The 71,653-nt window shown below is 34.1% G+C and overlaps 5 protein-coding genes and 1 long non-coding RNA gene across 8 annotated transcripts; 3 read left to right on the top strand and 3 right to left on the bottom strand.

Moving 5' to 3' along the window:
- Positions 1-2,269: 2,269 nt before the first annotated feature.
- LOC114423393 (microtubule-associated protein TORTIFOLIA1-like) lies at positions 2,270-8,644 on the top strand. The gene is made up of 6 exons (XM_028390138.1): positions 2,270-3,223; positions 4,460-4,651; positions 5,146-5,245; positions 5,336-6,042; positions 6,127-7,005; positions 8,091-8,644. Exons 1-6 carry the CDS (start codon positions 2,513-2,515, stop codon positions 8,280-8,282), a joined length of 2,781 nt encoding a protein of 926 aa, XP_028245939.1. The 5' UTR covers positions 2,270-2,512; the 3' UTR covers positions 8,283-8,644.
- Positions 8,645-9,214: 570 nt separating this feature from the next.
- LOC114423395 (DNA polymerase I B, chloroplastic/mitochondrial-like) lies at positions 9,215-25,382 on the bottom strand. 3 transcript variants are annotated; one of them, XM_028390140.1, is made up of 13 exons: positions 25,005-25,382; positions 23,554-23,621; positions 22,721-23,466; positions 22,223-22,414; positions 20,993-21,672; positions 19,323-19,761; positions 18,781-18,876; positions 14,447-14,539; positions 14,177-14,371; positions 12,492-12,584; positions 12,169-12,381; positions 10,466-10,555; positions 9,215-9,841 (listed from the first exon to the last, which is right to left on the bottom strand). In XM_028390140.1, the coding sequence occupies exons 1-13, from the start codon at positions 25,115-25,117 to the stop codon at positions 9,680-9,682; spliced, it is 3,180 nt and encodes a 1,059-aa protein (XP_028245941.1). In that variant the 5' UTR covers positions 25,118-25,382; the 3' UTR covers positions 9,215-9,679. The 3 variants fall into 3 exon arrangements, with proteins under 3 accessions (XP_028245941.1, XP_028245942.1, XP_028245940.1); XM_028390141.1 differs by having other exon boundaries at positions 22,721-23,203; positions 23,294-23,621; XM_028390139.1 differs by having other exon boundaries at positions 22,721-23,621.
- Positions 25,383-31,992: 6,610 nt separating this feature from the next.
- LOC114424422 (lysine-specific demethylase JMJ25-like) lies at positions 31,993-33,498 on the top strand. The gene is made up of 2 exons (XM_028391265.1): positions 31,993-32,343; positions 32,881-33,498. The coding sequence occupies exons 1-2, from the start codon at positions 32,008-32,010 to the stop codon at positions 32,959-32,961; spliced, it is 417 nt and encodes a 138-aa protein (XP_028247066.1). The 5' UTR covers positions 31,993-32,007; the 3' UTR covers positions 32,962-33,498.
- A 1,675-nt stretch (positions 33,499-35,173) lies between these two features.
- Positions 35,174-38,068, top strand: LOC114424647. Its single transcript, XR_003669049.1, has 5 exons — positions 35,174-36,150; positions 36,375-36,644; positions 36,888-37,023; positions 37,361-37,452; positions 37,611-38,068. It is a non-coding gene; the product is annotated as an uncharacterized LOC114424647 (long non-coding RNA).
- A 15,439-nt stretch (positions 38,069-53,507) lies between these two features.
- Positions 53,508-56,941, bottom strand: LOC114421058 (probable serine/threonine-protein kinase PBL23). Its single transcript, XM_028386826.1, has 5 exons — positions 56,563-56,941; positions 55,899-56,080; positions 55,573-55,762; positions 54,842-55,233; positions 53,508-54,036 (listed from the first exon to the last, which is right to left on the bottom strand). The coding sequence occupies exons 1-5, from the start codon at positions 56,684-56,686 to the stop codon at positions 53,686-53,688; spliced, it is 1,239 nt and encodes a 412-aa protein (XP_028242627.1). The 5' UTR covers positions 56,687-56,941; the 3' UTR covers positions 53,508-53,685.
- Positions 56,942-68,252: 11,311 nt separating this feature from the next.
- Positions 68,253-69,676, bottom strand: LOC114424214. The gene is made up of 3 exons (XM_028391065.1): positions 69,026-69,676; positions 68,668-68,926; positions 68,253-68,566 (listed from the first exon to the last, which is right to left on the bottom strand). The coding sequence occupies exons 1-3, from the start codon at positions 69,674-69,676 to the stop codon at positions 68,253-68,255; spliced, it is 1,224 nt and encodes a 407-aa protein (XP_028246866.1).
- Positions 69,677-71,653: the final 1,977 nt, after the last annotated feature.

Genomic DNA, 71,653 nt, shown 5'->3' on the forward strand with positions numbered 1-71,653 from the left:
TCGAGCTTTAATTTGAGTCGCATTTTATTATTGATCAAGTGCTACATCTTATTCTAGTTATATGACTGGAGAATTTGGGTGAGTTAAGGCCACATGTTGTTAGATTTTTAAGTGTTTGAATTGGTTGGTACGTACAAAAGAATTAATGATCAAACTTTATAGTTTTTTCTTGTAAAAGCTAGGAATGAAATTTGGATTAAAAAGTGAACCATATTTATTGTTTCAAGAATTCAACTGTTGATCAGTTGGTTGAATTGAAAACATGCCAAATCCTAAGGAACGGAACGCCATTTTTTAAAAATTTGTTATTCTAAATTATTCATATACCAAAATTAACTTTTAATGGATTGAAAGATTTAATACCTGGAACATTTTATTCGGATAGTGAGAAAAAAATAATAAACTATTTTTTTAATAATATAATTTTTTTATTGAATAGTTGAAAAGAAGGCATGGAAATTTTTTTTTTAAAAAAATAAAAAGATTATGTATATATATATATATATATATATATTATTTAAAATTTATTTTCTTTCCATTTCCCCCGTCAAATAACGAGTACAAATATTAACATAAAAATGTTCACAAAAAAACATTAACATGAAAATATCCTTATCCTATTCTTATTCTTTTGACGTAACAACCTGTTTTTGTTTTTCTTCGTAATATTAATAGCATTTTTTAATTTAAACTTTATAGAATAATTCTTTTCACTTTCATTCTAATCGTTCTGTTACGACACCGTGAAATTGATATGAAATTTAAAGTTTATGAATAAACACATGCTAAAAAGACTGCACGCTTAAAACTAAATAAAAAAATATTTATAATTCTCTTCTGCATAATTAATTTCCAATTTATTTCTTATATTTCACCGTGTTACTATTTTTATTCACGATGCAACAGAAAACCAATTCAAAGCATTATTGAGCATGAAGATAAAGTTGACGTTAGATTATTTTACCTTAATCAATAGTCTAATTGCAGTTTACTATTTTTAATTCAATGACTTATTGACTTAATTTGACTCATTTTTTTTAAAAATAATTTGACTTAATCTTTTTGAAAATTGATTTGACTTATTATTTCTAAAATTGTTTCCCTTCCCCACTATTAGCCATAATTTTTCCTCTCAAAAATAAGATTTTTGAAGGTCCTGTAAGATATTTTTAATCAATAATTAGGTATTAACTTTTTAAACGTAAAAAAGAGCAAAGTATACTTTATTTTTTTTAACTTTTTTTGTACATATGATAAAAAAAATGTTAATTATCATATTAAAAAAACAATTAAAACAAAAATAATTTAACAACTTATTTAAAAACTTAAAAAAAATAATTTTTGTAAAGATGTCAAAATAAACTGAGCTAGTCAAGCTAACTTGAATTTACAGATGAAATATAGAATTTAAGCTTTAAATTTTAATTTCAAATTAAATTTGAGTTTTTGTTTGACCTGGTGTAGACTTGTAGGATACAACCACATTAGGTTGAGGAGTTTTTTTATCTTTAACTTTGTGTCTCTCTGTATTAAAAATTAAAAATAAAATAAAAAATAAAAGAGAGATATAATGAAGGTTAAATAATAATAAGTGATTTAAAAAAATAGTTATACATATAAAATACTGGAGAGAAATGCCGATTTACAAAGATAAAACATGACACAATAATGTGTATATTTATACAGCCATATGTTATAAATTAACAAAGACAAACTCTTTTTATTTTAACAAATTACATAATTTTTTAACTCAGTAAGTTTGACCTACAATTCCTTTTACATTCAGTTTATGACAGACCATTTGATTTTGTCTCGGAATTCATGTAAAAAACTTAAATTGAAAATCAAACATGTTATGAAGTATTAAGTTTAACTAGATATCAATGTAAGAAAATTTAACCCAATTAGTTACACATGCCATGTGAATTATTGAAAACTGATTGTTTATGTTTATGTTTCCACTTATAAAAAACATTAGATTATCAACACAATGAAAAAACACCTAATTTCTCTTCACACACATTGGATCTAACCCTAACACAGTAACCCCTACTCCATCCTACACCCCTAGGGTCCCTTACCTTGCCCTGGTGCATCATTCTACCCTAGCAAGAATTCAGATCTGTTTTCTCTCCTATTCCTCTAATGCCCATTTAAAACGAACACTTCTATTAATATTTTTAACCCATTATTTGTTGTACCCAAAAACTATTTCCATTTTTCCATAATTATAATAATGCATTAATGGCCCCTATCCCTTGACTTACAATTCAAAAAAACACAAACCAGAAAAGAAAAAACCCATCCATCATTTTCATTTCAAAACTTGTCTTCCACCCTTTTTCTTTTTCCATCACTGCTACTCACAGATCCACCATTCCTTTCCACCTCCTTCACTCCCCTTCAAATCAGTTCACATTTTCCTTTCACAGATTACTTTTACTTCTTCCACCTTTCTCTCTCTAATTTCATTCAACAAAACCATTTTTTTTTCTCTCACTCACTTCACACAATGAAGCACCCAAAACCCCAAACCCAATCAACCCCAACACCATCACCTTCTTCAAGATCTTCTTCTCTCTCGTCCCACCTCGCTATGGTGGAGCTGAAGCAGAAGATCTTAACCTCTCTTTCGAAGCTCTCCGACCGCGACACGCACCAGATCGCGGTGGAGGACTTGGAGAAGACTATCTCGGGGCTCTCGGCGGACGCCATTCCGATGATTCTTAACTGTCTTTACGACGCCGCCACCGACCCCAAGCCCGCCGTCAAGCGGGACGCGCTCCGCCTCCTCGCCGCCGTCTGCGCCGCGCACTCCGACGCCGCGGCGGCCCACCTCACAAAGATCATCGCCCACGTCGTCCGCCGCCTCAAGGACGCCGACTCCGCCGTCCGCGACGCCTGCCGTGACACCGTGGGCGCCCTCGCCGCGCAGTATTTGAAGGGAGACGGCGGAGGGGGTGGCGGGGGAGGTGTAGGGACGGTGGTGGGGCTGTTCGTGAAGCCGCTGTTCGAGGCAATGGGGGAGCAGAACAAGGGGGTGCAGGCGGGGGCGGCGGTGTGCATGGCCAAGATGGTGGAGTGTGGCGGTGGCGGCGGAGGAGGGGAGGCGGTGCCGGTGGCGGCGTTTCAGAAGCTGTGTCCGAGGATCTGCAAACTGCTCAACAGTCCCAATTTCATGGCCAAGGCGGCGATTTTGCCGGTGGTTGCCAGCTTGTCACAGGTGAGGTGCATTGTTGTTGTTGTGGGATCAAGGGTTGGTGAATTATGAAATGGTATGTGGAGTTTGAACTTGAAGGGTTATTTTGGTCATTAGGTGGCTAAATTGTTTTGTCCTTGCTTTAGTGTAAAGCATTTGAAGATGCTTTGGTTATTTTGCGATGTAGAGTTTTCTTTAGGACGAAACTTAGATGCAGATCCATAGGTGTTTTCTTTGGTTCTGTTCTCGAAATGATTCGTGTAATATAGGTTTGCATTAAATGTTCAAGTAGATTATTCAGGTGTGGAGGAGTGCTTTACTTATATCTAGTCTAGCGAGTGAGTACCCTGCAAAGAGGAGCACTAGTGCTGATTTCAGTTTGAACTTGAAGGGTTATTTTGGTCATTAGGAGGCAACATAGTTTTGTCCTTGCTTTATTTTGGTATGAATAGAGCTTTAGTGTAAAGCATTTGAAGATGCTTTGGTTATTTTATGATAGAGTTTTCTTTAGATTCATAGGTGTTTTTTGGCTCTGTTCTCCAATTAGAATTGAAGTTTTGCCTTAGTGATTTGTGTAATACTAAAGTTCACCTTAATGATTTGTGTAATTCTGCATGAAAAGTCAGGATAGGTTACTGATATATGAAACTCTTAATTCTGATTGGAGAACAATACTAAAGTACCTAAGGAACTGCATTTAGGTTTTGTCCTTTTTTATTCAGAGATTATGTTGGAGTACTTTAGTTATATCTAGGGAGTGCCCTGCCAAGAGGAGCATTAGTGTTGGTTTCAGTTCTTTTGTTGGATCCAAGATGTATCACTTTTTATCTTTATGTCTGGTTTGGTTTGGTTCTATTTTAACTCTTAACATTTTGTTAAAGCTAGTGTTTGTTTATTGTAGTAGATTCATTAGGGTTATAAAAAACTGAGATTTAGTTAGCCTGTTGATATTGGAAAAATTGCATTTTTAGAATTCAATTTAACATGGCCATATGTGGTGAGAATGATGTTGGAAAGTGACTCTGGCAACTGCAGAGGCTAATTCTAATGAGGTTGGCAATTGCAGTGGAAGATTTGGCATAGTTTTATCTGATTTGGATGGTAGAGGCTAGAATAATCCATATTCTTTAATTTTGATTCTGTCAATCTGTCTTTCTTGTGTTTGTATAACTTGGGGGGCCATTAATCACCAACTTACCATTTTATGATGAAAAGAACTGGTATGAAAAATCCTCAGAGGTAATCAGGTACTGATTGCAGGTTGGAGCGGTTGCACCACAAAGCTTGGAACATTTGCTGCCTAGCATTCATGAATGCCTTTCTAGTACTGATTGGGCAACACGTAAAGCAGCAGCTGAGGCATTAAGTTCTCTGGCATTGCATTCAAGCAATTTGGTTACCAATAGAGCGGAACCCACACTGGCAGTTCTTGAGGCTTGCCGATTTGACAAGGTAGCATTTGCAGTCAGATTTCCTAATCATAAATTGTTGGCATGCTGTGCTATTTTTATTTCTGATTCCTCTCTTTTCAGAGGCTACAAGGTCTTACATTTCTTGTAATTCTTATTTTATCAACATGCTCTGTTTCTACAAGGAAATTAGTTCAATGGTAAGGATGTTAAATCCTAAAAGCTTCAAAGAAGGTAGCCACATAAAATATGTATTTTTCCATTTGACTTTGTTGCTTGCATTCAAGTGTATCTCATTTAAAGAGCATCAAAAGAATTATGTGTCTGCAGAGAGTTGACAGTGCATTTAATTGTGACTGGTCTAGCAGGTTTCTGTGACAGTAGTTACCCTGTCTACTGTTCTCTTTTATAGTCTGGGCCAAGGATTATTTGTCCTAGTATGGCAGATTTGTAATTTGTTTAAACTTCATTACTGGAGAACTGATTCTTTGCTTTAGTTATCTACTTTTTTCAGAATTAATGTATTATTGTTTTCAGATAAAGCCTGTAAGAGATAGCATCAATGAAGCATTGCAATTGTGGAAAAAGATTGCAGGGAAAGGAGATGGGTCTCCTAATGATTCAAAGCCCTCATCTGGTAGGCATATTTGACTTGTCTGTTGTAATCTGCTCATAAACCACTTTGTCATAGTTTATGTTGATGATGATTGTTGTTTGTATGCTTTAGATGGTGGTAATGAATCAGCTATTTCGTCAGAAGCAAGTGACCCGAAAAAAGTAAATCTTGATGAGAGGAAGACTGATTCACCAGTAAAGGATTCATCAAATATTTCTTCAAATATGGATTCAACCAAGGCCAAAGCAGCTGGCATCTCAGAGAAGGCAGTTGTAATACTGAAAAAGAAACCACCTGTATTATCTGATAAAGAACTAAATCCAGAATTTTTCCAAAAACTTGAAAGAAGGGGTTCGGATGATTTACCAGTGGAAGTAGTTGTTCCTCGTAGAGGCCTCAATTCTTTGAACTCCAACAATGAGGAAGAATCAGAGGCAAATGCTAAAGATTCGAAAGAAAGAATAAATTCTGTTGGAAACATCCCTAATGATGATTTTCATGGATCCTCTAGTAATAAATATCGTATCTTTGAGAGAGGCAATGATGGAAATTCAAAACAAAGGAATTATGATGATTTTGGCCATGACAGATTCTCTGAAAGGAGAGTGAACTCAAAAGAACTGAGGACAAAAGCATATGATACTGATGATAGGACTGAAAATGATCAGAGGGAGGGTTCTGCCAATGTTTCAGGTTTTTCTAAAATTGATGGTCAATCAGAAGTACCCTTCTCCAATAACAGAGGAAACTGGTTGGCCATCCAGAGGCAGTTGCTGCAACTGGAAAGGCAACAAGTTCATCTGATGAATATGCTGCAGGTATGGTCAGTATGGCACAAAAAAAGAAAAAATAGTTCTGTTGTATATTCTTCATAAGTGATAGATGTTTAAACAATTTTGCAGGATTTCATGGGCGGATCTCATGATAGCATGGTGACTCTAGAGAACAGAGTGCGAGGTCTTGAGAGAATTGTTGAAGACATGTCACGAGATTTATCCATATCATCAGGTCGTAGAAACTTTGCAGGATTTGAAGGATCATCTAATAGGCCTTCTAGCAAGTATAATGGTTTTAATGACTATTCCAGTTCCAAGTATGGAAGAGGTGGTGATGGACGCATTCCATTTGGTGAAAGATTTGCCCAATCTGATGGAAATGCTTTGGGAATGAGGGGAAGAGGGCCATCTTGGAGATCTGACATGTCTGAGGGCTGGGATCATCCTGGGTATGGTGCTTCTAGAAATGGTCAGATGTCCTCAAGGAGGGCTTTTGGGGGTAGTTCTGCTGATGGAAGATCGCCAAAATCTGTGCATGAGAGTGATCAAGCAGGCAACAGAAGAGCTTGGGATAAAGCAGCAATGCCCATTCGGCTTGGTGAGGGGCCTTCTGCTAGAAGTGTCTGGCAAGCTTCTAAGGATGAAGCTACCTTGGAAGCAATTCGGGTTGCTGGTGAGGACAATGGAACATCTCGAGCAACAAGGGTAGCAATCCCTGAAATGACTGCTGAAGCTATGGCTGATGACAATGTTGGGCAAGAGAAGGATGCCATCTGGACTTCTTGGACCAATGCAATGGATGCCCTTCAAGTAGGTGACATAGATTCAGCCTTTGCAGAAGTATTGTCCACTGGTGATGATATTTTGCTTGTAAAGATAATGGATAGAACGGGCCCTGTAATTGACCAACTTTCAAGTGAAGTTGCATGTGAAATTGTGAATGCCATTGGACAATTCTTACTTGACCAGAACATGTATGACATCTGTTTGTCTTGGATTCAACAGGTATGACTTCTTTACTGCTTGAATTTCCTTTTTTCAAGTCAGAATATGTTGATTCTGCAGTCACATAAATTCTCTCACCAAAATAACAAAATAATGCCTCCTACTTCTCAAATATAATAGGGACGGTTAGACAGATGATTTTGCTATTTCTTGATATTTTATCAGGAATCAAAGCTAGTATAGTACGGATTATGCCATTATGGAACAACCACTCGAGTAGATCTTCATCTAGAAAAATGATTTCAGTGGCTTGTATATGTAATCCTTTGTTCTAGATTTGGTGTTAAAATTGCTACAAAATTGTATATCCTGTGGATTTTTAGTGAAAGATGTCATCTCATTGGGTGGCATCTATTAATGTTTTCTTGTGTCAATGATTTGTTGTAGGGCTTTGCATACATTATGTTTCTTCTTTATAATTTGTCAGCTAGACAATTTACGTAATCCATTGACATAGAACCCCCTACTTCATTGAAGATCACTGTGTTTATTCAGAGCCATAATTTATTCCTGTTAGCAGTCATGGTGACATACTACATTATTAAATATTTTATTTTGTGGGAGTATCGTGCCCATGTCTGTTAGGCTCACTTTTTTTTTTCATTGTCATATGGTTCAGATTTTAAAGCATTTCATTTTGGGTAATGCTCTCTTTACTCAGTATTTCTGGTGAATCTGTCCATGTTTGTTAGTCACATTTTTTTTTTTTTATTGTTAAATGGTCCAGATTTAAAGCATTTCATTTTGGGTAATGCTCTTCTAAAGAGAGCAATAATGGGTGTCTACAGCATTCATTTAACTTTTAAGTGTTGCTTAATCTTAATCCACTAAAATTCAAGGGTGTTTACATCTCTTGTGATTAAAATAATCTTACCTTTTAGATGTTTTTGACCTTTCTGGCTCAGAAAATTATTGGTTTATATATTCTTTCCTTGGCTCTATAATTCTACAACAATAACAACAAATAATTTATTTAGCAATTGATGCATACTCCGTTGTACAGTTTTACCTTTGCTTTCCTTTTTTGCCTTCTTTATGTCTTTCATTTGAGGCCTAAAATAATTCATGGTCTTGATGATGTTCAGTTGCTGGAGATAGTATTGGAAAATGGCCCTGACACCTTTGGTATTCCCATGGAAGTGAAGAAAGAGCTCTTGCTGAATTTACACGAAGCTTCTACAGATCCAGCTGAGGCCTGGGAAGGGGTACAGCCGGATCAGCTTTTATTGCAGTTGGCATCAGCCTGGGAAATTGATCTACAACAGCATGACAAATAGCTTGTAGAGAACAAATTATGCTGCTATTGAATCTTGAATTGGATGGTATTGAGTGCAATTTGAAATATAATGCTGTTCATGTTTTTGGCCTCCACACAACAACTACATTGCCACAAATTTATGCTCCTTTTTCTCCTGTATCTTGGTGAACTTAGGCTAATCCTATACCGGTCAGAGCAATGTTCGACCGTTGATATCATTGTTTTTTTTTACCAAATGTCTACAGATATTGTCATTACTAAGAGGTAGTGTCTGGTTGTCACTAAGTGCCTGCTTAAAGACATTGTGTAAATTGAGACGAATGAACAAATCTTCCATGTAATTATTAATGTATTTGTTCTTGATATGTTACTTCCGTTTCATCATTTGCACCATTTTCTCTCGTTTTACCCAGGCTAATTTCTAATTGATTAATGATCATGTCTGGGGATATCAGAGGTAAACTTTGTATTATTAATGTAATATTTATCGAAAATAATTAATTTTGATAAGTCCTACTTCTAAATTAAGAGCGAGGATATCATTGAATGAAAAGTTAAATTTACTAAAATTAATAATTTTTAATAAATTTGAGCCAATGGTAGAGAAATTGTTAGAAAGAATGTTAGACTTTATTTTTTTATAAAATCTATGACAATAATTTTACGGCTTTTCAAAAGTTTGATTTTTAGAAAGTTACGCCAGTGTTTTCAACTTTCTAATTTTCTTTTTTTATAAAATGAATAAAATTTCCTTATAAGGTATAAACCCTTCAGTAATTGAAAAGTTGTGAATAAATTATAACATTTTTGTTATTAAACAAGATTTACGTGTACAAAATAAAAAACAAAGTTACAAGAAAATATTGAAATGGTCAAGGATTTAGGGACGAATTAAAAAAAAAACCACCCTAAAGAAAACCCTACTATTGCTGCATGATGTTGTACAGGAAATAAGTTTGCAACAAAGTGTAAACGTTAGTGAATAAGATGTTCTGTTCGGCGAATTTCGTTTTATATATACAATAGTATAAAATGATCCAGTTGCATCAAAGCCAAGAGGCCATTATGTTTGTAAGGCATAGCATGTGCAAGTTACGTATAAACTTTAAAACCAAAGGGAAAATAAACACCATGGTTTTTCCCTTTAGTTTCTTCCTATAGAGTTCAAAATGCTATGCACACCAAAACACCACAATGGAACTACTCCCCTATAGAAATGGAGCGTAACCTCAAGGGCAATTCCTTTGCCATGGAGAAAAAGAACAACCTCTTTTGATTTACAGTCACCAAAGGGACCATGCTGCCAAGAAAACATCTCCCAAAAATTCAACCATGGATGGCCTTTGTATGGAACCAAGGGTGAAAAGTTACCCCACCACACCAATTCATCACCTTTTATACTGTATGACCAAATGTCTATTTTGCAGCATACCAGTTTTGAGCACAATTGGCATCGACAGAGAGGCCGACTCTAAGAAAATTCTCACCATTGAAAGGTTTCGTCATGCACTCAACAACTATAGCCTTTGCAACCTCGGCAGACTCTGTTGGCCCTTCCAATATGACTTCATCATGAACCTGCTTTGACATAGCCAAAAAGCTTAGCTAACATGTAGCAAGAAGTTTTCAACTAGATAGTCCAATACATTCAGACTTGAAACGATATCATATAGTAATACAGTGACAGAGTAACAGTAAAATTAGAATGGGGGTATGCTTGGAAGTAATACAGACAAGATGATGTCATGAGTAAGTTAATGGCAAAAAGGGAGGATTAAGAGATGTATTAAATGTCAAAGCAAAAATCAATGAATAAACTGGAATATTATGAAAAATGGAAAATAACTAGTGAGGAAAGGAACATACGCCAATCAAGTTGCCATAAATCATGCTTATTCCAAATTAAGTGAAAACTGTGTAGCTTTTCAATCGACAGCGAGTTGCTTAAGCAGACTACTTATTTCATTGATCAATATAAATTATATTACAGACTTATGATTTAAGTTTTCTTCATGATGCAGAAATTATTTCAGCCATGATCTCTTTAATTTCACTACTACTTGTCTCTGTCATATTCTCCCAAAAGTAAATAAAATATATCATTGACATCAAACCCTAAGTATATAAAAATACTTAAGTGAACCTTGGCAAAAAGTGAGAACAGAAATAAAAAAGGATAAAATTCGAGGCATAAATATTGACCTGTAGAAGTAACTTCCATCCAAGCTCCTTCAACTTCATATTGTTGGATATTTCTAACATGGCGCACATGGCAACATCTGCTGCACTACCCTGTAACATTTGACAAATCAGAAAAGCAAAAAAAGGTCTGAAAGTGGGGATGGATTACATACTTTATGGATTGATATCACAAAGGAGAAGAATATAAATCTGTTGCTAATAAAAAACACAATATATCAGCTAGTCTCCAAAAAAAAATTTTCTAACAAAATGGAGGTTAATTTTTAATGGAGATGCCATCATAATAAAAGACGAGTCTCTCAGTCGAACTCCATACACATGCAAATGGCATGTCGGGTGAGAATATTGTCTATTATGTGAATGAGAGAAGTAAACTTGATCTTTTGATCTTGAAGTAATGGTAATAACTTAGGTGGTCATGTTACCACCAATGTTCCTTTAATCCTCCAATAATTAGGATTTTCTCTCTCACTACATGTGAGCCAAGTTGCCCCTGCCCCATCTATAGGGGCAGACGATATATAGGGATATTACAAAAGCTTGATGAACTTAGACCATTAAAAAAAATTCTCCACGAATGAAAATTTCACCAATTTAACCATTGAATAATAAACAGTTATGATGTTGATCTTCAATGTCAATTTTGGATAAATATGACATTTAAAAGTGTTTTAAGATCAAGTAATAAACAATTGCTTGTAAATTGCATGCTACTTTTACATCTATACAGGATATATATCGAAATATGAATCGATTTGTAAATGCTATATATTCTCCAGCCATAATATACACTCCTATATTATAAATTATAATTACAATTATTATCCACAATTTAGAGAGTGAAGTACCCACTCTCTATTAGACATTCTCTTTCTTCTGTCCTTTGGAGGTGCACTTCATAGTTCATACACTACTCCCACAATTAGACAACAAATTGAATAATATAATTAAATAGTTTTCTAACTCTATCTTTAAATTGAATTTCAATAGTTTTCTATAAAACTGTCAGTAATTAAACATAACTTTAAGTTTAAATTATTCATTGTAAATCTAAATAATATAATTATATAATCAGAGTTATTTATTTATATATTGAAAATTATATCTTGTGCATCTAGTATGTAATACAATTGATAATCCAAAAGTGGGTTTTGTGAAATCAGATTTCTATAAACAAATGTTAATGTTGATTGATTCTCTACCATAAGTATGAATGGATAAAGCAATTATATAGATGCATATTTCAAACGAAAATTTGGTACACTATCAAATCTATTATTTTATTTTATTTTTTACAAGGCAACTTTTTCTTTGATGTAATAATAGGACAGCTGACAATACTAGCACTACTGTAAGATCGATAAGAAATAAAAAATAATACAATTAACTTCTAATATATTTTAATTCACAGCTTTACTTGAATTATCATTTTAATATAAACTTTGGATTATGATGTTTTCACTAGTTTCTTCTGAAAATATTCTCATTATTCACTGCTCTTACTGGGGAAAAGGTTCCAAAAGACCATAACTGATTAATATTGTAGCCCACTCTAGTAAGAGCTATTCACCTTTTTTATATGGCAGGATTGGTATAAGGGAATCAGTATATTCTAAATTTACTAAAAGTAACCATCAAACTTGAGAGTAGTGACAGACAGCGAGGCAAACTATTGTATTAATGTATTTGAGAGAATCAAGGACCTGCACTGGTGTATTAATAGCAGCTCGCTCAATATGACCTTTGTGGTAGTTGTTAGCTAGGTCTATTTTAGGAAACCGCCGGGCTCGCCCTAGCAATGTGTGAACACGTTGAGATTCACAAGCTTCTTTTTTACGTTCTTTTTGCCATTTCAGCACTTCTTTTCTGTCATTGTACCAAAGGTCAACTGTTCTCCTAGCTTCTGTCACAGTAACCTGAGAGAAAAATATAAGTAAGAAGGGGACTTGTAACCAAATCAATAATCAAGGGGACTTGTAACCAAATCAATTTAAGCCCTTCACAATAAGTTATAGAATTCAGGTACCTTCCAATCCTTGGAAAGCCCAACTGGCGTCTTTCCATATGCAATTGAGAAGTTAAGCATTTTGGCTTTCCTTCTTTCAGAAGCAAAGGCATCCTGAAATGAAAAAGAAATGCTAAAAATTGATATGAAATAGTACACTGTTTAACCTATCAACCATAGAACAGATGGATATATTTTTGCTTAAATCTTGACTTTTAAATTTACTATGTATTGTGCCTGTATTATCTTAAAGTTGTTATTATAATAGGGGGCATCTATCCCTAGTTGGAAGGGTATGATACTATGATATAATAAGCTGCTAAAATAAGCTTAATTAAGCCTCATAAATCATTATTAAATACATCTTGCACACCGCCAAACTATGCTGAACTTTTAGGCATAAAACCCCACAATATATAAACCACAAACACATGTGCCCAATGTCGGATGCTTTCCCTCTTAACAGTGCAAGCAGTAGTAGATGCCCTTTTTTATTTCCAGTGATAAATTCCTGAATTCTGGGTCTTTGTTCTAATATTTGAAGTATCCATCTTCTTGATTTAACATTTCATCAAGCCATTATTAATACTATAGTATTGTGCTATGAGAGAATTTATTTCCTTCCTCTATAAATTTTCTTGATAACTGTCCTACATAAGGTGGCAGCCAATACATGGAAACTGTTTTCTTTCCCTTTTTGGGGGTGAGGGGTAGGATTCATTTTCATACCTTACTCATCCATTGGTATATTTAATCAAAGCTTCTCACAACACAATGCAATTATTTCTAAATTCTTTTAGGAGTGCCTTAGTTGTGGCTTCTTTGGGGAATGCCTTAGTTGCAGCCTCAAGCTCCCACCCACATCTACAAGAAATATGGTTTAAGGGCTTATAGAAAGCTTGTACAGTCCTCACCTTACAAGTTGGTTTTGTGGGGTTAAGTTAGACCCTAAAGCCCAAATTCTGAAGAACAAAATTACCTTGTAATTTTTAAAATTCATCTTAGGTGCTGTTAATTGAGAGGGAAATTAAGAGAGAAAAACAGAATCATTAGAGAATAACTTACTTATCCAAGATTCTGGTTCTGCATATCATCTGTGTTACTGTGTATCACTAATATATTAGTCTCTTAATAGACTTAGTGGAGACTATTTCCTAGACTACTATTAATTAAGTGCAACTTCCCAGACACTAATACCCATGAGTACTAAATGCATTTTATTATGTGATACATGAACATACTATTTCCTAAGTGCATCAACTATGATTATTTCCAACACGTACCTAATCAACATATTTTCTGATAAAGAACTTAAATTTATCTGTATAAATGTTCTCTTCTTATAATTCCTCATCCACACTCTTAATTCCTATAAATATGTTGTCCAACCTTTCTTGAAGGTTTATATTTCTTGTTATTTGAGGGTCACTTTTTAAGTTAATTCTTCATTGATTCCCTTCCCTAAAGATAAAGATAAATTACTAAGCACAAAAATGGAAAAAATAGCATTTAAATTTAACATGACTTAATTGTGTTTATGTTTTCAATGTGAACATTGTGCTCATAAGTCATAACTGACATAGAATGAGTCACAAGATAATGAGAAACACCAAACTAACAAGATATTCTTGTGTATCCAAAAGCAAGAAGGTTATTACTGTCTATGGTCTAACTATAAATAGATCAGAGGACAATTTATAATTTACTTTCAGGAGAGGAACTGGGGGTTTGTCTTCACCAGGCTGAGGATGCCACTCAAGAAGCACTTCCTTTCTCTCAACTGCTTCACGAATATATGGATACATATTCATTGCAGTTCTTGAATGAAAATCTCCACCAGCTTCAAATGCTTCCAACATGCTCTTACAATTAGCAAGATGTGCAAGAATCCTAAGTTCCAACTGCAACAATATGTAACTCCATCAACAGAATGAAATTTCTTGCAACTAGTTCAATTAGATAAGTAAATTGCTAACCTGTCCATAATCAGCAACTATAAGAGAATTCCCTGGAGCAGCTATGAATGCTTGACGGATTTTGTACCGGTCCTTTTCCAAAGCAGGTTGGTTCTAGTTTATGAATTATACGTTAGATTAAAGCTGTAACTTTGAAATCCAATGATTAATCTAGTCCATGTAATACCCATATTTGAATTTCAAAGTTCAAATAAAAAATCACTTAGGGGGTGTTTGGTAGGAGAAAAGTTTTTATTTTCCTAGGAATCTTGGTTTCCCATGCTTGGTATTCATTTTTAAAAAATAAGATTCCTGGGAAAGAATGTTTTAAGGTAGGTTTCCCACGAAAAATTTCCCATGGGAAGAGGTGGGAATCTAACTTTTCCGACTAGGAGGGAAGTTTTAATTAAATGAAAAGACTATGTTATCCCTTTTTCAAGTACAAAATATCCTCACCTAGGGTTCATCTTTATCCAAAAGCTTATCTACAATTTTGAATGTTGCACTTATCCACGTGATTCTATCTTTCTTTAATTTTGAAATTTGTAAAGAAAATTCTTTATCTTTTTTAAAAAAGAAAAAACGTAGATCTCCAACTAATTTATTATAATTTTGAATAATATTATAATTCAACATCTAATATGATAGTAAGCTATAATAATTTTTCAACCAAGTAAAATAACGTCATAATTAAATCAAATAATTAATATTTGTAAAAAAAATATTTTGAAATTATTTTTGTTTGATTTTCTTTTGCAAATGTTTTTTATATATAAATTTATTTAAATCTTGTAACTAAATTAGGTAAGTATCATTTGTAATAAAATTTGAGTAAAAAATATTCAATGAAGTTATTTTAATAAAGGATATATTTGTAAAAAAATCGTATATACTCAGGAAAGTTCTATTGTAACCAAATAAATGAAACTTTAATTCCCAGGAAACATATTATGATCAACCAAACATATCTTAACCATAGATGTTAGTCTTGATACTAGTAAAACCCATGATAGAGAGAGAATGAGTAGAGAGAGAAACAGAGAGTGGGTTGGAGAGAGAAACAGAGAGAGAGGCAAAGTGTGGATGAGAGAGGATCCCCGATTCAACTATGCCGAAACCAAGGATGGACAACAACCTAGGTTTAAGCGGACAAATTGGAGGGATAAGGCTGATATCTCATCCTTTTATTTTACAAGATTCCCAGAAGATGTAAATGAAAAGGATCTATGGTACCAGTTCAAAAGGTGGGGGGACGTGAGGGAGATTTTCATCTGCAAACAGAGGAACAAAAGCGGTAGGAGGTACGGTTTCGTGAGGTTCAAGGGGTGACTGATGTGTGCAGATTAGAATAGCAGCTGGATAATATCATAGTTGGAGGCTTAAAGCTACATGTCAATATACCAAAATATGGGAGGGAGATGAAGAGAAATGAAGATCAGAGACCAGAGAACAAAGTATAGGGATATAAGGAGCAACACGAAATGGAAGCAGAACGACAAAGGCAATCCCAGCAAATGCCAATACCAACATCATATGCGAAGGTGGTGGCGACAAACACCAGAAACTCGGCGCAAATGTGGACACATAGGAACGTGAGCCAAAGACACGAAATCTCACATTCATCGGTCTAGTTGGATATTCTGATGGATGAAAAGAAATGGTTTAGCAATGCCTGGGTGAGTTGACTGAAGAACTTGGCGATGTTTGACAGAGTCGAAGATGAACTTTCGTGGGACAAAGGAGTAGATATCTCGCCGAAGTACCTAGGGGACGATATGGTATTGCTACTCGGTCTCACTGACGCCAGAGCTGAATAGATGGGCAGGGAAGAAACCATGAACGGATCATCCCTGCTTCACTCGTTGGAGAAGTGGAATCAGAGGTTGCGAATTGGCTATAGGTTGGTCTGGGTACAATGCTGGGGTATATCGCTACCAGCTTGGGACATGGCGCAAATTCAGAAAATTGTGGTAGCAATAGGGGAAATGGAGGTGGACGACGATGTTGAAAAAGCTCGGAGGTTGGACAGGGCATGGGTACTTATTAAAACTCCGTGGCGATCCACAATCCAACACACAGTAAATGTATCCATCAATGGGGAGGATTATAGAGTCTATATAGCGTAAGAGAACGGAGCCAGCACCGGAAAATGCAATTGTCGACTTAGGAGTGTCTTTGGGTCATTGGAGGAAATCGATTCCGAGGAGAGCGAAATTGGAACCCCGAAATCAAAGGAGGATGGCTCGTCGGAAAATGAAGCGGCGCTGAGGAGAACTAGACGTGAAAATCTATGTTTGACAATGAAATTGACATGGCTGCTAGATTCTTGGGGAATATAGAAGGCAGTTTAATCCATCCAGACCGACGAGACAACTGGACGTGAAAAGCTGATCCAAGTGGTCAATATTCAGTGAGGAGTGCATATAATCTGCTGATGGGGGAATCAATAGATGAGAATCAGGATGGAGTTTTTGAGGAGTTATGGAATTTAAAGATCCCAACCAAAACATCCTTCTTCGCTTGGAGATTAATTAGAGATAGATTGTCAACAAAATTAAACCTGCGAAGGAGGAACGTAGAAATCAATGATCTATTTTGTCCATTATGCAAGAACAATGAGGAGGATGCAGCTCATCTATTCTTCAACTGCAGTAAAACCCTCCCTATATGGTGGAAATCTTTGTCTTGGGTAAACATCTCAGGTGCTTTCCTGCAAAACTCGAGCATCATCTCCTCCAACATGCTCATGGGGGATATGCTAGACTAAGGGCTCATAGATGGAAGTGTTGGTGGATAGCATTAACCTGGACTATTTGGCAGCACAGGAATCAGATAGTTTTCTCAAACGATAGCTTTAGTGGTAGCAAACTGATGGATGAGGCAATCTTCCTATGTTGGTCATGGTTTAGGAATATGGAAAAAGGTTTTGTAATGCATTTTAATCGATAGTCGAGTAATCTAAGAGAGGGATTTTGTAATCAGGGGAGGGAAGCATACATAGGACCTGGGTAGCCTATAGCTTACAATGTGAACAGCTTATGGTTAGCTAATTCGACTGATCAAGTTCGTATTAGGAAAACATATGTCTGCTGAACTCGAAAAATTTGTAATCTTAGTACCCTTAGATTTATAATGTAATGTAACTAACATAGAGCTCAAATAGTTGTAAAAAATTAAGAGATACTGTATCAAGACCAAGTAGACTTCAGTCAAGAAAGTGAATGCTTCTAATTCAAAGTTCAATGTAAAGATAACAAATGAGTTGCCTTTTGTTTTTCAACAATATTGTTAGTGTATAGAGCCATTCCTGTATCTTCACCTAATAGTTTAAGCTCTTGAGTGGTTTAGAGTTTGATCCCCGCCGCTCCCATTCTTCTAACAATATATTGAATTTCGGTATAATGACTATTGTGTGAGGGGGGCACGTGTATAAAACCATTTTATGTATTTTCACCTACTAGGTGAAGCTTTTGAAATAATTGATTCATAACAAAGTACAGAAAGTAAGATAATGTACAGTCTACAGGGAGGATAAAAGATTTTTTACTACAGTGAGAAACAGGTCATGAACTAAACTTGCATCAAAAGACAATATTGGCACATAATATTATCTCAAACAAGAAGCTTAAATAACATTTTTTTGCATATCACTAATAGTTGTCCAGATTTAGTCTTTTATCAATAAATGAGCTGTTCTATTAACAACACAACTGAAAAGAAGTTACACCTCTAGTATTTATATTAGAGTTAGGACAGCTATGTACAGCTGTCAGAACAACTGTCAACCAACTCAATGTTAGTTGAGTTAACTAAAGTAACTAACTCTGCTTAACAGATTAAAAAGAAAAGGAGTAATTCGACTCTTCTCTCTAATATTTCATTTCAACAACTAATGTTATAAAATCTTTTTAGTAAATTAAAAATTTAATATTGGCAAGAACCAACTCTTCTAAAAACTTAAACTATTAGGTGTGGGCACATGAATAATTTTATATTTAACTTGGCTTGTCATAGTAAGTCCTTTGAGCTTGAAGCATGGACGATGCACAGGTCAACCGTATACTTTGCTAAAAACTAAACATTGTTTTAAGAAGAATGGGGGCAACAATGATCAAACTCCTGACTACTTGGTCATAGAGGCTTTGATATCATATCAAGAACCAATTCTCCTAAAAGCATATGGTATTAAGTGAAGGCACATAAATGGCTTTATATCTTACAAACATAAAAAGATGGAATCAAACCATCATCAATAAATAATAAATAAATATATACAGACAAAGGAATGAAAAATATGGCTTTTAAAAAATTTCAAGTAAACCAACAGCTAAAGAAGTCTTGCAAGTTTGAAGAACCTGCAGATTTGGCCTTCTTGCTGACAAACGTCCAGTCTCTGTGTTGATATTTATGGAACAATGAACACGGTGATCCTTTCCTGCTATATTATGCCCCTGCCATTGAGAACAAATTAAGCTAACATATAGTATGCATACATAACCTACAAACTTCAATGCATACAAATCTATAATATACCAACAACCTCCTTTTAAGTTTATGCAGCAATTGGATTAATCAAGTGCTCTCAATTCCATCATCTCTTCCTCTAGTACACATACAAAAACTAACCTTGACTACGCTTATATTGCACTTACAACACTATTAATGTCAATCACACTAGGTAAGCAAAGTATATATGGCTAACATGAAAATCAATAAACACAACCAGACAAGGGATAAAAAACTTCGTACCCCATTGCCCAGAGGCTCTTCGCTATGCGAAGGTATGGGGGAGGGATATTGTACGCAGTCTTACCTTTGCATATGCAAAGAGGCTGTTTCCGGATTCGAACCCAGACAAGGGATATTCAAAATATTTTTTTAAAAAAAGAATAATTACCTGCAGGGGAAGGATGAAGTTAGAGATCAAAGAATCAATTGAACAGACTTCACATAAAGCGGCAATTGCATGGCATGCATCTCTCCCTTCTTCCTCTGTTGGAAAACAAGAAAAAGCTGTTCCGTAAGTAGATTTATCTATTTCCACAGGTAAAAATTCACTTTGAGAAGGATTTCCATCTTCATCATCAAGATCCATGTTACAAGCCTCATAAAAGTCATATTCGGCAGAAACTTTGCCAGCCAAGACCTTTAAAACATCACCACTAACTGAGGGCCAACCACTTGGCGTGTACATATCAACATTCAGGTTGTAGCCAATGCTATTCAACTTAATATCACGAAGTTTTGTGGGAGCCTTCTTGCCTTCTTTAATTACTTTATCAACATTGGGAATTTTGAAAACTCTCTCAGTTGGAATTGCCTCATTATGGTTTTTTCTGTAATGAATGATGAAACATGAGAAAATGAAAGCTTTAATTTCATCTATATACTTGAACAACTTCATAATCAGAAGAGAATGTTAAAGATATGGTTTTATCTTTATGCAAATATAGAAATAGGGAATTATTGTATGGCTGAATATTAGGGATTACTTTAGTGATTTCTTACCTTAATTGTATCATTATTCAGATTATACATAATATCATGTGTGGTCTCAAAGACAGTTTCTGTAAACCTAATATGGTATCAGTAGGGTTCGATCCCTCTTTATCGCGCAGCTTCCGTTCATGGTGAACAGTACCGCACGACCTCCATCTGCTGTTTGGCAGCCATGCCATTGCCGTTTGACCGGCAACCACCTGCGACCACCGGCGACCCCCATGCTGGTCGTCGCTCTGGCAGCCGCTGCCGCACACGCCCCCTTAATGACTTTCATATATACAATTAGAAAGTGACAACAATCACGGATGCATTATACTAATGACTTTCATATATACAAATAGAATAGACTCTTAACCCTAGTCTGCAGAATTCCCCCATCCCTCCAGCTGAATGTGTTAAACAGATCAAGGTCAGCCTTCAGCCACATAATGATTGACACTGAATAAAATAACATTCTTTAACAATTAAAAACCTAAAAAATTCTGACTGCTGACATTATACTGAGCAGTAGTATTGATAAAAAGTATCTTGAAATTTCAGTCAAACAATAAAAACTGAAACTTAAGAACCATTTTTTTCCTACGGAATACTTTATAGCGATGAACAGAATACAACACAATGATATGACCATCACAGTTTCATGACGATGACAAGTATAAAGTTAAATTAGACTTTACAAAGTTTATTGCTTCAAGAGAAGAAGAAATACCATCAAGCCACTTATATGCCAAACTAAAATTAAAAGATAGTTAACATAATACATAAAACAGCCTTAATTCAGAATACCACAAAGGTCTTTACATCCAAAAATCAACATACCACACATATGCAGTTTACAATAACATAAGACTAGATATAACAGCCTATTTTTTTTTTTAAATCATCATAATGAATATCTCTATTATTTTTACAAAGCATATTTCAGTATAATTCAGATTGCATGATATCATTCACAAAAAAAAAAAAAAACAGATGGCGAGATATCAATTTCAACAATTCAACTTTGAAATTATCAATTGATTAAGGCAGAAAAAATTCTCCACACAAGATTTAAATAATGTGCACCTGTTCACAGTGCCACCAAAGAGAAGTACGCGCAACTGTGCATCACTTCCGACATTCATGTACTTGGCATCCGGACAATACCTAGATGCCCATTTTCGGAATCTATTAACAGCTGCCTCTTGCTCTGCTTTGGCCACGTTTTCTATGTCTTTAAGATATGACTGATCAACTAGCATTCCCACAGATTCCATTTTTATTAGAAGCTCACCAAATGGCTTCCAATATTCCTGGTAGAAATCATACATGTTTTTCTGTAAAACAGGTACTCCATCAAGATTCCAAGGCATATCAGATAGATGACTCTTTAGGCTCTCATAAAGCTTCAGAGTGCTTCTAGCATCTAAGACAGAGTAACATATCCAAGGTATTCGCTCATCTCTTTGCAGCACATCAACAGGAGCAATGGTAACCATTTTACCTGCAGATCCATCTATCCTCACCTTTTTCTGACCAAATATAGTTGTCATTGACACCTTACCAATCAAATCCTTTTCATGGTCCAACTTAGCCCTAGACATGACCTCTTGGTCACCTGTAAGTCCTTCAAGAGAATAACCACCAACCCAACGCCTAGATGAATCCCATAGCCGTGCCATGTGCATTGTATCAGCATGAAATCCAGAAACCATAAATCCGTAGTTTTGTATAACATGACAGTCAAAGCTATAGTTATGCCAGACCTACAGAATGCACCAGTGACTGTTATTTCAAAAATTATTTTGAATCCCATGTCACAAACCCAGCAGTCTTGACTATTAGATCATTAGAACCTTTGATATGTGAAGGCAAACTTCTACAAAAACTAAAGCTATGCAGAAGCATGGAATGATTTATATCTTTGAAAACATCATTCATACAACTGAAATCGTGTAGTTGACTTAGTGCTCGTTTGGATATGGCCAAACAGCAGTTTGCGTCCAAAAAATCTATTTGCAATGTAACATTTTTGTTTTTTTAAGATTTTGGATTCTCAAAATCGGTTGAGGTAAGTAGAAATGATATTGAAGGAAATTCTTTTTTTTTTTAACTTAAAAATTGATTCTACTCTACCGTTCAAATAAAATCAATTCTTCTAAATCTTTACAATATCGTTCCCAAACACAAATGAGTGTTTCTAACATCAGTTCTTCAAAAAAAAGATTAGTAAAATTTAAGCAAACAGACCTTAAGAGGTGCACATTAAGAGGCGTGATAGGGTTCAAAGCATAAAAAGGGTTAGAAGGAAGTTACCTTTTTTATAGACGAATCTTGAAAAAATTCAGCAAACTTAATTAAGATCTCTTTGCCTCCACCATCAAGAACATCTACCCAGATACATGACTTTCCACCTCCAAAATCAGCTTCTGGACCCGAATAAATACTGAAGCATATTATCTCCCCGTGATCTACAGGTGTTTCTTGTTTCACATTTATCTTGGCCACCTTTGAAGACATTAAGAGTTGGTACATGTTACATTTCAGCATTTGTGAAATACAAGTAGCCAGGAGATTCATACCGATACAACTGCTTATATGCACTCAATTGAAGAAAGGGTTTAAGAATATAATATATGATATATCACTTCAATTTGTATCAGTTAAAAAGGACAAATTCACTAAATTCATGTCCAATGTATGATATAACTCATGTCCAGAGTATACTCATATTAGAGAAAATGACTATAATTATGCACACTGTTGCAATCAAGGCACAACCATAATACATGTTGACACAGTCAAGAATTGTACCTCAGTATCACATGCATGAATAAGATGCCTGTAATTTACTGTAAGCATCTTAGCAACTTCCTCTGCAAGAGAAATATTATTAACAACCAATATGTCTTCATAGATGCTACAAAGCCTTCCCCGAAGTTTTGATTGCTCAGTACTATGTGCCTTTTTAAAAGTTGCATTAGTTTCACCCTTTGCAGTTGTTTGTTTAGTACTGCGTGCCTTCTTACCAGTAGTTGCATTAGTTGCACGCTTCACATTTGTGTGTTCAGTACTACGTGCCTTTTCAACAGAAGTTGCATCCTTAGCAGTTGTATCCAAACCATGATTATCATTAACTTTATCACTTTTCTCTTTACAGATCTCTGATGGAGGTACCTTTAACTGAGTGCCCACCCTTTTAGTGTCTGTCAACACTTTTGAGTCTTTAACAGAAGATGAGGCAGGTTCATCAAGATCCTGCTGCGCATGATCGTGATTCATAGAAACAGCCTGTTCCTGACCAGTGGAAGTAACTGCATTAGATGCAACCCTGAACTTATTATCAGCTTGTATTTCCTTTTTATTTTTAGACAATTTATTACTTGCCTCGGCCCAGGCTTGTTTATTATACCCAAACGCTTTTCCATTAGCAGGGGATGTGGGAAATTGAGCCAAACCCGCCATCCTTACTTGACTATTACAGGAATGTAAAGAACCCAAATCTTCTTCATATCTCCTTTCCTCCAACATGCCACATGACATGTCCGAAAATTTGTTAACTGAAATATGTACAGGATATTTATGGCTATATTCCATGTCATCACATTTATTCAACCCAAAAGGTGTTCTCTTTAGACAGGACAAACCTTTTCTGAAAGACAATGCACTATGTTGAAGGATATTGCTGGCAATCTGGATTGATTGGATTTTTCTTCTGCAGTTCATAGCATGCAAAAAATTAAAGGAAAAAAAATAGAAAGGTACCAATCAATGGAATGTGATAGCATATTTAGCTTTTCAGTTTAACACGAAGAAGATACAAGAACAATCACCCAGGGCAAACAAAACTATGCGCCATGCACTAGCCAAAGCAAAATAAAGTCCCATAGGAATGAGCTAAAATAATGCATATTTTGAAATGTCACAAATAATAATAAAATATTTCCACTATACAGTATATCCTTTGTGCCAATGTACTCCACATTTACATATAGTTAATCCCAGGATAATATGATATCCCTAGTTGCCAGCTTTACATATTTTACCTGTAATTGTTAGTAACTGCTAATAATATGCAGGGAGTTCAATTGTCAGCCATTCAATCTTGAATTATTTTCCTTTTTTTTTCCTTCTAATCACGAGTTGAAAGTTTAGCAACTAATAAATTTGAAAACTTTTATCAACATATATATCAAGCAACAAGCAACCTTGGGTGAAATTTACACGGTGACACGCCCCTTTTGGCAGTATGCAGTATAACAATCTCCATAAACCCTAAGAGTTTTCAATTTTTCTTTTATTATTGCTCAAATCCATATACCCTTTAGAGTGAAAACCCTGTTCAAGCCCTGCAATACCAGAACCATCCATAAACCGAACATTCACAATTACAAAGTCACAATGTGCAACCTTAAGAGAAAACGCCTAAAAAGACCATAAGCAAAATGCTTCAAACAAAGAACACTCTCTGAAACAAACACAGACACTCAAATACACTCCACAAAACCCTTTCACACTATTACTATCAGACCAAACCGTTTCTACACCTTCACTCCCTACCTCCCTCATCCCCTCTGGGCCTCTCCTCACTTCAGAAACATCAGTAGAAACTAGAGACCTCCACAAAACGCCAGAAATAAGAAACAAACACTCCAAACTTAATCCCTTAACCTTTTTTATTATTTTTATTGGCAAATGTTGGTTGTTAATTGTTAGTTTTTTTGTTAGTTGGGGATTTGAACCTATGACCTCTCCCTCGCTCCCTTCCCCCTTCATCACGAAGCCAACCTTATAACCCGGCAAACTTAACCCCTTGAAATTCACTATTTCCTATATCAAAAAGTTCAAATTCAAACACAAAGAAACCAAAGCCAGCAAAGCACAAGACAGTCCAACTCAACAGTAGTAGTACTCCACAACAGCAAACCAAATTCTCCAAACCATCTAACAAAGCTACCAAAACATCTAACACTTCAATAACAACACATCTTAACACCCCACCAAAGACTTGTTCATTGATGACAGGGTTTTCAAGACAAGGCAAAGAAGAAGACAACACCCAATGGAGAAAAGATGACAACTTTGAAGGAAAAAGAACCTGGGGAGGTGTGATTGAGAGGGAGCCAACAAGGACCAAGAAAAGAGAGCAGCACGGAAGTGGCGGGAACAAGAGGGGCAATACAAAGGGGTGCTCTGAGAAGAGACCCCCATGGCTGCTGCAATCACACACACAAGCCTCCCCAGTTTTGTGCCTTTGTTTTGTGTTGGGGCAGTGGCAAAAAGGGTTAAAAAGAGAAGTGGCTCACTCACTCAGGGTCTTATTTGAGTTGCAAGAAAAGTGGGTCTGTGAATGTGAGTGAAGAGTTTATATATTGAGGGAGAGAGGGAAAGGGGTTGTAAGAAGTGGAAGTGGAAGAAGAGAGAGCATAAACCCTTGTGCTTTGAAAATTCATTCATGCAACTACAAAACAGAGAATGAAGGGGAACCCAAAAACAAATTATAAAAGGAAAATAACGTAGAAAAAGGTAAAGTCTTTTATGTTGTTTTTTAGTACTGAATTATGGATATTACTATTTACACCTCAACTTTTTCTTCTGCACCCCTTTTCAACTTTTATTTTCTAAAATTACCCTTTCTAGGACCAAAGGAGACCCATCACCAAGGTTGAATTGAATGAAATGTTTGGATGAATAAGGGCCAAACAATTTTGCAGGAGGAAAGTGTTGAACGGTATGAAAGAGTGAGGTTTTGAGCTTTGGAATATCACTTTGTCAAAGAAAAAAAGTGAGACTAAGGAAGGGGAAAGGAATATAAGATGCGCCCAATTGGATGAATCTGAAAGGGTCATAGGAGGGGGTGTGCGTGAGTGGCTACAATATGCAGGTCTGCAAAAAAGACAGGTTAAAGGATACGAGGGTGCGTTTGTAATAATAATTTTAAAAGACAAGGCAAGGGATGCAAAAGAAAACAATAGAAGTGTATTTAGTAATTGTCCTGAATTATTTAAGGGAAAAAAGCATGCGGGTTGCTAACTAGGCCTGGTTGGGTTAGATTACTATATGGCTTGCTTTCGGGAGTTGCTTTGTGCACCAGAAAAACTTTTTGTGCACCCAGCAACTTTTTGTCCTCACTATCAAGTATCCATTTACATAGTTCGAAACGAATGTGGCATGGCTCATTTAATCCACCTTCATCTCAAAGGTGTTAGGTGACTTTAGACAGCAAGGAGAAAAATGTGATTGCAAATATAGGACATAGAATCATGGATTCAGTTTCTCATTTATTTTTTTGGCTAGCGCTTGTAGTCTACATGGGTGGAGTTTGAAAAAGACACATTGATTCATTTTCTCTCTGTTCTTGTTGACTCATAACCTCAACTACTCAGATCCGCCTTCTTTGGTTCAAATCATGCACTATAAGATTAGAAATAATCTAGCCCAATGACTTTCCTAGAGACATGAGCCTAGCTACATTGCTTTCCCAGATTAATCAGTCTAGCCTCACAATGTTAGGAACAAAATTGAAATGATGAAGAAAAGAAAGAATTTTACTAAATATAAGAAAAGAACAGAAAATAGAAGAGAATATTTCATATCCTTCTTCCCCTATTTATATCTAATAAAACCCTCTAATTAACTAACTCATTAATAGTCCAAATATCCTTCTCATTGTATCCTAAATCCTAACACACAACTTTACCACAAGTATCACTAAACCCTAAACCCCAAACCCCAGACCCCAAGCCCTAAACCCGAAACCCTAAACACACAACTTTAATTCATGCATTGAAGGCTTGAAATATTACAAGCCACTTGTGCAATTAGATGGGACATTTTTAACTAGCAAATACCATGGTACTTTGTTAACTCCCATCGGACAAGATTGTAGTAGGAACAATTTTCCACTTGCTTTTGCAATTGTTGAGAGCGAGACTAGAGAAGCTTGGATGTGGTTCTTGCATTATTTGCGAAGATATGTTACTCCACAACCAAATTTATGTATTATATCAGACAGGGGAACCAGTTTGCTAGCAGCTTTACAATCCGAACGCGTTGGTTGGAATGAATCAGAATTACCTATTGTTGTCATAATCAATGAAACATTTAATAAAATAAATGATTCATTGTTACTAACGACATCAAAATCATGAATATGATAAAGGCAGTGCATAGGTACTCCAAAGACGTATATGTCATGATGCAAGAAAATCAACACATTGCTACCTCGCATTATGTTCGCATGTATGTTCGAGAAACATGGGAGTTTGAGGTTCAAGAAATTGCAAATACGCGACTTCATCGACAAGCAATGGCATGCACTGTCAAATTGAATGAATGGTCGTGTGATTGTGGACAATTTCAAGCACTTCGACTACCTTGCTTGCATGCAATTGCAGCGTGTGTTTTTTACAATTTAAATTATGATGACTTTGTTGACCCTGTATACAAGTTGGAAAACATTTTCAAAGTTTATCAACATCATTTTCATTCCCTTGGAAGTAAAGACACATGGCCACAATATTTAGGTTCGTATTTTATGTCTGATCCTTCGAAACGACGATTGACATCAGGCAAGCCGACCACTACTCGAATACATAATGAGATGGATGAACCAATTCCAAATAGGCCTAAGAAATGCTCATTATGTAGAAGTGAAGGACATAATCGGACTAACTGTCCATACAAACAAGTACATGACTAAAATAACTTGTAATTTTTATGTTTTTCTTTCATTTGTATTGTGCGTTTTATATTAATATATTAATTATGTTATTTTTAATTTTTATTGATAGATTATTTAAACTTTAAATAAGAAACATTTAAAGTAAACTATATTAAAAATATATATAACATGTTTTAAATAATAAAACATTAAAATAAAATAATATCATATCAAATAAAATCACAAAAAATATACTAATAAAATCAACTTAATATTATTTATTATATATTTAAATATATTTTTTGTAAATTATTTTATGTTTTAGAATAATAGTGTTTAGTTTTTATTAATTTACGGTTTAGTTAGATAAATTATTATACATGATAAATTAATTTTGTTAAATTATTATTTTATATTTTAGAATAATAGTGTTTAGTTATTATTAATTTACGAATTAGTTACATAAATTATTATACATGTTAAATTAATTTTGTTAAATTATTATTTTGTGTGTTAGGATATTAGTGTTTTGTTGTAGCATGAGCTGTTCGACAAACACTGTTCACTCCTGTGAAATTTATAAAAGGAGGGTTCATCCTCACCTCGGTGCATATGTTGCATCCAAACAATTAATTGGTTCTCTGATTTTGACGTATTTCTTAGAGTCATACTCACATAATTTTTTTAGTGTTACACACACGAAAAAGATACTTAAAAAGTTTTTTTTTTACGTTACATAGAATCCAACGATTCCTTACTAATCAATAATTCTTTTACATATGGCTACTGAAGAACCCATAACAAGAGATAATGCTAACGACTTCAATGATGACGAGTAACAACATGATTTTGATGAATATGGTGAACCAAGCAATTATGCGTTTTATTTGTATTGTGTGTTTTATATTAATGTATTAATTATGTTATTTCTAATTTTTATTAATAGATTATTTAAACTTTAAATAAAAAACATTTAAAGTAAACTATATCAAAAATATATATAACATGTTTTAAATAATAAAACATTAAAATAAAATAATAACATATCAAATAAAATCACAAAAAATATACTAATAAAATCAACTTAATATTATTTATTATATATTTAAATATATTTTTTAACTTTTTTATTTAAAATAAAAATAAAACCGTAAAAAATATTAAATTTAAAAGAAAAAACAAATTTACGAAAGAAAAAAAATAGGTTAACATAACAAAAACATGTCTACAAATAGTAAAAAAAACATTAAAAAAATTTAACAAAAAGAAAAAAAATAGTTTTACGAATTTTTAAAGTTGTAAAACAAAATATGAGTTCCGTTTTAAAAAAACGACTTTAAAGTCGTAAAAAAAAGTAACATTTACACTAAAATCGTACATATTTTTACAATTTCAGTTAAAAAGAATAATAATAAAATAAGTAGTAACAGGTGTTACTACTTCTGAGTTAGAAGTCCTAACACCTGTTTCAATTTATCCCGTTTTGGATAATTTTTTAAAATATATATTCGATTGGAAAATTGAATTTTTTTTTACCCCTAATTGATAAAAAAAACTCATAAGTAAACTCTTTTTCCCCTATTTTTACCTAATGTCAATAATATAAGATGTTGAATTTTATAATTATGTTCATAATTTTCTTTTTTATATATATAGATAGTGAATGAAAGGTAAATGTAATAATCTCCTATTCTTACCGATATTAATATAATGTTAATCTTATAATTATGTGGGCGGTTTTTTTTTATATATAGGGAGTGAGAGTTTGGTTTTATATCCATTAGAATATCAATAATATAATGTCCTTTGGCGGTTTTCTTTTATATATAGAGAGTGAGAGTTTGGTTTTATATCCGTTAGCGGTGAATTTGGCGGTGTCGGCGTTAGGAGCAATGTTTTTGCTTGAGGGAGGGGGTAATGGTTTGGGAATGGAAAGTGGGAGAGTGTGCAGTCGGAGTCGGAGTGAGGTTAGTGGAGTCAGAGTCGGAGTGAGGCTGGATGGACCTGTGCCCCTAAAAGACGACGTTTTGGAAAAGGAAGTGGTTTTCGAGCAGTGCGTGACGCGGACTCTGTCTCCGGCGTTGACATTGGAGGAGGGACTTGAGAAACTGAAGGAGGCTCTCCAAATCTTGAATTCTCCTTCCCCTTCTTCCCCTACTGTCCTAAGACCTTCACTTTGTTTTGCTCCCAACCCCACTCCTCCTCGGTCTTTCCTCTCATTTATGTTTCCAAGAACGACGCCGACTCTAAATCACTCTATGTCAATTTGGATGATCATGTGAGTCACCAGAAAGAAAGGTTCTTTTTGGTTTTTCATACCTCAGGTAAAGGTTCAACAATCTTATTGTCATTACTTTAATAACTTTAAATACTAATTCTTTAGCCGCTCCCAGATTGAGTTAGATGAGCTGGAAAGTGTTTCCATTCTGTCCATGACCCTTGCATGGGATGAATTTTCCTTCTCTACTTTTCAAGAAGCCCATTATTCGCTTCAAGATTCTCTAGACCAGGTGCCTGACATGCCTTTTTGATATCTTTTCTGTTTTTGTTGTTTTATTTACCATCATTCCCTGCTTCTATCATTTTTCATGTAATTTGGAATATTTAAAGTTAAATGGTCAATTCTTTTTTGCATCAGTTTTTACACCTTTGTGAATGAAAAAAGGGAATCTTTCATTATGGTTTGGTTGGGCCTTTCTCTTTGTTTCCTATAATCTAGAGGATCCTTATCTTCTTCTTGGGTTCTGAAAAAATAAAAGCATCAACTCCCTCCTGTATTTATGCTTGATGTTATTTCCTACGGTGTTGGTTATGTGTCATGTCTTGTCTACTATTGACACATGTAAATCCAAATGCACTAGAGCTGCCCTCAAAAAACTCAATTTGGTAGAAGATAGATCTATTCCAAGGGTATAAGCTCATTTCTTTCCTAATAATATGTAAGTTTTACTTGCAACTAGTTGTTACTTCCCTGAATTCCTTGTCCAAAAGTCAATGATGAATGTAACCATGGTTTTCTTGAACTGAGAAGCATATTGGGTCAACATTTTGTCTGAGTTAGTGTGTAAAGCAAAAGAACTAGTGCAAGCATACAAGCTTCAAAATGTAGTTAAGACTGCAGACAACTTCTGTTCATGTTTGAAGCTTGATAGAAACACAGATGTTAGCTATAGTAATATGAGGAAGGCTGCTTCTTGAGAAGATTTGACTGACAACTATTTATTCTGTCCTAAAGCTGTAGATCCTCAGTACAAGGATTTAAGGCATTTTCAGTGGCATTGGGAAAAGGGGGAGCCTGTCATTGTCAGCAATGTGCTTGAATGTACATCTGGTTTAAGCTGGGAACCGCTTGTCATGTGGCGTGCATTACGTCATGTAACTAATACCAAGCATGGCCAACATTTGGCGGAGAAAACAATTGATTGCTTAGATTGCACTGAGGTTTGCTTAATTTCCCAATCTTTAACTTTATTGACCTTGGAGAGCTTTTTACACAAATTTCATTCTTCACCTTCATTCTCATGAAGATTATGTTTAATTGTTTAATGTTGGTACTTATTTTAACTGGAACCACTGCAGTTATGGCATTTGGAGAATTATTTAATATTAGCAATTTTTATGTTGTTGAATTTCCTACATGTTTCCTGAATTCAGTAACTCCACCTTTTCTGGATTGAGACTTGAGAGTTATTTCAGTGCATTTAATATTGTCAGTTATTGAATTCCATAGAGTCATCAGAACTGAATGTTCTTGAAATATTTTGTGAAGTACTGAAAAATTACAATTTTTTGGTGGATGGTTCCACTTTAAGAAACAGTTTGTAGATGTTCTGCTATCTGGGTCATAAAGAGATACCGGCCTAAGGTGGAATGTTGGTAAACAAAACACACATTAGGGTGATAATTAGAAATCATTTTTCTGTGTGTAGTTTTTGTATTAGTCTCAAATTTTAAGCCCTTGTTTCATGCTTTATGCTGTCTCTCCATCATTCTCAAGAAATATGGCTAGTGTGATCAATTTATCCTGCTACCATCATCATCATATTCATCTTCATAGTCCTAGGTTTTGCTCCTTATCTTATCATCTTAGAAAATTTTATCTCAATGTTTGGCTGTTTCTTGTCCCTGCCCCATTTTGCTGTTTTTGCTTTGCCTGCCCAGACCTTTCTTGTTGCCCTTGCATCCTTTGGTATGTTTGTCTAGTTCTTAGACTTACAGCATCTAGCTGATGTTGGGTAAAATGTACTTTTTATTTTTTTTAGTTTGTTGAAAATGTTATTTTCGATTTGTACTCATTCTGTTTTTCTGTTTAGTAATCAGACTAGAGTAAATCATATCTGCTTTATTTTACTGATTTAGTAATTCTTTACTGCTTTTACTGGACTTGTTTATTCAGTTGCTGCTGATTTCTGCATTTCTCTTTTGAGGTATTGGTTAAATGCAGGGGGAAATTAATATCCACCAATTTTTTACTGGCTATACAAATGGTTGTAGGGATTGGCTTGCTTGGCCACAGATATTGAAATTAAAAGATTGGCCTCCTTCTAATTTATTTGAGGAACAATTGCCTCGTCATTGTGCTGAGTTCATATCTTCCTTACCCTTCAAGGAATATACTGATCCTCACAAAGGTTCTCTTAACCTTGCTGTGAAGTTGCCTAATGGTTCTCTAAAGCCAGACCTGGGGCCAAAAACATATATTGCTTATGGATTTCCTCAGGAGCTTGGACGTGGTGATTCAGTGACTAAGCTCCATTGTGATATGTCTGATGCAGTATGCAATATTTGCTTATTTCTTTCCTGGGCTGTTATTTTCAAGGATTTCTTCTAAATTATTTGAACTTTTTAAATAGATTTCATATTGGATGGTGTATAGTTTGTAGGATGTATAAAGTGTTGTCTTTGATAAGCCATTGCATTTCTCTGTTTTGTTTCTTATGAGTAGTTTGTGGCTTCAATTCCATGTCAGTTTTTAAGTTCTGTGCATTGTCTTCAATTCATAAACTCTCATTTGATTCTATATTTGACGAGTTATTTCCCTGGTTGTTATAATGATTGATTGATAATTAGAAAAACTACTCTTGTTATGATAGTAGAATCATCACATTAGTATGTTTAAGGACTTGAAATGAATGATGCCTTTGGCTTAGAGAAGGCTTTAATTTGCGTATATATACTTATGTCAGTTGCATAGATTTTCCTGATCAAACATTTGTTAGTGTTTTGTATATTTTGCTGTATGTGGCCCTGAGTGCATGCTTATCAATGAAGGAATTGAAGCATTTTTTTTTTAATAATTTGGCTGTTTTAGGTAAATGTGTTGACTCATATTGCTGAAGTGAAACTGGATTCTGATAAACTTACTGTCATTGAGAATTTGAAGCAAAAGTGAGAGAGTACAACCGGGAAATTGAGTGTATCCGACTAGACCGAGTTTCCCAGTTCTTACTGGTTCAGTGTTGGGTTGATTACATGGCACCGGGTTAGATGCATATCCGATTTGATGGTGAGATGATCTGATAAATATTACATATGCACCAATATTAATGCATGATTCTGATTTATTCTTTTGTTTAGTATTTGTGTATTGCTCCTGGATCTAGACCTTCCCCTGTTGCTGTTGCTGCTGCAAGTCACAAATTAATCACATGTATTTCATGCTTCGATGAGCGTTCACTTGCTTATCATGCTGTTGGATATGAAAGAGGATCTCACATTCCAGCAGTAGCCATTACATCATCAGGCACTGCAGTTTCCAACCTTCTTCCTGCTGTATGTTTCATTAATATTGCTTGTTTTACATGGATGTCCTTATTTTCATGAATTTATTTTAGGGTAAAATACATTTTTGGTCCCCCTATAATGCTCAATCTGCAATTTTGGTCTCCTAGATACTTTTATTTTTCACTCAATGTTTGACCATGGACAATCAATTAACGGTCAACTAACTAAAGAACCAAAATCGCTGATTTTGAAAAATAGGGGGACCAAAATTGCGGATTGAGCATTATAGGGGACCAATAGTGTATTTTAGCCTTTATTTTATTTTGAATGTGTGATGATTTATTAATTTCATTCCTGTGACTTGGTTTGTTGTCATTCTGTATGCCGTTGCTAATACATGCATTATTGGAGTTAAATTGGTTGCTTTGCTGGCTCTTTTTTTGCACTTAGTTTTTACTTTTATTTCCATCAACTTGATTTGTAGTTTTCTCTTAGAGTTTAATTCCCCTCAAGGTTTGAATTGTATTTGCTTTTAGAGTTTAATTCAAACTCACTAACTATGATAATAATCTGATCATAAATTATCGATTATGATAAGTGTATTGATTTTTATAATAATTATTTAAAAATCGTATCTAAAATAATTTTTTTAGAATAAATAATACATAGTAAATAATTTATGCACTGAAATTTTATAAAAACTTTTTACACTTTTATTTAATTATAAATTATCATATATAATAAGTTTGTTAACTTTTATAATAATTAATTTAATAATTTTTTATATGTCATCATTTCTAGTTAGTTGATTGAAAGTGTAAAAAACTTTTACACTATTATTTAATCACAAACTGTCATATGTGTGATAAATTTATTGATATTCATGATAATTATTATTAAAGTTATATGATAAATATTTCTAGTTGATTGATAATATAATTTTCTTGCACAAACAATGCACATGCCTATTAATTAACTCAATATTAAATTAATTTACAATTTTTTTTACATTTGACAGTATATAAAATAAAACTTATGCTTTTATACAAAAACATGAGATCCTTAATGCACGTTGGTTTTATATTTTGTTATATTGTGTTCATGTATTTTTTTATTTTTTTTTTATACAGTGTTCATGTATTCAATATACTTAAAAATGAAACACTTTCATGCATTCAAGTGTACCAAACAAAATTCCAACACTATATTTTGGAGAAATATGGTTTCAATGTGTATTCTTTTTTAAATTTGTAAGAAGAATTTATTACTGTTTATGGTTAATATGGGCTGATATATATTTTTCCTGTAGGGACTGCAACCTAATCTACTAACTACTACTGAACTCTAATGCAGGTCAAGTCTGATCTGGCTAAAAATATCCAATCATTAGAACCAAACTCTAAATGTTATGTCTTGTAATGAGTGATTCTCTTACACTCTGAAGTATAACAATTTTACCTTATAAGGGTTCAATTCAATCAAAGTAAAATGGAAAGCGTTTCCCTATTTATCAAATATGCTTATGTTTTGTAATGTTCTTCTACTAATATGTGGCGAGCTTAATCCAAAGTGATCTTTGTTTTGGAACTATCCAGTTGAATAGCAGCATATTTTCAGCCTTGAACTTTATATTTTATTTGTGACTATTCTTGTTTAAGAGTGGTTTATGAATGTGGTATTGATATTTGATGCACGATAACTGGCCTTCTGTCAGGTAAAGGTTCAACTTCTTATTGCCATTACTTTAATAACTTTAAATACTAATTCTTTAGTCGCTCCCAGATTGAGTTAGATGAGCTGGAAAGTGTTTCCATTCTGTCCATAAATACTAAACTAGCGTTTAGAATTCCTGTCTTGGGGCAAGTGTTCCTGAATTCTAAACGCTAGTTTAGTATTGAGTTTGAGGAATGAATACTGGTTTAAGTGCATGTTTTATGTCTCACCTTGTGCCTTTTTTAAACCATTTATTGACTACTTATTTTGTTCTCCAGACTGTTTAGGTAGGCGGTTGGGACCGAGGCTTCTTGGGAAGGTTGATGATTCAGGGGTAAATAACAGGTTGGTCAATGCTTTATTATTTTGGTTGTTTGTGCAAGATTTACATACAAAACTACTTCATACCAGGATCCTGTTGTAGAGGTAAATTAATTATTACCTTACATACATAACTATAGTTATTGATTATTATTTTGGTAAAACGTATTTGGCCGCCGTTCATGTTGTAATCATCCTTGAAGGCCAAACTGAACCCTAGCCTTCTCATCTTGTAAGCTTTCTTTTTTCCTCTCTCTTTGATTTTTCTATGTGTTTCGTTTTCCCCTCTCTTTGCTGCCTCTGTGGTTGGACATACAACATGCTTGCAGTGTTCAGTTAGTAGCTACTGAATTCTGATATTGATCACTTGCAATGTTCATGCTGCCTCTGTAGTTTTAGAGATATTTGTTATTATGCATAATTTATTTTTCTTTAAATTCATCAGATCTATCTTCTTTCCCTCACTCCTATGTTGGAAATAGAAGTCCTGTAAAGCTGTTTAATCTTTTTGCATGTTCCTGATTATGAGATGTATACTGAAATTATAACCTAGATTAACTATGAACGTGCTGATATAATCATCTTGAAATTGAAGATGACCATAGCAAGTTGTAATTCATTGTGATCAAGGATCATGTGAATGATTTGAATATTTCCTCTACTTCCAGTGAGCCCTGATTGTCTTCTCCAGCAAAGCTCAACTGTAGAAGATTCAATTTCATTCAAATTTTCTGATGGTATAACTGAATCAGTTCCATGCTCATACACTGAATTTGCCGAGCGACTGGTGCTGCGGCAGTATAAAAATTTACCTGACACAGAGGTAAGCATCATTCTTCCTTTTCAACATCAGCTTTCAACTTTTTATCATAATTCTTATCTTTGGTTGTTGATGATTAGGACTAATTTTATGACCAGTTTTTTTGGTTACTGGTGAAACTGTGGACTACTTTAAGAATTTGAATGACCTACTAATATAATATGTATTGTAAGACATTTTTCTGAAGGATTTGCTGATCCTTGTTTCGTTCATAACTAATGGAGCAGGTTAAAGAGTTCCATAGAAGAGATGGTTTCGAGGTAGCAAGTGCTGACAAGATGGCTAAGTCATGCATGGTTTATTTTGAAATGCATCTATCCCTAAGGAAAAAAATAATTACAAAAGCTTTTAATGGTAGTTATAGTATCTACAAGGAAACTTTTTGTAACTAGGTCTATTGCCTTTTTGTTTGAGTAACTGGACATGTAGGTACAATAATTGGTAATGAAGATATCGATAGTATTAGGTGGCCTGGTTCTGAATGGAGACGTCTCAAGGTAATCAGATTCTTTTCAAGTCTTTAGATTTAGTCACTTACACATGAAGACTTGTCAATTAGAAGCTCAAACCTAGGATTGGTTTGTTCTATATTTGTTTCTGATTCTATTTTGCGTTGTACTAGTTTTGAGAATTTCTTAATAGTTTGGTTTTAACTTTATCGAGGCAGCTACTTTGTTGTTGAATTTGTTGTTTGCTTTGGGTTAGGGGTTTTAAGGTTTTCTTGTTTTGTTGAGGTGCAGGGGAATTGATGATGTGGTGGTGAGAATGATGTATGGGGAGTAGAACTACCAGGAGGATTGTTGTTGTTGAAGATGACAAGAGAGCTGAAAGAGGAATGCCGAGCTTCAATTCTGAGTTACCCAATTCCAATTCATGGTAAATTTTGTCTTTGCAATAGTTATTGGATTAGGGTTTGCATATGTGGAGAAATCTTGTTAATTTGTTCAATCATTTTCTTTACTTTCTGCTGAATTTTCGTTGTGAATGCTTTGTTTTACTTATTAGTTGCTCACTTGTGTGGTACATAAGATGTTTGTAGTGGTTTTACATTGAGATGTTTTTATTAGCCCTTTAATGATGTTGGATGATACTTAGAATATTTATAACATTGTGATATTTGTGGTTGCTTGGTTTTCTTTATTTATGAATAAGGAATAAAATACTAAACGGGTGATACTTAGAATATTTATAACATTGTCGTATTTATGAACAGGGTTGAGGATGTTACAAGAGTTTGGGATCCTTGCTGACCAGTGACTAGGGTTGAGGATTTTACCAAGAGTCGAAGACCGTTGCTGCTAGAATGTATGCAGCTTTTCTTTGTAAATGAATTTGAGCTAGTTGTAAGATTGTCACAATAGTTTTCTTGGCTATAAGAATTTGTTGGTTTTGAGCCAATTCATGACCAATCATAATCTTCCAAGCTGAGAGGTAGTTGATTTGTTGTCTCTTTTGATGTGTAGGTCAAGGTAAAGAGAAACATTGTTAATTAGTATCCTTTTAATGTAAAAAAAAGGAAGATTTTATGTATAAGCGGAGCTTCACAAAGGTACGTAGCATTTATGATTTAACTTTTTGTTGGGTTGACTTGGTTTTCTTCAATTTTGTAGAAGGTACTAAGATGTAGGCATGCTAGATCCTTATTACTTGACTGTTGACTGTTCAAGCATTCTGGTAATATTGATTTCATATGGCTTATACTCATTTCAAGCTTTCTCGTAATACTCATTTCATAACGGCACTTAAAATTTTTTCAGTTGGATGGAAAGGCTACTTGTGTTTTACTTATTTCATATGGCTTATACTCAATTGGATGGAAAGGATACTTAATTTTTTTTGTTTTTCTACTCTACTCTAGGTCCATTCTAGGTTTCTCTTTGAGTCCTAGCTTGCTTTTGTGTGCTTTTCATTGCTTTAATTGTTGAATAATCCTTGAAAATTTGTCTTGTTAAAACTCTATTGGTTTAGCTTTCATTTCATTTTTTTTTGTCTTTGGTTATTGTTTGTCTCTTTGTTTCCTTGCTTGTGAGTTGTCATATAGGGAATTGGAAAGGAGGATTGATGTCATACCTTGAAGAATTTGAGTCAAGAAGCAAGGGGTCAACCACCTTAAGAGCTATTGGACTAAGAAGCACTCCAAATTGAGTGAAACACCAAAGATAGAATAGTCACCACAATTGAGGACTTTTTTTTTTTTGTAATTTTGTAATTGACAATTTGCTTTGCTTTCAAATTTTGTAACAAAAAGGCCTTTCATTGGAAGTAAGTTGGGAGCCTCCAATAGGTCACCTTACTTTCATTTGTGTGTAATAATTTTAGGCAATTTTCCCTTAGGATAGTGAGTGTTTTGTTGGGAACCTTAAATAAGGTCATCCAAACACTCTTAGGATCCGCCTAGTTTGCATTTCTTGCATTTTAATTTCTTGCTTACTTTCATACCTTATTTCCTTTACTCTCTATTGTCAAACTGCCTAGGTAGCTTGCCTTTTACCAATTAGTTTTTATCTTATCTTTCACACCTCTTTTAGTCTTTATTTTGGCTAGTTTCCATCATAGTTTCTTTTACCTTTTGTTTTCAAACCCCCAACAAGAAAGAACCATAATTTAGGAACCAACATGAGTCTTCATTCTTCATCTAGTGTTAATGGCGAGGGTTTTACTCCTAAGGACCCCTTGTATAAGATATTAGATGAGTTGAGATCCCTTAAGTTGTTGAAAGAAAAATAAGAGAGAAAAGAAAAAGGTAAAAAAAGAGTGGAAGAAATAAGTCAAGATGAAAGAGAGAAAATAAGAGAGGAAGAAAGAAGAAAAATAATGAAAGAAATGAAAAGAGAAAAACATGCCTCCTATAGTAGTCATGACTCTTGCAAGAGTTTAAGAAAAGAACTTAGCGTCTATTATAGAGGGCGGCATAGTTCACATACTAAACATCACTCCCAAAGAAAATAAAAGGATAGAAGGCCTCAAGAGGTTAACATTAGCCTCCCATATTTCCATGGAAAAGATAATGTTGAGGCCTACTTAGATTGGGAAATGAAAGTTGAACAACTCGTTGCCTGCCATCATATTAGCGAAGAGAGAAAAGTTCCATTGGCTACCCTTAGCTTTCAAGGGTATGCCCTCTATTGCTGGACTTCCCTTGTTAGGAAACGAAGGATTCATGGGGATCATCTACTAGAGTATTGAAATGATCTTAAGAGTGCCCTTAGGAAGAGACACATTTCCTCCTACTATGAAAGGGAGCTTATGGACAAGCTCCAAAGGCTTAGACAAGGGAGTATGACTGTTGAAGAATATAGACAACAAATGGAACTACTCCATTTAAGAGCTGGACTTATGGAGGAGGAAAGAACAAGCATAGCTAGGTTCCTTAGTGGGCTTAATATGGAAGTGAGGGACAAGGTTGAACTCCTTCCATATAGGGACCTAGATGAGCTAGTCCAACTTTGCATAAGAGTGGAGCAACAACTTAAAAGAAAGTCTTCTTCAAAATCTTATGACTCTCACTCTTATCCAAGGAAGGACCAAGCCCATGGAATTTTGGGGGCTCGACCTTCAAAACCCAAGGAAGATAAGGGTAAGACTGTAGAGAAATACACCCCTAAGACTAGTTTCCAAGAAAGGACTAGCAATATTAAATGCTTCAAATGTCTTGGGAGAGGTCACATTGCCTCTCAATGCCCCACAAAGAAAACCATGATCATGAGGGGTCAAGACATTTATAGTAGTCAAGAAGAGACTACTTCTTGCCCTTCCTCTAGTGGAAGTGAAGATGAAGTAAGGGGTGAAGAGTCTAGTGAGGAAGTCTACCCCCATGAAGAAGGTGACCTCTTAATGGTTAGAAGGCTCCTTGGAGGTCAATCTTGCGATCTATCTCAATCCCAAAGAGAGAACATCTTTCATACAAGATGCAAAATTTTAGATAAAACTTGTTCTCTCATTATGGATAGTGGATCTTGTTGCAATTTTTGTAGCACAAGATTAGTTTCCAAGTTGAACCTCACTATCATTCCCCACCCAAAACCTTATAAACTTCAATGGCTCAATGAGCAAGGGGAAATGATAGTTAACCAACAAGTGAAGATACCTTTCTCTATTGGGACATATAAGGATAAAGTTAATTGTGATATAGTTTCCATGGAGGCAAGACATATTCTTTTAGGAAGGTCGTGGCAATTTGATAGGAAGATCATTTACAATGGCTTAACTAATAAGATTACCCTCATCCATCTTGGCACTAAATTTGTGTTGCATCCTCAAACACCTTCACAGGTGGTCAAAGATCAACTAATTATAAAAGATAAGAGGGATGAGGAAGAAAAATTAGAAAAACAAAAGAAAAAGAAGGATAGTAAGGCCTTGTCTTCAAAGGCCAAGGGAAAGGAAAAAGAGGAAAAAGATTACTCCAAAAAGATTGTTAAGAAGGAAAATCATTTTGCAACAAAAGGTGATATTAAAATAGCACTCATTCTTAAACAATCTTTCTACCTTCTCCTATCAAGGGAAACATCCCTTAGCATTGCCACAATTCCTACATTTGAGACCTTACCCCTAAAGGTCCATGAACTCTTACATGAATTTGGTGATATATTTCCCAAAGAGATACCCCCTGGGTTACCTCCATTAAGGGGAATAGAACACCAAATAGATTTAGTCCCAAGAGCAAGCCTTACTAATAGGCCAGCCTATAGGACTAACTCTCAGGAGACTAAGGAGATAGAGTCTCAGGTTAAAGAATTGTTGGAGAAGTGTTGGGTCCAAGAGAGCCTAAGCCCATGTGTTGTGCCGGCGTTGTTGGTGCCCAAAAGGAATGGTACGTGGAGAATGTGTACAAATTGTAGGGCCATCAACAACATCACTGTAAAGTATAGGCACCCCATTCCTAGACTTGATGATTTGCTTGATGAGTTGCATGATGCCAATATCTTTTCAAAAATTGATCCTAAAAGTGGTTATCACCTAATTAGGATGAAAAAGGGTGATGAGTGGAAAACCGCTTTCAAGACCAAGTTTGGTTTGTATGAATGGTTAGTGATGCCTTTTGGGCTCACTAATGCACCAAGCACCTTTATGAGGCTTATGCATCATGTCTTAAGGGATTTCATAGGTAGATTTGTAGTTGTTTATTTTGATGATATTTTAGTGTACAATAGGAGCCTAGATGATCACTTAGGACATCTTAGGCAAGTTCTTTTAGTCCTTAGGAAAAACACTCTTTATGCAAATATAGAGAAGTGTATCTTTTGTGTAGATAATATAGTTTTCTTAGGTTTTGTAGTTGGTAGAAATGGGGTCCAAGTGGATCCTGAGAAAATCAAGGCCATCCAAGAATGACCCACCCCAAAAAGTGTGGGAGATATTAGGAGCTTCCATGGGTTAGCAAGCTTATATAGAAGATTCGTTCTTAATTTCTCTACAATTGCATCACGTCTCAATGAGCTGGTGAAGAAGAATGTGGCATTTACCTGGGGTGAAAAACAAGAGCAAGCCTTTGCTTTGCTAAAAGAAAAACTTACTAAGGCCCCTGTTCTAGCTCTTCCTGACTTTTCTAAAACTTTTGAGCTAGAATGTGATGCCTCTGGAGTGGGAGTTGGAGCTGTATTGTTACAAGGTGGGCATCCTATTGCTTATTTTAGTGAAAAACTTCATAGTGCCACCCTAAACTACCCTATCTATGATAAAGAGTTTTATGTCTTAATAAGAGCCCTCCAAACTTGGGAACATTACCTTGTTTCCAAGGAATTTGTCATTCATAGTGATCATCAATCACTTAAGTACATTAGAGGGCAAAGCAAGTTAAACAAGAGGCATGCAAAATGGGTAGAATACCTAGAGCAATTTCCATATGTTATCAAATACAAAAAGGAAAAGACAAATGTGGTAGCTGATGCCCTCTCTAGGAGATACACATTGTTTTGCTCCCTAGGAGCTCAAATTTTAGGATTTGATAATATTATGGACTTGTATGCTTTAGATGAACATTTCATTGCCATTTACGAGAGTTGTGGGAAAAAAGCCCAAAATGGATTCTATTTGGTTGAGGGGTATTTGTTCAAAGAGGGAAAACTTTGCATACCCCAAGGATCCATTAGGAAATTACTTGTGAAAGAGAGCCATGAGGGTGGGCTCATGGGGCACTTTGGGATAGACAAGACGCTTGTCTTACTCAAAGAAAAGTTTTATTGGCCCTATATGAAGAAAGATGTCCATAAGCATTGTACTAGGTGTGTGGCTTGTTTACAAGCCAAGTCTAGGGTGATGCCTCATGGGCTATACACACCCTTACCCATCCCCTCCACACCTTGGGTATACATTAGTATGGACTTTGTCCTTGGGCTTCCTAGAACCCAAAGAGGTGTAGACTCTATCTTTGTGGTGGTGGATGTTTAGCAAGATGACACACTTTATACCATGCCACAAGGTGGATGATGCTTCCTACATCTCAAAACTTTTTTTCAGGGAAGTTGTGAGACTCCATGGTTTGTCTAGGACCATTGTGTCAGATAGAGATGCTAAGTTCCTTAGCCACTTTTGGAAAACCTTATGGGCTAAGCTAGGAACTAAACTTCTTTTCTCTACCACTTGTCATCCATAAACTGATGGGCAAACAGAGGTAGTGAATAGGTTTTTATCCACCCTTTTAAGGGCTCTTCTGAAAGGCAGCCATAAGTCTTGGGATGAGTATCTTCCTCATGTAGAATTTGCCTACAACAGGGGGGGGGTTCATAGAACCACCAAGGTCCCTTTTTGAGGTTGTCTATGGGTTCAATCCCCTAACACCGTTAGACCTTATTCCTCTCTCACTGGACACTTCTTTTATACATAAAGAAGGGGAATCTAGGTCAGAGTTTGTAAAGAAGTTGCATGAGAGGGTTAAGAACCAAATAGAGAACCAAACAAAGGTGTATTCAACTAAAGACAATAGAGGAAGAAAAGAGCTAGTTCTTAATGAGGGTGACTAGGTTTGGCTCCATCTTAGGAAGGATAGATTTCCTACTAAAAGGAAATCCAAGCTTAGCCCTAGAGGGGATGGACCTTTTCAGGTTTTGGAGAGGATCAATAACAATGCCTATAGGTTGGACCTCCCAGAAGAGTATGGAGTCAACACCACTTTTAACATTTCAGATTTAACTCCTTTTGTAGGTGGAACTGATATTGAGGAGGGGGAACTAACAGATTTGAGGTCAAATCCTCTTCAAGGGGAAGGGGACATGATGTAAGCTCCATTGGAGCTTGTAGGGCTAGGATCTTCTTCATCAATGGATTCCTTTACTTCTTGAAAGATGAATGGCAGCGGAATGGAGAAGGAAGAGAGAGAGGAGACACCACTTCAAGGAGAAGATAAGTCTAGAAGAAGCTCACCACCATAGGAGGTCATGGATAAGAGCTTGGAGGAAGAAGGAGATGAATGAAGGGAGAGGAAGAGAAGAGCACGAAATTTTGTGCTCTAAAATCTGAAGTTTAATATTCAAATGATCAAAGTTGAAAAAAATGCACACACATGACCTCTATTTATAGCCTAAGTGTCACACAATATTGGAGAGAAATTTGAATTTCAATTCAAATTTCACTTGAATTTGAAATTGAATTTGTGGAGTCAAAATTTGGAGCCAAAATTTCACTAATTATGATTAGTGAATTTTAGTTATGGTTCAGCCCACTAATCCAAGATTAATTCCTAGATTTTCCACTAAGTGTGCTTAGGTGTCATGAGACATGTAAAGCATGAAGGACATGCACAAAATGTGACTATATGATGTGGCAATGGGGTGTAGTAAGCAAATGCTCACCTCCCCCTCTATAATTTAATTGGATTGGGCTTCAACCAAATCAATTAAATTTATTTTCAACTACACACATAAAATATTCACTTAGTGCATGTGAAAATTACAAAACTACCCCTAATATAAAAACTAGTCTAGGTGCCCTAAAATACAAGAACTGAAAAATCCTATATTTCTAGGGTTCCCTACCTACATTATGGAGCCCTAAATACAAGGACCAAATATAATGACATCCTAGTCTAATATGTACAAAGATAATTGGACCCAACGTTGGCCCATGGGCTCAGAAATCTACCCTGAGGTTCATGAGAACCCTAGAGCCTTCTTCAGCAGCTCTAGCTCAATCGTCTTGGAGCCTCTTGCTCATGGCTCTAGTGACTGGTCCCTTCCTAGGGAGGATTGCATCAACTTGACTAATTGGGTTTAGGGGTATTTGACAAATAAGGCTTTAGGGTTACTTAACAAATTAGGATTTAGGGTATTTGACTAATGAGGGTTTATGTGTAGGTTAGTAATTAGGGTTTAGTGTTACTTGACCAATTAGGGTTTAGGGTTATTTGACTAATTAGGGTTTATGGGTATTTGAAAAATTAAGCTTTAGTGTTACTTGACCAATTAGGGTTTAGGATTATGAGACAATTTAGAGTTACTTGATTAATCACTATTTAGGGGTATTTGAAAATTTAGGATTCATGGGATACATGAAAAATTGGGGTTTATGGGTGTTTAACTAATTAGGTTTACTTGACAAATTGGGGTTTATGTGTATTTGACTAATTAGGGTTTATGTGTACTTAACTAATTAGGGTTTATGGTTATTTGATAAATTAGACTTTAGGGTTACTTTGGTTGTTATGGTTTAGGGGTATTTGAAAGACAAAGGTTTAGGATTACTTGACTGATTGAGGTTTAATGGGTATTTGACAAATTAGGGTTTAGGGTTTGTTTATAAATAAGCTTTTAGAGGTATTTGACTAATTAGGATTTAGTGTTACTTAACCAATTAGGGTTTAAGGTTATTTTAAAAAATAGGGTTGCTTGACTAATTGGGTTTAGGGGTATTAGACAAATAAGGGTTTAGGGTTACTTGACAAATTCGAGTTTAGGGGTATTTGACTAATGAGGGTTATTTGACAAATTAGGGTTACTTGACTAATTAGGATTTATGGGCATTTGAAAAATTATGGTTTAGTTTTACTTGAACAATTTGGGTTTAGGTTTATTTGACAATTTTGAGTTACTTGATTAATCACGGTTTAGGGGTATTTGAAAATTTAGGATTCATGGGTTACTTAACAAATTGAGGTTTATGGGTGTTTAACTAATTAGGGTTATGAATACTTGACTAATTAGGGATTAGTGTTATTAGACCAATTATGGATTAGGGTTATTTTGCAAATTAGGGTTTATGGTTACATGACTAATTAGGATTTAGAAGTATTGATTAATCAGGGTTTAGGTTTAGTTGACTAGTTGGGGTTTAAGGATATTTGACAAATTTGGGTTTATGGGTATTTCACTAATTAGGGTGATGTGTACTTGACTAATTAGGATTTTGTGTTCGTTGACCAATTAGGGTTTATGACTATTTTCAAAACTTAGGGTTTACAAATACTTCACTAATTAGAGTTTACGGGTATTTGACAACTTAGTGTTTAGGTTTTTGGGGTATTTGAGTAATGAGGGTTTATGTGTAGTTGAGTAAGTAGGGTTTAGTGTTACTTGACCAATTAGGGTTTATGATTATTTGACAAATTAGGGTTACTTGACTAATTAGAGGCTAGGGTTATATGACAAATTAGGGTTACTTGACTAATTATAATTTAGGGGTATTTTACAAATAAGGTTTTTTGGTTACTTGACAAATTAGGGTTTAGCGGTATTTGACTAATTATGGTTTATGGGTACTTGAATAGTTAAGGTTTAGGGGTATTTGACAAAGTAGGAAATAGGGATATTTGACTAATAAGGGTTTAGGGGTACTTGACTAATTATGGTTACTTGACTAAGTAGGATTTAGGGGTATTTGAAAAATTAGATGTTTAGGGTTACTTGAGAAATTGGGGTTTATGTGTGTTTGACTATTTCAGATTTATGTGTACTTGAATAATTAGGGTTTTGTGTTACTTAACTAATTAGGGTTTATGGTTATTTGACAAATTAGACTTTAGGGTTACTTTGATAGTTATGGTTTAGGGGTATTTCAAAGATAAGAGTTTAGGATTACTTGACTGATTGAGTTTTAATGGGTATTTGACAAATTAGGGTTCAGGGTTTCTTTACAAATAAGCTTTTAGTGGAATTTGACTAATTATGGTTTATTGTACTTGACTTATTAGGGTTTAGTGTTACTTGACCAATTAGGGTTTAGGGTTATTTGAAAAGATAGGGTTGCTTGACTAATTGGGTTTAGGGGTATTTGACAAATAAGGGTTTAGGGTTACTTGACGAATTTAGATTTAGGGGTATTTGACTAATGATGGTTTATGTGTAGTTGAGTAATAAGGGTTTTGTGTTACTTGACCAACTAGGGTTTAAGGTTATATGACTAATTAGGGTTTATGGGTATTTGAAAAATTAAGCTTTAGTGTTACTTGACTAATTATGGTTTAGGATTATGAGACAATTTAGAGTTACATGATTAATCACTGTTTAATGGTATTTGAAAATTTAGGATTCGTGAGATAATTGAAAAATTGGGGTTTTTGAGTGTTTAACTAATTAGGGTTATGAATACCTCACTAAGTAGTGTTTAGTTTTACTTGACTAATTATGGTTTAGGGTTTTTTTACAAATTAGGGTTTAGGGTTACATGACTAATTAGGGTTTAGTAGTATTGAAAAATCAGGGTTTAGGTTTACTTCACTAGTTGGGGTTTAAGGGGATTTGACAAATTAGGGTTTAGGGTTATTTGACAAATTAGGGTTACTTGACTAATTAGAGTTTATAGGTATTTGAAAAATTAAGGTTTAGTGTTACTTGATCAATTAGGGTTTAAGGTTATTTGACAATTTAGAATTACTTGATTAATGACGGTTTAGGGGTATTTGAAAATTTAGGATTCATGGATTACTTCACAAATTGAGGTTTATGGGTGTTTAACTAGTTAGGGTTATGAATACTTGACTAATTAGGGAATAGTGTTACTTGACCAATTATGGTTTAGGGTTATTTTACAAATTAGGGTTTAGGGTTACATGACTAATTAGGGTTTAGTAGTATTGACAAATCAGGGTTTAGGTTTACTTGACTAGTTGGGGTTTAAGGGTATTTAACAAATTAGGGTTTATGGGCTTAGGGTTTATGGTTATTTGACTAATGAGGGTTTATGTGTTGTTAAGTAATTAGGGTTTAGTGTTACTTGAGCAATTAGGATTTTGGGTTATTTGAAAAATTAGGGTTAGTTTACTAATTAGGTTTTATGGGTATTTGAAAATTAAGGTTTAGGGTTACTTGACAATTTGGGGTTTAGGTGTATGTGACTAATTAAGATTTATAGGTACTTGACTAATTAAGGTTTAGTGGTACTTGACTAATTAGGGTGTAGGGTTATTTGACAAATTAGAATATTGTGTTACTTGACCAATTAGGGTTTAGGGTTATTTGATTTATTAGGGTTTAGGAGTATTTGAAAATTTAGGATTCACGGGTTACTTGACAAATTGGGGTTTATGGGTACTTAACTAATTAGAGTTTAGTGTTACTTGACTGTTTAGGGTTTAGGGTTATTTTACAAATTAGGGATACAATTACTTGACTAATTAGGGTTTAGCTATATTTGACAGATCATGGTTTAGTTTTACTTTACTAATTGGGGTTTAAGGGTGTTTGATAAATTAGGGTTTAGATTTACTTTACTAATTAGGGTTTAGTGTTACTTGACCAATTAGGGTTTATAGTTATTTTAAAACTTATGGTTTATGGATACTTCACTAATTAGGGTTTAGGGGTATTTGACAAATTTGTGTTTAGTGTTACTTTACCAATTAGGGTTTATGTTTATTTGACAAATTAGATTTTTGGGTTACTTTGCTAGTTATGGTTTAGGGGTATTTGAAAGATAAGGGTTTAGGATTACTTGACTGATTGGGGTTTAATGGGTATTTGACAAATTAGGTTTTAGGGTTTCTTTACAAATAAGCTTTAGAGGTATTTGACTAATTAGGGTTTATTGTACTAGACTTATTAGGGTTTAGTGTTACTTGACCAATTAGGGTTTAGGGTTATTTGAAAAAATAAGGTTGCTTGACTAATTGGGTTTAGGGATATTTGACAAATAAGGGTTTAGGGTTACTTGACAAATTCAGGTTTAGGGGTATTTGACTAATGAGGGTTTATGGGTAGTTGAGTAATTAGGGTTTAGTGTTACTTGGCCAATTAGGGTTTAGGGGTATTTGACAAATTAGGGTTACTTGACTAATTAGGATTTATGGGTATTTGAGGAGAAAATGACTTTTATCTTGTTAGTGGCCTGCACAAAATTGCAGGAATGAGGAGAAAATGAGTTTGTTGCAGTATCAAATACCTTAAATACTTCTTCCTCATCACCTAGCCACCAAGTCAATTTCCCTTACTTGACATCAATCAATGTTCGTCTTGTGTTGAGGAAGAGTTGTCCCAAAATAATTGGTGTGACTTCATTCTCCTCTATATCCAGAATCATAAAGTCCACAAGGAAAATGAATTTTCTAACCTTGATCAGTAAGTCTTCCACTATCCCTTGTGGGAAGCAGAGAGTTCTATTTGCAAGCGGAGAGTCCTATTATTATTATTCTTGTTGTTGTTGTTGTTGTTGTTGTTGTATTATGAAAGAAAACTGAACAACATTGAAAAATAGTAATTTTGTACCCATCGTCATCATTTATTTGCCGAGTAAAATCAAGTAATACCCAGAAAAATATCTTGGAATGAGTAAAGATACCAAGTACTGATCCAAATCCAAATAGTCAAATACATAGAGTTTAGTTCAAATGCAAACAAATTGATCAAAAAAGTAAAGATGATAATATCAGTCACATATCAAGATGATCAGAAAAACCTGAAAGATGGAGCTAGCCTCATTATTTGAAAACATTGAAATTACCCATTTGTTTCCTATAGTTGTAATAACTTTCCCTTTTAGTCCGTATAGTTTAAAACATCTCATTTTGGTCCCTATAGTTGCAATTCTTTACCTTTTTAGTCCTCACTATCAAGTATCCATTTACATAGTTTGAAACAAATGTGGCATGGCTCATTTAATCCACCTTCATCTCAAAGGTGTTAGGCGACTTTAGATAGTAAGGAGAAAAAGGTGATTGCAAATATAGGGCATAGAATCATGGATTCAGTTTCTCATTTATTTTTTTGGCTAGCGCTTGTAGTCTACATCGATGGAGTTTGAGAAAGACACATTGATTCATTTTCTCTCTCTTCTTGTTGACTCATAACCTCAACTACTCAGATCCGCCTTCTTTGGTTCAAATCATGCACTATAAGATTAGATATAATCTAGCCCAATGACTTTCCTAAAGACATGAGCCTAGCTATATTGCTTTCCCAGATTAATCAGTCTAGCCTCACAATGTTAGGAACAAAATTGAAATGATGAAGAAAAGAAAGAATTTTACTAAATATAAGAAAAGAACAGAAAATAGAAAAGAATATTTCTTATCCTTCTTCCCCTATTTATATCTAATAAAACCCTCTAATTAACTAACTCATTAATAGTCCAAATATCCTTCTCATTGTATCCTAAATCCTAACACACAACTTTACCACAAGTATCACTAAACCCTAAATTCTAAACTCCAAACCCCAAGCCCTAAACCCCAAACCCTAAACACACAACTTTAATCCATGCATTGAAGGCTTCAAATATTGCAAGCCACTTGTGCAATTAGATGTGACATTTTTAACTGGAAAATACCATGGTACTTTGTTAACTCCCATCGGACAAGATTGTAGTAAGAACAATTTTCCACTTGCTTTTGCAATTGTTGAGAGCGAGACTAGAGAAGCTTGGATGTGGTTCTTGCATTATTTGCGAAGATATGTTACTCCGCAACCAAATTTATGTATTATATCAGTAAGGGGAACCAGTTTGCTAGCAGCTTTACAATCCGAACATGTTGGTTGGAATGAACCAGATGTTTCGTCTATGTATTGCATTCGCCACATTGCCTATTTCTGCCCGAGCATTACCCATTGTTGCCTTAGTCAATGAAACATTTAATAAAATAAATGATTCATTTGTTACTAACGACATCAAAATCATGAATATGATAAAGGCAGGGCATAGGCACTCCAAAGATGTATATGTCATGATGCAAGAAAATCAATACATTGCTACCTCGCATTATGTTCGCATGTATGTTCGAGAAACATGGGAGTTTGAGGTTCAAGAAATTGCAAATACGCGACTTGATCGATGAGCAATGGCATGCACTGTCAAATTGAATGAATGATCGTGTGATTGTGGACAATTTCAAGCACTTCGACTACCTTGCTTGCATGCACTTCGACTACCTTCGAAACGACGATTGACATCAGGCAAGCCGACCACTACTCGAATACATAATGAGATGGATGAACCAATTTCAAATAGGCCTAAGAAATGTTCATTATGTAGAAGTGAAGGACATTATCGGACTAACTGTCCATACAAACAAGTACATGACTAAAATAACTTGTAATTTTTTTATTTTTCTTTCATTTGTATTGTGCGTTTTATATTAATATATTAATTATGTTATTTTTAATTTTTATTGATAGATTATTTAAACTTTAAATAAGAAACATTTAAAGTAAACTATATTAAAAATATATATAACATGTTTTAAATAATAAAACATTAAAATAAAATAATAACATATAAAATAAAATCACAAAAAATATACTAATAAAATCAACTTAATATTATTTATTATATATTTTTTAACTTTTTTATTTAAAATAAAAATAAAATCGTAAAAAATATTAAATTTGAAAGAAAAAACATATTTACGAAAAGAAAAAAAAAGGTTAACATAACAAAAATATGTCTACAAATAATAAAAAAGCATTTAAAAAATTTAACAACTTAAAGCAAGTTGGTCCGTGCTATCATAAATCATTTTTACAACATAAGTTAAATTTGACTACTTTATTTCTGGCAAGATTCCATGTTATCATAAATCATTTCACCATAAATGACCGTATAAGCATGTTTCATAACTACTTTTATTCTATTCATGCATGTGCAACCTACACGGGTGTAAATTATTGGAGCCTATGAAGCTTGTTTTCAGCATTATTGTTCTAAAGCTATTCTCTTGACTGTTGTTTTCTGCTGTTTCAGTGTTGTAACGTGAGTGAACAATGCACTGCATTAACGTGAGTGAATAATACACTAATGATGACGAAGGAGAAGACGAGGATGACGACAACGTGGCGGTGACTGGAGGTACAAACGGCGACGACAATGCAAGGAGAAGTAGAAACGAAGAATGAAGGAGATGAAAACGCAGCCTGTAAAGACGGGAAGAGGGAAAGGAAAGTGTTTTTAAGTTTTAAGTGAAGAATGTTTTTACCACTTCACATAATATGTTGGATATGTTGGATGCACAAGCATTTCTGGTAGCACCAAGCAATTGCCTTTTTATTTGAAATAAGACTATAGTGCTTGCTGTGCAGTTAATATTTGGGACTTACTATTGGCAGCTCCTTTTGCTAAGTACACCAAGATTTCCCTTTTTATATTTTAATTGATTATTATATCCTTTTTAACCCCAGGTGCATCACTCTGTTACACCCCTTCCTTAACCCCATCCCCTTTTCCCTTACCTAAACCCCACTCTTCCTTCTCACAATTCAACCATGTATGTGGTCAGCAATTGGAAAATCTTGATTTCGACAAACTTCACGTTAAAACTGGGGAGGCACTAGCAATAAGTTCTATTCTGCGGTTGCATTCCTTTTTGGCCTTCAATGATGATGCCTCCAAGTTTTTTTTATAGGAAAGAAAGATTAATAAGAGACAAGGTCAGCTAAGATTGGCTAAGTCATGCAAAAAAAAAAAAAAATCTAAAACAAAAGCAGGAGTAACTATAAACTCCTTAGAGCTAGTCATGCAAACGACCTCCTTCCTTAGCCAAGCCATGTGCCACTTCATTCGCACTCCCCTGCTCATGCTGGAAAGTAACTTCCCAAGAAAACTGTAGAAGAGTCTCGATGCCATAAATAATATCTCTGTGGAGATGCATATCCATCACCTTGGCTATCAATCTTCGTGAGAAGCTCAAACACCTCAAGGCAATCAACTACAAGTATGGTGAACCCTAAATAAAAAAATAATTCAAACCGATCTTTAGTTTAATTTTTTTAATTATTTAATTAGTTAACTTGATGATAAACTCGAAAGTCGTACTAAAAAAATTTTAAATATAGGAATCAGCGGGCAAAAGTCAAATGAATTTGTAAACTCTAAAAGTTAAAAAAATTAACAATTTGATAACCAATTCTACGGATCAAGGGACAGACATATTGAACGCTCCATTGCTCAGTTGTCAAGACATATTTCTCCACTTCCACAAACATCCGATCATGGAAAGAATAAGCGCTGAAGGCTGATAATTATAATCACGACCAGAATCCAAGATTGGCTATTCTGACAAGTCAAGATAGAATTCGAATTAAACCCCATACGAAGCCAAACTTCTTTGAAGTGCGGAAAATCTGTCAAGGACATCTAGGACACGCTGCAGTAGGGGAGAGATGGCAAGCCTGTCTCTTGTTGGTAGTGGGCAAAGCATTATGGAAAATTTGCCAAATATAAATTCTTATTCAGAATCCATCTCGATAATTATTAAATTATAAAGTTAAACTTACGTGTTTACACTATATATATATATATATCTGTATTTTAAAATTTTTACAACGTAAATCAATTCAAAATTATTTTAGCTATCTGATATAAAAAATTTCACATTCACAATCAATTTGAAATAATTTTAGATATGGTTTTAAAAATTAATTATTTTAAATATGACAATCATTGTAAAAAAATTCACAATAATAATCAATTAAAAATCCTTTTAAATATGATTCTAAAATTAATTATTATAAAAATCAATAATCTCATTATCATGATGTATAATCATCCATGATGATTGGATAAAAGACTTTTATAATATTATTACATTCTAATTAAATTCATTTATCTTTAAAAACAAGTAATTATAAAATAAAAAATTAAGTAAAGGAGCTGAATTAAGATAAAAAATAGTTTATTTTCTCTTTTGCATCTCATCTCTCTCCTTTTCATCGTTACCCATACGTAAAAGATTGATCCTCCATCTTTTATCTCTCTTTCCCCATTCTTTTTTTCTCTCTCTACCTTGAGTCATTTCTTTTAATGTAAACTGCAAAACAATTACTTTTTTTTTTTAAGTTTTTGTTTTAAAGAAATTTCTAAAAATAAAGTCTAGTCATTAATAGTTAGTTCTGGGTATTACATGTTGATTTTTCTTAATTAAATTCTTTCATGATCTCCCAAAATAATTCTTTCAAAATCTAAAACAAACAGATCATAACATGTAAGTGTAATAACTCATACAATTGAAAGGCACATCGCCAATAAAAATTGGCAAGTACGTAGTAGGTGTTGAAATTGCATTATAACTTTATAATGTGCATGCATGGTTTTCTTTCTCCTTGTTAATCACTTTGTGGACACTAGAGAGTGGGTTGGACAAAGGACTTGAATTAATTAGTTGCATTTCCATTCACACATACATCATTCTTTTTTGTTGATTTCAACGTTCTTATCCTTCTCCTCATCTTCATTCTCATCGTCTTCCTCGCCATCAGATTCTTCATCAGATTCATTGTGTTCACTACTATCTCCATCTTGAGTGGAAGAAGTTTCTTTTGTATGTCGTGGTTCATCCACTTCTACTTTCTTCCTTGCTAAAAACTCAATGGCTGTAACTACATCACTGATCAAAGGTCGAGTATCAGCTTCCTCTTGGAGACACATTGCTGCTACTGCTAGAGCTTGGTATAGACTCTTTATGGGGTAGTTATCTTCTAGCAATGGATCTGCCATTTGTGTAAACTTCATTCTATCTCTTAGAAGTGGTTGTGCCTGAAAAGAAGAACAAATTTCATTATTTCATGTTATTTTCTTTTTCAAAGAAGATTTTTTTTTTTGTCACACATTCACACAAATCAGCCAATCAGAATCATTGGACATTGATAAGACACTCATTTTTTTTTTATCTCGATCATAATTTAAATTTAAAATACACTTCTAAAACTTCTAAAATGTAAACAATCCAAAGCGTTAGATAAAGATCGGATGGCTCATATATTTAATCTTGATAATTTCAATATAAAAATACACATTTAAATTATAAACTATCCGATCTTCACCCATAGGTTTAGATTCATGAATGCATGACTGTGTGCAATGAATCCATTTTCATATATATCTTGGGAGTGAAGAGACAAATATGAAAGAAGAAAGAAATATGTAACAGGAGGTGATGTAATAAAGAAAAGAAAAAAAGAACTGGGAAAATTTAAGATGGGCATAGAAATTGAGGTGTGAAAAAATTATGTAGATATTTTTACTCCTACCTTTTAAATCGAATTAAGATCTTCTTTATTTACTAGATGCTAGAGGAGATAGAGAGAAACACAACTTATCCACAAAAAATATTGTCTTTCTCTTTCGTATATTTTCAGTACTAGAGAGGCTCTAAACTCTTTTACATCATCTATTGAAAAAAAATCTTTTTTTTCCCTTTATTCTTTTTGCCTCAGATGAGTTACAAGTAGTGTGAAAGGAGTATAACAAAAATGATGTGAAGTAAAAACTTTTTTTTTTCTCTCTAGAGAAATATTGCTATGCTTTTTGGCACATAAGAAAGGTTTAATTAAAGACATACCCAAAGGACTAAGTTTTGCTCTTCTGATGGTCTTGCATTATCAATTACTCTTCTTCCAGTGATCATCTCCAAAAACACTACTCCAAAACTGTACACATCTGATTTTGAAGTCAATTGCCCGGTTGATGCATACTCGGGAGCACAATAGCCATATGTTCCCATCACTCTTGTGGACACATGTGTTTTGTCTCCAGTTGGACCAAGCTTTGCAAGTCCAAAATCAGAGAGCTTTGGATTGAAGTTTTCATCTAGCAGTATGTTTGATGCTTTGAAATCGCGGTATATCACTGGTGGGTTTGCTTGTTCATGCAAATATTCAAGTCCTTTTGCTGCACCTTCTGCAATTTTCATTCTAGTCTGCCAGTCCAAAGGTTTTCTATCCGGAGTTATTTCTGAAAATTCATTTTGTTGTTGGTCAATAAGATTTACATTCTTATTAAGTAATGATACTATATGAAATGGGGCAAACAACTTTTGTTTTTCTTTTCATTTTCAGCATTTCCTATATAAACCTTTTGAAAACATTACATGAAAACTGAAAACTTTTTGTCAATCACTAAATTAATTATAATTAATGATGATCCATTGTGCTCATATGGTCATGTTGCTCCCAACTCTTAGTTTAATCATCTCATTTATTCAAATTGTATACTTAAGTTGGATGTCATTATGAAATTTAGTTGTTATGCATTGAAGCAAAAAGGGAGTGTGTAAGAAGTACATTTACTTACCAAGTAAGTGATCTTCTAAAGAGCCATTGATCATATATTCATACACCAAAATCCTATGTTCACCTTCAGCACAATACCCTACCAAGTTGACAAGGTTAGGGTGGTGCAAAAGACTCAAAATCAAAACCTCTACAAGAAATTCTCTGTTCCCTTGAAATCCATTCCTGTCAAGTTGCTTCACAGCAACAACCTACATGTGACACAACACTTAGAAGGTTAGTTACAACTTGAATAGTTTTTTTTTTCTTCCTTTTAACATAATATATATATATATATATATATATATATATATATATATATATTTAAAAGAGAAGTTGAAGTAATACTTGATTTGTGCTTTTAAGGTGTCCTTTGTATACCCTCCCAAAGCCTCCTTCACCAATCATATTGGCAGGGTTAAAGTTCTGAGTTGCAACACATAGCTCACGATATGGAAATATCTTAGAGGTAATGTTTCCTTTCCCAAGCTTTGCTAGCTCATTTGTTATGAGATTTCGCTTGCCACTATCTACAACATAAAATTTGTTCAACTTTTCAACATTAATGGTATTTATATTTGACAACCCATTCTGCACCCTCAATTTGGCAATCTATCATCCAAACTCTAAAGCTTACAAAGTAAAGGAAACATCTATACTGTAAACTATATTCTAATGGTCTAAACTCTTGCATTTTGAAGCCTTCTCATTTCATACTAGTTGTTATAATAAGACTTGATAAAGCTTACAAAACCTATGCACCATCAATGATATTAAAACCAATTGTGATTGTTCTAACATCACATAATTTTCCTTTTCAGACCTCAATATTTAGAGAATATAATTTGAATAGTACTAAAAAATGTTAATAGCAAAAACAACATTGAACTCGAAATGATACATTAAACTACAGAATTTTGGCCTATAAATCATACAATTCAACGATGAGAAACCTGTAATTCAGAACCACACATAAAAAATAGGAGTAAGAGACATAATGCTGAAAATTCACCTGTTTTAACAGAGATGTTGGCAAATGAGGCTAGAATTTTTTCTTCATGGTATTCCTTAATGCTCTTCTTCAATGATTTCTTGTTGATCCTCTCTTGTGATGTACAACAAGGAAAACAACTCATTTTTCTTTCCCACAATTTGATCTAATCAACCCCCACATTTACAAAGTTTCAAAACTTTGTGCATTGGCTTTCCAAATCCTTCTGTCACCATGCAAATGTTACCCTGTAATCCAATGCTCTAGAAACCTTACACACAGCCCCACAAGTGCCTTAATATCTTGTTTAATTGTTCCTAATTCAAACCTTGTTGTCCCTGCAAAAAAACCATGCTGATATTCTAGATTCTGAGAATCTTTCCTATCTCACACGGTTTCTTTTGCTTCCTCTTTCTTCAGGGCCTATGAGCTTGGAATGGATATGAAGACTTGGTCAAATTTGCTAATACCAAAAATAACCATAGTGAGTCATTCATGTTTAACTATGGCTATTGTTGCCTAAAATCTCTGTTACGACAATGCAAATGATTCCATACACGTCTTCTCTCACGTGATTAATAATAATAATAATAATAATAATAATAATAATAATAATAACAATAACAATAATAATAATAATAATAATAATAATAATAATAATAATAATAATAATAATATGCTTTGAATTACTTAAAAAATTATAAATTAGGATGCTTTATTTAAATTTTTTATATGAAACATCGTCGTTATATGTTATTAGTAATTCAAATTTTATCGTGTATAATTGAATCTGCTAATACACTTGTAGTAATTAGCCGTCAAAAGAAACTGGATGCAACCGATTTAATCAAATTGTTAAGTGGAATTTGCTGTGTCAACTGGAATGTCTTGACTCTGATTAAATTCATAGACTTCAAATAAAATTTAAAGCAATATTTTAACACCCTCCTCATCATAAAATAAATTTCTGGACAAGTAATGGATTCATATTTTAATTTCTAAAGACGACACTTTTGTTAATGGTTAATAAGGGAAATGGTTTTCACACACTATTTTGTTACACTTTTTCTTACATTTTTTAATACTTAATTTAGAGGAAAGAAAGAGAAAAAAGGACACTAATCAGAAATGAGCTAGCCATCTTATTGTTTTTTTATTCTAAAAGGAAGTGCAATAAAAAATATACATAACAAATAGTTTGAAAATTAATAACATTAACTAAATACAAAATGCTTTCGTAATTCATTGATATTATTTGTAATCAAAATTAAAGTTCCACAACATAATTCACACAATAAAGAATTACCTTTTTTATCCGATAGTAAATATTTACTTTAAAATAGGCATAAACTATCTCTAAACATAAAACTAATTTTTATTTATTAGAAGACAACAACAAATGAACCCAAATAACTACCCAGTGACTAAATCAACCAACATGGTAAATTAACGAGTAATATTAAATCCGAGTCATGAATATATAATTACATAAAACATTGGAATAGAGTTCCATCATACCCATTGCCGCAACCTATCCTTCTACGGAAGGACAAGGTGAAATGAAAAAAATGCATCTTCTCGTGAAAAAAATGCGTGGAGTCGTCACCAACGTTTATTCGAGGAAAATGTTAGAAAAATAAAAAAAGAGGTATGCGAACTTTAAAAAATAAGGGTTTGAGAGTTGTTTACACATTGGGAAGTTATTAGAACCCCATGCACCCGTCCTAAGGGACGACAACCTTTAATTGAGTGTGCAAAATATGACTTCAAGATTATGTATTTTTCCTTTTAACGTTTATTTTTTTTTGGGATCAACAAGGGTGTTGCTCTTGCTCCTACGTATCCTCTGGTGTGATGAGAAATTTAGACCTATGTTGTTCTTTAAATTTGAAATTTTGTGTGTTACATTGATTTTATATTTTTTGAAAGATTGATTTTAATTGCGAATAAAAATTATTTAAGGCGTTGGAGCTTGAAACGATGTTTTAAACTTTGAAAAACAAAGAGAGTCATTAAGGCGTTGGACCTTGAAACGATCTCAAGTGATGTTTAATGAAAAGCGGAGAAAATCGTTAAGGCATTGGACCTTAAAACGATCTCAAGCAATATTTGATGAAATGAAGAAGTTTTTGAGTTGGTTTTATTTTGATTTTGCTTATTAACCTTCAATCTTTTTTAAAGATAAGTTGCGGTACTAATGATCGGTTGAAACATATTTTACAAGAAGAAAATGAGATTACTAATGATAGAAGAAGGAGATAAAGATGTACAAAACAAGAAAGAGGACCCCTAAGGGTGCATAGATCGCATTTAAATCCTTAAATCAAAAACTAACTGGATGGCGAACGAAGAACGACGTAGAAGTCGATTACGGTCGCAATTCGGTAGCGCCTTAGCCTCGTTTTTCTCTTCTTTCTTCTTCTTCTCTCTGGTTTCTCTCAATGTTGGACCTTGGAACCCATTACTTAGCCTCCCTCACGCCTATTTATAGCAAAAGATGGCATTAGGGGTCATGGCAGCTTGCCCAGGCGAGCTGGAGCCCAAGCGAGCTGGTTACTTCACCCCTAAGCTATTTGGGGGCCTAGGCGAGCCAGGGTCCAGAAAACTCCCTGAAATGATCCTTTTGCTCCTCCCTTTCGGCATCTTTTGCGTTCTTGATCAAAACATTAAATGATCATCTATTTCAGATTGTAATTGACATTCAACATCGTAAGTCGATTAGTAAGGATCAAAAGATCAACAAATGATAGTCCCCGGACGAAATTAGGGTATGACACCCATAAACTAAAAAATAATTACTTTTCATAAATAATATTATAGTTTCTACAAATTAAAAAATGGGTCCAAATGAAAGCATATAAATTTTGTTCTCTTTCTTTGAAAACCTCAATTTTAATAAAAAAAAAATTAACCAGTATCATAAAAAATTTAAAGTATAACTATTTTTTATTAAAATACGTATAATTATGGTATGTATGATTTTTTTTACGTTCTTTTGTAATTTTACAATAAATATTCTCTTCTTTTAATTTCTTAACCCATAAGTAGGACCTAGGATTAATGCATCAGGGGTGGCTTAGGGCCTGACCCCTTCCCCTTGGCACTTCTCATATATATATTGTGCATACTTTTAAGTTAGTAAATACTAATTTTGGTCCTAAGAAACAAAAAAACAAATTTTTTGGTCCTAATTATAAGTAGTATTACTTTATTGCTAAATTTTCTTTTTACATATAATTAATTATTGTGAGGTCTATTAATGATTATACTGATTTCTTCGTGAAAGGAGGTGCATTTATTGATGTATCATTAAAATAAGAGACATTCATTGGTTGAAAAGTTATCTTTTAAAAAACAACCATCTCTTAAATTATTTAGTATTATGGGTAGTCTTGGAATAAAACTAAATTTTATGAGAAATTAACTAATCTAACTACTTTTATTGATATTGATGAATTAGATAATTATTTCTTATATATAGGACCAAAGGTAGTATAAAATTGCATAATGTAACATCCTTGATTTTTAACTTCAGCTCGCACACTACGACATTTCACGCGGTGACATTTCACTCAACATCCTTGTTGATCAGAACCCTCTGTATGTAACCCTTTTCAAGACCTAAAAAACCAGTTATGTCTACTTTCTGGATCAATGACTGTTTCCACAAGACTTTTCAGCGTGTTTTGTCCTCATTCACATGTTTTCTAAGAGACTTACTAGAAGGTCACATATCTCATAAACACTCTAAGCTAAACACGCTTAAATATGAAATTTTTAAGTGATAAGCTATTGAAAAGTAAATGCATGTTGTTGGTATAGGCAGGACCAATTAATTTCTTTAAGTCACCTTTAGTTGTACAGTCCCATACCTGCACAACCTCTGGATCCCTCTCACTCTGTTGTGATTTGATCGAGGTGTTACATGCATGCCCACCAGCTTTCGCCTAGTTCATCCTCAAACCACACCGTATTGGGAGAAAGATTTGCTTTGATACCATTTGTAATATCCATGATTTTTAACTTCTCGACTGCTCTCACACTACGACACTTCACGCGGTGATACTTCACCCAACATCCTTGTTGGTTAGAGTCCTCCATAGGTAGCCTTTTTCGAAACCTCGAAAACTAACTATGCTTGCTTATAAGATCAATGAATGATCCCACAAACCAACACAAGACTTTTCAACATGTTTTGTCCTCATTCACATGCTTTTCAGAAAAATTTTCAGAAGGTCACCTATCCTATAACTACTCCAAACTAAGTACGCTTAACTATAAAGTTCTTAAGTGAAGGGCTATCAAAAAATAGATGCATCTTATTGGTATAAGTAATACCAATTAATTTTTTTAAGTCATCTTTCGTTGTACAGTCCCTACCTGCACAATCTCTAATTCTCTTTCATTCCAGTATGATTCAATCAAGGTATTATATATAACCTTAATTATCTATGTTATTATTCAAATAATTAGGATTAGTTAACGTAAAATTATGTGAAATTATTTTTTTTGTTGGAATATGGGGACTTAAGCCCCAAATAACACAACTAAAAATTGTAAGGGAACACGGTTGAAGATACATCTGCTAAAACAATGTTTGATTGCTCTCTCGTAACATGTGAGACCAATCAATGACGCCTCGATCCTTTGAGATCAAAATCCTTAATGTAATGTTTAAGATGATAACTAGAGTAAAATTATAAAATTAATTGTGTCTTTGTTATTTTTATAATAACAATTAATGTTATTATAATTTAAAACAAAATTAATTTTAATTTCATATGTAAGAATTGTAAATATATTTTTTAAAATATTATTACTTATTAAAAATTAGACATTTAAATGATTATAAAGAAAAGAAAAGAAATTCAACCCTTTCAATAGGTTTGGGTTAGCAAGAAGCTACAAAAAATAACAACAAAAACACCTTAATTTAAGTGTTGTCCATAATTGAAAAAAAAAGTGGAATGCATTAAATGGCTAGATAATTCGACCTCCCAAAATTCTTAAGAGTGCGTTTGGATAGAGAATTTTAACCGAGGAAAGTAATTTATCAAAGAATTTGAATTTCTGTAATTTAGAATTCATTGTTTGGATGCTTTTTATGAGAATTTAAAATTTTGGAATTTTAAAACAGAATTTTAAACAACTAAAAATCTAGAATTTCAATTTCCTTCTAAAAGGTGAGAAATTAAAATTCTTTTCTTCTAGTCTTCTCCGTCTGAGCTCCTAAAATATCGATCGGATGTGAATATAGAGAAACACGTATAAGTAGCACATCAACTATATTTTCTTTTTTTTTCATTCTCATAATTTTTTTTTATCCAAACACAAAATTTTGAAAATAAAAGAATTTCAATTGAAGTATTTGAAATTCTTAGAATTTAAAATTTCTCAAAATTTAAAATTTCTCCATCCAAACACAAAGTGAATGAATACACGCCATTCTTGGAGCAAGAACTAATAAATAGACACATCATGCATGCACCTCAAAAACGTTTGAAGTCCTCGAAAAGGAATTCGGGTTAGAAGAATTCTAAGGTTGTGAGCCACGACACTTCTCTTCCAATATCCCGAGTTCTATAGAAAAAGAAACAATCCAAGTTGTTGCAAGTTCAAAGGTCTTTTCAAAACATTGTTGTTGTTGTTAATTAGCCATATGAGTTGCTAGTTTGAACTTTGATACAACTCTTCCCTTCTGCATTTTCAGGCACTCTCTCTTCATCTACAATGGAGCCATCAGAGGACACCATCATTGAAGTCAAAGAAGAACAACTCATGGTTTCTCCATTATCCGGTGAAAACCCAATTCACACAACTGCTTATTTCATCAAACCTTGCATGGAAGAATCAGCATTATGCCTTCCACATTTCATGTTATCTTCTGGAACACTAACATTTCCAATTCCAACCATGAAAAGATTCCACTAGAAGTGAGATACAATGGATGGCATTACCCACATGAAAATTGGAAAGCATGGGTCAAACAAATGCATCACAAGTATGAACATGTGTGGATAGAAGCTGGGATAGACCAAGCAATCAAAGCTTCAACTTTTCAAATCCGTAGGAATGATGAGTTGATTCTTGAGCTTGCACAAAGGTGGTGTTCAAAGACCAACACGTTTGTGTTTCCTTGCGGAGAAGCAACCATAACATTGGAGGATATGAAGGTTTGTTGAAGGTATTCTGTTGTGGGAGCTCCTATTTCCAGCACTCTTGAGAGTGATGAGGAAAACGAAATAGAACAATAATTGCTTGCGGTGTTTAGAATGTTTTTCAGTTCTAAGGCCAAAAGGGCAGATCATACGCCACGGATGAACATTTCATGAGTAACGAGAGCCGAGTGGAGCACGAGGGGTTCTTGTCTTTGTGGTTGTCGAGGTTTGTTTTTCCTCCTAAATCATACAACGCCATTTCGAAAAATGTTTTCCCTATTGCGGTACATCTAGCTAGAGGGAGTAAAATAGCTCTTGCACCAGCTGTTTTAGCAGGCATTTCTAGGGATTTGAGATTGTTGAACAACAAGATCAGAACAGCCACAAAAGTGGAGGTTGGAGTTAAATTATGGACTCCATTTCAGTTGGCCCAAGTTTGGGCTTTGGAGAGATTTCCATTGCTTCACTCGCGTCTTCCTCATGGAATTCGACAAGGCAAACTCATGGTGGCTAAATGGCACAAGGTGAAAATGTTGAAACATGACAGCTTCAAATTGATTTTGGATTCTCTTAGAGCTAGAAATGGTTTTATATGGCGTCCATATAAGAATTCTCCACCCCTTGAGCTTTACAATGAAAAAGACATGTGGGCGTGCAATAATCCAAATTATTTTGATGAATTAGAATCCTTTGCTCGCTGCTTGAGGGTCTCGGTTGGTATGGAGTGTGTAGAACAGTATGGCGCAAATCGCATTGCTATGCAGTTCGGGATGGATTAGGACATTCCTGGTATGCTAACACATTCAATGAGAATCCTTGGATAAGTTATAGTCAACCAGTAATAGATAAAAATTTGTACACTGCATTACGTGCTTGGCATGCTTGCCATCAGCCAAATGTTACCTCTGGGTACTATCATTGGTGGAATCAATCAAATCCAAGTAAGGAAGGAGACATACATGATGGATGTGTTGTAAGTAGTTCAGAACATTTGTTACCAACATTATCATCTGGGAAGAAAGAGGGTGGAGGATCTGATGATCCACCACCTGATTTTACTTCCAAGTTTAAGAGAGAGCAAGGAGAAAATTTTGATGAAGTGGGAAAGTTGTCGATTATTATTTTATCCAGTGATTCCTATTTTTCTAGTGATGCTAGATGTTTTGGTGAAGATGTTGGAAATGGCGAGGCTTCGTCTATAGTCCTCTATATGTTGTTTCACCATCATCAAGGGTTGAAGGAGCAAGGAGTGTCAATGGCAATGACAATGGAGTCAAAATCAAGAATTCATCTTGTGACACCGATGATGTTAGGGACAAGGAAGGGGAAGATGCCAGCCATCGTATAGTTGGCATAGCTTCTAATTTTGAAAGTCGGATTGAGAAGCTTGAAAGAGTGATTGCTAAGCTTGAAGCAGCAAAAAATGGCCAAAGAGTTCAAAATACTGGAGTCAAAGCAAAGCCAAGTGCTCCTTAATTTGTAAATGCAGACCAAAAATCCTTTTTAGCCATTACAGAACATAGTTACTAAATCTAATTAAGTAGTAGTATAGTATAAGTAGATTGCAAACTTGCTATGTACTGTTGCTTATTATCATGTGATGGCCCCTTTTTTTGGTACTTGTGGCAGTTGCCTTTATTTGTATTTTAGCAATAGTTATATCAAAGTCGCATTTTTTAATTTATAGCATTTCATCGATTTTTTTTTATTTTTTTAAGGTTTGAATATGTTTTTATCTCTAATAAATATATGTATTTGTTTTCTAATAAATTTTTGTTTTGGGATGAATCTCTAATAAACAATAATTTTATTTTTGATCTTTGATAATTATTTTTAGCTCCTAATAAATAAGTAAATTTTATGTTTGTTTCATGATAAATATTTTTCATTTGTTATTAATACAACTAAAACAAAATTTGCTAATTTAATACGAAACAAACACAATTTTTTTAATTTATCAGGGATTAAAACAAAATATTAAAACTAAAAAATAAAAATGTTATTTTATGAGGAACTCAATACAAAATAAAAATTTATTAGGGAACAAACATAAAAATTTGAATAATATTTAGGAATAAAAATATATTTAAACTTTATTTGTAATCATCAAAGTAACGATACACTTTGAAACTTGTGTTTCATCATGTTATTCCAAAGCAAATTCAAATTATGTGCAGACTTGTATGGTACTTTTTTTTTTTTTTTAAGAAAATTACTAATTTTATTTGTTGTATTAGATTACTAAATTCCAATAATGGAATTGAAATTTAATTTTAAATCCAAATCCATTTCCAGCTCAAGATTTTCTTAGTTATTATTCAAAGCCTCAGGCTTAACAGGGATTATCTATGTTACAAGCTATTTTTGGCTAACAGCTAGCATACCAAATTGCATATTTCATTGTTTTGAAGTTTAGCTGTGTCCTTTGGTGCCTTGGCCAAATGGGGTAAGTTCATGGAACGAGGTGAGAAAGGAGAAACATGCAAATACAATGGATGTTCTTAACTAAAGTGTACTTATGACTTCTTCTTGTCCTCATACAGCTTTCTCTTTTATTTAGTAGAATTTTTTTTTAAGAGAAATATTTCTGATTGGGCTTATCCTGCTTGAAGTAATGCTTTTATAATTCATTTTGTATCTGTTGTTGCTATTATAATGTCTTATACTGTAAATTTAAGAAGGCAGAATGTTTTCAATTTATATACTTCTAAACTTTGTATTTTTAAAAAATTACTTCTAAAGGAGCATTGCAGGTCTTATAACTTTCATTTGGTGTCTTTTCATTCCATTGATTAGTGTTGCTCTCTAATTGGACTCATTACGAATATAAATATATCTGCTTAAAGCTCACTTTCTGATTATGTTACACATTTCTCTGTGAGCACCTCCTATTCCTAGTTATTTGCTGCTCCCTTCTCTGCCTAGCTTCTTTTCAGATTAGATATGATAATAATCATTATAGAAATTCAAACAAACTATCTTATTTTGTCACTGAATATCCTTAATTTGAAGCTGCCATTCAATACAAAATTTCTGCGCATTGTGTGTGTATTGGAGTACAAAATTGCAAAATCTATGTAATATTAATTCCATTATTAGCTTTCGGTGGGTATTATTGGTGAAAATAAGAAAAGGCTGATAAAATTTTAATTTCATCAACTAAAAGAAATAACGGCCATCCATATGTAATATTTTGTAGTATCATATTTGAGTAAAGGAATATGTTATATGTAATAAAATATATCGTCTTGAATGAAATTGTACGTGCATTATTTTTTTAATATATATAAAATATGTTTATAATATTTATACATAAAATTTCTAACTATTGTTTCGCCTTTGCACTCATAAAATATGAGAAATGATGCTAAAGTTTTTAACGAAATAAATAAACCTAAATAAGGTGCATATAAATTTTGTCCACTATCTTTTTAAAACTCCTACTGTTATAGTAAAATAAAAAACAACACTTTAATTTAAGCGCCGTCCTAATTAGTCAAAAAGACATAAATGAAACATTAAACGGCTACAGATAATTCGAGTCCCCAAAATTCTTAAGTAAATACGAGGCGTCATCCTTTGACCAAGAACTAAAATAGTGACACAATATCATGCAATGCATGCTCCTCAAAAACGTTAATAGAAGTTCACACTGTTTTGCAAAAGAAAGAAAACCTTGGAATCAGATATTCAAGCCTACCCTCGTCGCAAATTTTTACACTCTTTATCCTCAATTTTTACCATTCCATTCTTCACAAATTTTCTGAGGTAACTCTAATGTTTAGTTTGTAAAACCTTTCAAGCATTTCATGGCTTCGTGACCTTTATCTACACTCTTTATGATGACTGTCATATCTAATCTGAAAGGCTTGGAGGAGAAGGGAGCACTTACCCTCAAGTGCTCTATTCTTAACTTACAGTGCTACCTTTTGGACATTATTGAAGGTAACGGTGCTACCTTTTCACCCAAGGGTGGTCCTCTAAATTACATCATTTAATTTACACCCTTAAGTTCATTATGTTAGATAAAGTCAAGTACTTGACACTTTTGAACCTGGTCATTACCTACAACTGTTTCAGCTTAGAGTTGGTAGTAGAATTTAATTAGAGAAATGAGAGAAACGTAAAGAAGAAAAGACTGTGGTTGGTTAATTGAATGAAATAACTCAGAATAACTAGGAACAAGATATGCTAAAAAAGAAATGAAGTTGAACTGAATCAGGAAGCAAGCTTTAAGCAGATATTTATATTATAAAAAAGTCCAATTAGAGAGAAGCACTCATCTAAAACAGACAAAAAAAGAGTCCAGTTAGAGAGCAACACTCATCTAAACCAGAGAAAGAGTCCAATTAGAGAGCAATACTCATCTAAACCAGAAAAAGGCACCAAAGTTATAGGATGTGCAATAAACTTTAAATAAAAGTTTTAGAAGTATATAAAATGAAAACATTCTTCCTATATAATTTTACAGGATAAGACATTATAATAGCAACAACAAATACAAAGTGAATTATAGAAGCCTTACTTCAAGCAGGACATACCCAATAAAAAAAATTCACTTATAAATTTTTCTGCTTAATGAAAGAGATAACCATATGATGACAAGAAGGATCATACATTACCATAAGACCACCAATTGCTTCTTCATATTGTTACTTTGATCAAGAGAAATGTCAATGAATTAATATAAATTCAAATGTCACTTTAATATAACTATTGCTAATTCCCAAGTACAAATAAAGGCAACTACCACTGGTTGAACCAAAAAAGGGGACCATCACATGATAAAAGGCAGAAATACATAGCAAGTTTGTAATCTACTTGTTCTATAGTACTGCTTAGATTTAGGAAATATGTTCTGTAGTGGCAAAAAATGACTCATGGTCTGAATTTACAAATCAAGGAGGACTACAACACTATGGATATGCTTTGAATCCTATATTTTGAACTTTGTGGCCAAACTTTGCTGCTTTAAGCTTAACAATCACTCTTTAAGCTTAGCAATCACTCTTTAAGCTTAGCAATCACTCTTTCAAGCTTCCCGAACTGGCTTTCAAGATTAAAAGCTATGTTTGCTATATGAATGCCAACATGTTCCCCTTTCTTGTCATTAACATCATTTCTATCACAAAATGAATTCTCAATTTTGACTTCGTTCCCATTTTCCTTGACACTTTGTTAGAGTCACTGGTTTACTTGAATTTGAAGACAACAGGCCTCCTGGAAATAAGTAAGGAAATTCTTCTCTATCCTTCTTTATTCATTCATTCAGCATATATATAGCAGAGTTCCAATACGTACATTGGTCCTCTGTCAATACAATGAGAAGATTAAGGAAAAGGACAAGACTAACGGTATGCCAGCTCATGATCTATCAATTCTAACAAACTCAGATTCTGCTAACAAATTCAGAATCTGCTAACAAACTATATTCCTAGTCCTTGAAACGCTACAGGTTTGTTAATGGTCCTCTTGGGCCTGCTGTAATTGATTTCTTCCTCCCTTAGGCATGCTAAGTTGTTGCTATTTGTAGTCTCAGTGTGGTTAGTCACACTAACACACGTATTGCTCCTTCAACACTTGCTGATGGAAAAACATCCAATAGAGGACTAGACAAAGCCTTGCCATTTCCAACTTCTTCCTCACCAAGACATCTAACTCATCAGAAGAATCAGATAATTGAATAATTGACACTTTTCCCTCTTCATCAAAATCCTCTTGTTCTGTGTTAATCTTGGAAGTAAAACTAGGTGGTGGGCCATAAAATCCTCCGCTCTCTTTCTTCACAGATGATGATGTAGGTAACAAATGTTCTGAGCTCCTTTCAAAATAATGATCATGCATGTCTCTTTCCTTGGATTTGATTGCTTCCACATAATGCAGGCACATAATGCAGTGTACAAATTTGTATCCATTACTGGCTGACTATAACTTATCAAAGGATTATCATTGCAATGCACTAACATACTAGGAATGTCTTGATCCATCCTGAATTGCATAGCAACACGATTTGGCGAGTACCGTTCTATACACTTCGTACCCACCAACTCTAAGACCCTCAAGCAATGAGCAAGGGATTCTAATTCATCATAAAAATTGGGATTATTGCATACCCACTTGTCATTTTCATTGTAAAGCTGGAGAGCTGGAGAATTATCATATGGGCGCCAAATGTATCCATTTCCAGCTCTAACAGAGTCCAAAATCAGTTTCAAGTTGTCACCTTTCTACATTTTCACGACGTGCCATTTAGCCATCAAAAGTTGGCCTTGCTCAATTACACGAGGGCACGACTGTAGAGCCAGAAATGTCTCCAATGCCTAAACTTGAACCAACTGAAAAGGAGCCCACAATGTAACTTCCAACTCCACTGTCGCCACAATTCTAATTTTGTTATTCAACAAACTCAAATCCCTGTAGATGCTGGCTAAGACAGCAATAGCAAGACCTAGCTTAGTCCCTCTTGCCAAATGTATGGCAATAGGAGAAACACTTATCAAAATTGTTCTATATGATGTACCATGGAAAACAAACCTCGACAACCACAACGACAAGATTGCCTCATGCTCCACTAGGCTCTCATTACTCATGAAGTGCTTCATCCGTGGATTATGATCAGCCCTTTTGGCCTTAGATTTGAAAAACATCCTAAAAGCACGGATAAGTTCTTGTTCTATTTCCTTTTCCTCATTACTCACAAGAGGGCTAGAAATAGGTGCTCCCTTAACAAAATACCGCCAACAAACCTTCATTTCCTCCAATATTATAGTTGCTTCTCCCCATGGAAACACAAACGCATTGGTCTTTGAGCACCACCTTTGTGCAAGCTCAATGATCAACTCATCATTCCTATGGATTTGAAAAGTTAAAGCTTTGATTGCTTGGTCTATCCCAGCTTTCATCCACACATGTTCATACTTGTGTTGGATTTTGATGGACCCATGTGCTCCATTCTTCATGTGGGTAATGCCATCCATTGTATCTTACTTCAAGCAACTTTTCATGGTCTGAATTGACAGAGGCTGTTCTTTTTCTTCCAGAGGAGAACATGAAATAGGGAAGAATCGATGACGGGTCTTCATTATATTATACTTAATGATTCTCTTGATTTTATCAATTAGGAAGAAAGTATGTGAAGGAATGTATTAAAAAATACGTTCTTAACATTTTTCATCTTCAATTTATACTATATTTCTTCCGTTACAATGTCTTGGAATTAAAAAGAGTTTAATATCTATGCTCTTACGATATAAAACAATCATTTAATTATAAATTATCATTTGAATTTGAATTACTTTAATATAATTATTTTAAAAATCAATAAATTTATCATACATAATAAATTACAATTGAATAATTATGTGAAACTGTTTTTACTATCACGGTATAATCTCTCTTTTTCTCTTATATATATATATAAGATAAATTATTAATTGATGTTTTTGAATTTTAAAGGAGATATTAAATTTTTTTAAAAATTTATCTTAAATAAATTATATTATATCAATATAATGATTTTTTAGTAAATTAAAATATGTTTTTCGTTTCTCTAAATATACCAAAATTCATATTTCATCCTTGTCAAATTTTTTGTCCCTATAAAATTATAATGTACTACATTTTGTCCTAATGGTAAGGTTGGATGGATCCAAACCTACATGTCAAATGTCTGCCCACTAAAATCTGGACACGTGTAGCTTTGTTTTTCTTCCCTTTCTCTTTCTCCCATGTTGTGCTCCTTCCTATGATCTTGTCTCACCTTGGCTTTAATGAACTAGTAATGATGATGCCTTCTCTCTCCGATGCTACAGACCATCGATTCTACCACTTGGAATGGTCCTTCTGCTATCTTCGCTCCCTTCAATGCCTCTCTTTGTCGTTATGAACCTCTTTTGTGAACACCTGTAACACCTGACACAAATTACAACTCAAGTTGACAAAGGAGACTCTATGTTGTATCATCTATGCATGTATGTATTTAATTGCAGTGATTATATGTTTTTAATTCTTATTTTCATGCTTATCACATACATACATACATACATACATATATATATACATACATTTGATTAGTTTAGTGAAGCTTGACAGAGAAATAAAAACTATTTGAACTATATTTTCATCTGTGCAAGAATTGAACTGCGCACTAAGTCGCATTGTAATTTATCTCTATGTGAAATTTACTCTAAGTACACATATCCCTAGGGAGATTAGTACAATAATCTAGGATGTCAGCACATTAATCAAGATGTTTAAGATAAGATTTACCAGTTTGGCAAAAAATAGTTTTTATCATTTTTTCCTATGTCTACTTTAGCCATTTTTGGTTAAAATTTCAAAAGCAAAACCACCCACTTATGGCAAGCTTGTGCATGTTAACCATGGTCATCAAAGGGGTCATTCATGCTTGTCAATTGAGCTTATCACTAGCCTTATCCCATTAACTCATCATTAACCTCATTCTTCTTCCTTTTGCACGAGACCTTCAAGGGAGGAGAGACCACCATTTTTCTTCTTCTTCCAAGCTTTATACTAGTGTTCTTGAGACTTCTTCTCTCAAAGCTTTGGTAAGAAGCTCTTAAACCTCTATTTTCTTCTTATTTCTCCTTCATTTTCGTGCAAAACTCTTATTTTTGGTTCCAAAATTTCATTTTTCATTCTTAGAAGTTTGAGACATAAAGGACCTGAGCTCTTTGTTTATCTGAGTCATTTCGTGTAACTTCATTCAAGGTAAGGTGGGTATTTCCAATTTTTTAACCCTAACCTTGTTGTCTTTGGAAACTAGGCTTCATTGCATGTTGTTTTGATGTTCAAATATTCATAGCTACTGCCTTGGCTGACAAAATAAAGGATATGTTGTTTTTATGGAAATTTTAAGGTTAAAAATAAGTTTTTTGGATGATAAAACTTTGGGTTATCCTTAAATTTCTCTTAAATCAGAGTTTTTTAGCAAA

This window comes from Glycine soja, chromosome 8 (assembly GCF_004193775.1).
Source record: "Glycine soja cultivar W05 chromosome 8, ASM419377v2, whole genome shotgun sequence".
In the NCBI taxonomy this organism is placed as follows: Eukaryota; Viridiplantae; Streptophyta; class Magnoliopsida; order Fabales; family Fabaceae; genus Glycine; species Glycine soja.

What these genes read in the sequence shown, in the direction of transcription:
- LOC114421058 (XM_028386826.1), bottom strand. Translation starts at nt 56,686, where the DNA reads ATGAGTTGTTTTCCTTGTTGTACATCACAAGAGAGGATCAACAAGAAA. An exon ending in ACCTTAAAAGCACAAATCAA is followed by an intron (nt 55,763 to 55,898) that starts GTATTACTTCAA and finishes TGTCACATGTAG; the next exon opens with GTTGTTGCTGTGAAGCAACT. An exon ending in AGCAAAACTTAGTCCTTTGG is followed by an intron (nt 54,037 to 54,841) that starts GTATGTCTTTAA and finishes TCTTCTTTTCAG; the next exon opens with GCACAACCACTTCTAAGAGA.
- LOC114424214 (XM_028391065.1), bottom strand. Translation starts at nt 69,676, where the DNA reads ATGGATGGCATTACCCACATGAAGAATGGAGCACATGGGTCCATCAAA. An exon ending in CTCCTTTTCAGTTGGTTCAA is followed by an intron (nt 68,927 to 69,025) that starts GTTTAGGCATTG and finishes GTGAAAATGTAG; the next exon opens with AAAGGTGACAACTTGAAACT. An exon ending in GATGGATCAAGACATTCCTA is followed by an intron (nt 68,567 to 68,667) that starts GTATGTTAGTGC and finishes ATTATGTGGAAG; the next exon opens with CAATCAAATCCAAGGAAAGA.
- LOC114424422 (XM_028391265.1), top strand. Translation starts at nt 32,008, where the DNA reads ATGCAGGGGGAAATTAATATCCACCAATTTTTTACTGGCTATACAAAT. An exon ending in ATTGTGATATGTCTGATGCA is followed by an intron (nt 32,344 to 32,880) that starts GTATGCAATATT and finishes TGGCTGTTTTAG; the next exon opens with GTAAATGTGTTGACTCATAT.
- LOC114423393 (XM_028390138.1), top strand. Translation starts at nt 2,513, where the DNA reads ATGAAGCACCCAAAACCCCAAACCCAATCAACCCCAACACCATCACCT. An exon ending in TGGTTGCCAGCTTGTCACAG is followed by an intron (nt 3,224 to 4,459) that starts GTGAGGTGCATT and finishes TACTGATTGCAG; the next exon opens with GTTGGAGCGGTTGCACCACA. An exon ending in GTTTGTCTTGGATTCAACAG is followed by an intron (nt 7,006 to 8,090) that starts GTATGACTTCTT and finishes GATGATGTTCAG; the next exon opens with TTGCTGGAGATAGTATTGGA.
- LOC114423395 (XM_028390139.1), bottom strand. Translation starts at nt 25,117, where the DNA reads ATGGGGGTCTCTTCTCAGAGCACCCCTTTGTATTGCCCCTCTTGTTCC. An exon ending in ACTTCATCCTTCCCCTGCAG is followed by an intron (nt 18,877 to 19,322) that starts GTAATTATTCTT and finishes TCTCAATGGCAG; the next exon opens with GGGCATAATATAGCAGGAAA. An exon ending in GATGGAAGTTACTTCTACAG is followed by an intron (nt 9,842 to 10,465) that starts GTCAATATTTAT and finishes ATGTCAAAGCAG; the next exon opens with GTTCATGATGAAGTCATATT.